Source organism: Oncorhynchus nerka, linkage group LG15 (assembly GCF_034236695.1).
Source record: "Oncorhynchus nerka isolate Pitt River linkage group LG15, Oner_Uvic_2.0, whole genome shotgun sequence".
In the NCBI taxonomy this organism is placed as follows: Eukaryota; Metazoa; Chordata; class Actinopteri; order Salmoniformes; family Salmonidae; genus Oncorhynchus; species Oncorhynchus nerka.
The window spans coordinates 61,185,431-61,254,326 of NC_088410.1; the positions used below are offsets into that span (position 1 = coordinate 61,185,431).

The 68,896-nt window shown below is 41.7% G+C and overlaps 7 protein-coding genes across 15 annotated transcripts; 4 read left to right on the top strand and 3 right to left on the bottom strand.

Annotated features, from left to right (window-relative positions):
• Positions 1-3,834: 3,834 nt before the first annotated feature.
• On the top strand, positions 3,835-9,135 carry LOC115143684 (translocon-associated protein subunit alpha-like). Of its 2 annotated transcripts, none has more exons than XM_029684156.2 (9): positions 3,835-3,973; positions 4,923-5,029; positions 5,158-5,251; positions 5,396-5,523; positions 7,240-7,374; positions 7,530-7,606; positions 7,764-7,842; positions 7,974-8,067; positions 8,283-9,135. In XM_029684156.2, exons 1-9 carry the CDS (start codon positions 3,904-3,906, stop codon positions 8,351-8,353), a joined length of 855 nt encoding a protein of 284 aa, XP_029540016.1. In that variant the 5' UTR covers positions 3,835-3,903; the 3' UTR covers positions 8,354-9,135. The 2 variants fall into 2 exon arrangements, with proteins under 2 accessions (XP_029540016.1, XP_029540017.1); XM_029684157.2 differs by having other exon boundaries at positions 7,764-7,824.
• A 295-nt stretch (positions 9,136-9,430) lies between these two features.
• LOC115143029 (neuritin-like) lies at positions 9,431-14,610 on the top strand. The gene is made up of 4 exons (XM_029683006.2): positions 9,431-9,473; positions 9,652-9,741; positions 11,117-11,267; positions 13,661-14,610. The coding sequence occupies exons 2-4, from the start codon at positions 9,690-9,692 to the stop codon at positions 13,893-13,895; spliced, it is 438 nt and encodes a 145-aa protein (XP_029538866.1). The 5' UTR covers positions 9,431-9,473; positions 9,652-9,689; the 3' UTR covers positions 13,896-14,610.
• Positions 14,611-17,804: 3,194 nt separating this feature from the next.
• On the bottom strand, positions 17,805-22,892 carry LOC115143034 (protein SYS1 homolog). Of its 2 annotated transcripts, none has more exons than XM_029683014.2 (4): positions 22,802-22,892; positions 21,584-21,840; positions 21,439-21,506; positions 17,805-19,850 (listed from the first exon to the last, which is right to left on the bottom strand). In XM_029683014.2, exons 2-4 carry the CDS (start codon positions 21,743-21,745, stop codon positions 19,610-19,612), a joined length of 471 nt encoding a protein of 156 aa, XP_029538874.1. In that variant the 5' UTR covers positions 21,746-21,840; positions 22,802-22,892; the 3' UTR covers positions 17,805-19,609. The 2 variants fall into 2 exon arrangements, with proteins under 2 accessions (XP_029538874.1, XP_029538875.1); XM_029683015.2 differs by having other exon boundaries at positions 22,726-22,854.
• Positions 22,893-22,947: 55 nt separating this feature from the next.
• On the top strand, positions 22,948-37,341 carry LOC115143032 (acyl-coenzyme A thioesterase 1-like). 4 transcript variants are annotated; one of them, XM_029683012.2, is made up of 12 exons: positions 22,948-23,195; positions 28,894-29,021; positions 32,872-33,078; positions 33,218-33,317; positions 33,562-33,782; positions 33,937-34,112; positions 34,234-34,350; positions 34,656-34,741; positions 34,910-35,003; positions 35,316-35,396; positions 36,253-36,293; positions 36,497-36,577. In XM_029683012.2, the coding sequence occupies exons 2-11, from the start codon at positions 28,913-28,915 to the stop codon at positions 36,256-36,258; spliced, it is 1,197 nt and encodes a 398-aa protein (XP_029538872.1). In that variant the 5' UTR covers positions 22,948-23,195; positions 28,894-28,912; the 3' UTR covers positions 36,259-36,293; positions 36,497-36,577. The 4 variants fall into 4 exon arrangements, with proteins under 4 accessions (XP_029538872.1, XP_029538869.1, XP_029538871.1 ...); XM_029683009.2 differs by lacking the exon at positions 36,253-36,293 and adding an exon at positions 37,002-37,341 and having other exon boundaries at positions 22,961-23,195; positions 36,497-36,632; XM_029683010.2 differs by lacking the exons at positions 22,948-23,195; positions 36,253-36,293 and adding exons at positions 28,665-28,803; positions 37,002-37,341 and having other exon boundaries at positions 36,497-36,632.
• On the bottom strand, positions 36,780-42,219 carry LOC115143036 (protein S100-B-like). 3 transcript variants are annotated; one of them, XM_029683018.2, is made up of 4 exons: positions 42,118-42,219; positions 38,343-38,486; positions 37,446-37,604; positions 36,780-37,090 (listed from the first exon to the last, which is right to left on the bottom strand). In XM_029683018.2, the coding sequence occupies exons 2-3, from the start codon at positions 38,469-38,471 to the stop codon at positions 37,455-37,457; spliced, it is 279 nt and encodes a 92-aa protein (XP_029538878.1). In that variant the 5' UTR covers positions 38,472-38,486; positions 42,118-42,219; the 3' UTR covers positions 36,780-37,090; positions 37,446-37,454. The 3 variants fall into 3 exon arrangements, with proteins under 3 accessions (XP_029538878.1, XP_029538877.1, XP_029538876.1); XM_029683017.2 differs by lacking the exon at positions 42,118-42,219 and adding an exon at positions 39,933-40,507 and having other exon boundaries at positions 37,418-37,604; XM_029683016.2 differs by lacking the exon at positions 42,118-42,219 and adding an exon at positions 39,933-40,470.
• Positions 42,220-42,237: 18 nt separating this feature from the next.
• On the top strand, positions 42,238-47,728 carry inpp1 (inositol polyphosphate-1-phosphatase). The gene is made up of 6 exons (XM_029683013.2): positions 42,238-42,458; positions 43,753-43,970; positions 44,140-44,200; positions 44,397-44,603; positions 44,830-44,998; positions 47,010-47,728. The coding sequence occupies exons 2-6, from the start codon at positions 43,767-43,769 to the stop codon at positions 47,536-47,538; spliced, it is 1,170 nt and encodes a 389-aa protein (XP_029538873.2). The 5' UTR covers positions 42,238-42,458; positions 43,753-43,766; the 3' UTR covers positions 47,539-47,728.
• Positions 47,729-47,855: 127 nt separating this feature from the next.
• On the bottom strand, positions 47,856-60,043 carry LOC115143030 (dnaJ homolog subfamily C member 14-like). Of its 2 annotated transcripts, none has more exons than XM_029683007.2 (7): positions 59,729-60,043; positions 57,559-59,129; positions 57,144-57,250; positions 55,372-55,491; positions 54,880-55,040; positions 53,265-53,370; positions 47,856-51,522 (listed from the first exon to the last, which is right to left on the bottom strand). In XM_029683007.2, the coding sequence occupies exons 2-7, from the start codon at positions 58,855-58,857 to the stop codon at positions 51,201-51,203; spliced, it is 2,115 nt and encodes a 704-aa protein (XP_029538867.1). In that variant the 5' UTR covers positions 58,858-59,129; positions 59,729-60,043; the 3' UTR covers positions 47,856-51,200. The 2 variants fall into 2 exon arrangements, with proteins under 2 accessions (XP_029538867.1, XP_029538868.1); XM_029683008.2 differs by having other exon boundaries at positions 59,683-60,043.
• Between the last annotated feature and the right edge of the window lie 8,853 nt (positions 60,044-68,896).

Consider the following 68,896-nt stretch of genomic DNA (forward strand, 5'->3'; position numbering starts at 1 on the left):
TCACCGTCCCTGGTCTCACATATCCCTGGACTTCGTCACGGGTCTGATGGCAACACCGCCATCCTGACAGTGGTGGACCGGTTTTCCAAAGCCGCCCATTTCATTCCTCTCCCCAAGCTAACCTCTGCCAAAAAGATGGCCCAGCTCATGGTGTAACACGTCTTCCAGATCCATGGACTCCCAGTGGACATGGTCTCTGACTGGAAAACTCAGTTCTAGTCCTGGTTCTGGAAGGTGTTCTGCACACTCATTGGGTCATCAGCCAGCCTGTCCTCCGGGTTGCACCCTCAGTCCAATGGCCAGTCAAGACCAATCAAGACCTGGAGACGACTCTTCGCTGCCTTGTCTCCGCCAACCCCACCACCTGGAGCCAGCAACTCGTGTGGGTTGAATATGCCCGCAACACCCTCCCCTGCTCTGTCACCGGGCTCTCACCTTTCGAGTGTTCCCTGGGTTATCACCCCCCGTTCTTCCCGGAGGAAGATGTTGGCATACCCTCTGCCCAGGTGTTTGTCCGCCGCTTTCGCCGTACCTGGAAGAGAGCCCGGTCGGCTCTTCTCAAGACGACCTCCAGGTATCGGCAACAAGCGGACCGCCACCGGACCCCGGCTCCCTGCTATTGTCTTGGGCAGAGGGTATGGCTGTCCACTCAAGATCTGCCCCTCCGGGTGGAGTCCTGCAAACATCCCCCCCGTTTTTTCGGCCCTTTCCCCATCTCCAAGATTATTAGCCCCTCTGCTGTTCATCTTCTGTTGCCCCGTACCCTCTGTATACATCCCACTTTTCATGTGTCTAGGATTAAACCTATGTCTTACAGCCCCTTGGCTCCTATTTCCAGATGTCCTGAATAGTGTAATGTTTGGAGCAAATCCAATACAACTGTCACGCCCTGACCTTAGAGAGCCTTTTAATGTCTCTATTTGGTTTGGTCAGGGTGTGATTTGGGGTGGACTTTCTATGTTTTGTTATCTATGATTTTGTATTTCTATGTTTTGGCCGGGTATGGTTCTCAATCAGGGACAGCTGTCTATCGTTGTCTCTGATTGGGAACCTCCTTTCTTTGTGGGAAGTTGTCTTTGTTCATGGCACATAGCCTTTAGCTTCACGGTTTGTTTTGTAGTGTTTATTGTTTTGTTCGGCGTCTTTTCTAAATAAAAGAATATGTACGCTCACAACGCTGCACCTTGGTCCTCTTCTTTTAACGGCCGTGACACAACACATTACTGAGTACCGCTCTCCATATTTCCAAGCATAGTGGTGACTGCATCATGGTATGGGTTTCCTTGTAATCGTTAAGGACTGAGTAGTTTTCAGGACAAAAAAATAACAGAATGGAGCTAAGCACATGCAAAATCCTAGAGGAAAAACTGATTCAGTCTGCTTTCCACCAGACACTGGGAGATGAATTCATCTTTCAGCAGGACAATAACCTAAAACACAAGGCCAAATATGCACTGGAGTTGCTTACCAAGACAACATTGAATGTTTCTCTATTTGGTTAGGTCAGGGTGTGATTTGGGGTGGGCATTCTCTGTTGTTTGTTTCTGTTTTGGTCGGGTATGGTTCTCAATCAGGGACAGTTGTTTATTGTTGTCTCTGATTGGGAATCATACTTAGGCAGCCTTTTTTCCTTTTGGTAGTTGTGGGTAGTTCTTCGTTTGTGCATGTATAGCCTTAAGGAGCTTCACGGTCGTTTTTGTTATATCATTGTTTTGTTGGCGGCATTTATAAATAAAAGAAAATGCATGCTCACCACTCTGCACCTTGGTCCATTCCATACGACGATCGTGACACTTACACAGAAAGACTCACAGCTGTAATCGCTGCCAAATGGGATTCTAATATGTATTGACTCAGAGGTGTGAATATTTATGTAAATTAGATATTTCTGCATTTCATTTTCAAATACATTTGCAAAAATGTCAAAAAACATGGGTGAGAAAACAAATCTAACACAACAAAATGTGGAATAAGTCAAGGGATATGAATACTTTCTGAAGACACTGTATATGTGTGTGGAGATATGCTACGTCCCTCATAACACTTCTCAGGTCCAAGTAACCTCTAGTTAACCTGAGGTCTCCCTCACCAGTTGTCACTCTCCTTATGTCCTGCTGGGCCTGCCCCAGACCATAATAACAGCCAACCTCCCACAGTTAATATCGACCAAATGATCATTCTACCCAGCTTCCAAAGGAATATAAAGGAATAAGTAGGACGTGACCTGCAGGACTTTTTGCCACATTTAATATTTAAAAAACTCAATTCGGTGTTAAAAAGATCTAATGGCAGGTCTGTTGGTGACAGCCCTTTCACAGACTCTCCTTCACAACAAGACAACCAATCATTCCACCACTGGAGTATCCCCTGCATCCTTCAGGCTGGGATTACATTCCAGTTAGTCAATGGGTCTCGTTGACATGCAAGCTGCATCTGTTGAGTGCCTGCACCCAACTGTTTTAGAATTGGAAACTGTCAAACAGGAAGGATACTGGCCTTGTCGCTGCAGCTTGCCCAAAATGACCAGTTAGCTGTGCAAGCTCGTCAGGCCCTGCCAGAACTACAACCACCACTGGCTACTTTGTCTCCTCACCCTGTTAGGATACTCTCATGTTCTGGTCAGCTCAAACACTTTTAATCAATCTTGCACACTTAGTTTCATTGGGTAAAATAAGGAAACGTTCAGAGTTGTACATATACGCTTCTATTGCGTCGTGAAAGGCTTGTTGATATATTTGGCAGAATTGTCCACTGTTGATATGCTGTAAATCTGTGAATGACATTTTAAACATGAACACATATTAAACACTATTTGGCTTCAGCTATTCAAACACAATCCTTCAAGAAACCTAATTCCAATGTCTGAGCCCACTTGTTTTCCTTAGAGCCGGTGACAATAGCCACAACATTTTAAAAAAACATGTAACTGTATGTATTTTCATTAGGCAGGACCATACAGCACTGAATGAGAGCAAATTTGACTTGGAAAGTTGTCTATTAGTCAGCTACCAAAAAGTAAAGCTTATAATCATCATAAATATTCAAGTTTACATTTCTGCCTGTTGTATTTCGTATTTACAGCTCTATATTTCCAGGATGCATTAAGACATCCTAATGATGTTTGTTTGTGTGTGTAGGAAAGACAATTGACTAGTTGTATTACAACAAATTGCAATATTGGGTTACATGAGTGTATGAGATCCATCATCCCTTCAGCCAGGCATTATTCTGCACTTTCTGAGTTTAGGGCAGGGATCATCAACTAGATTCAGCCGGGGGTTGATTTGTTCTTGAGCGGATGGTCTGGGGGCCGGAACATAATTACAAATAATTTGTAGACCGCAAATTGACCGCAAGAAGCCCAAACAGTTATAATGTTTGACTAAAACATAATAATTTCAAACCTTGCTTACATTTGTATACGATCACGTGTATCTCTATTGTGCGTGGGAATACTTGAGAACAGATTTCTTATATTAAAATAACTTGCAGCTGATTTCCCGGTGTTTTTGCAGTCTTTTATGTCCAACAACGAAAATTATACCAACATTTGTATTTATTTATTTATTTTTGCTCAGAAAAATCGGGGGTCCATCACACCACCCTGCAGTGGTTTATGGGGTGTGGGTCACAATATCTTTCAATCTAACCACTTTTGCCGTCAAATATTTTTACACAACCATCCATTTCATAAATGGGAAGGGTTAGGGTGTCTCACAAATGTGTGGGCCTTGCCATTAGCCTAGTAAAATAAGGTTGATTCAATCAATTTCCCCCAAAAAATGGTGACATCACCAATATGTGCATAGTATGGTGCGTCTCAAAAACTCTCTTATCCCACCCCTTCGCTAACCTTTCTCTGACTGCTGATGTGTAGCAAGCTACAAACGTGACGGCAGCAAAATGTTTAATTTCGTATCAAAAATACTTGTACTTTTCCTCGTGACTTTCCCATGTGGCCAGATGTCGTTCGGTAAGTAATTTACTATTTCGAATTTGCATTCTTCACTAGCAGTCCAGAGAGAGTTCATTGCAATATTGAAAACTTAGCAAAGTTAACATTGACGTGGCATAATGCAGTTTTTCATTTAGTGATATAAAAAAAAATACTGCTTTGTCAGAAAGCTTCATGCTCAATATCCTTGTCTGATAAATTAAGTAAACAAATGCATTTAACACAAATTATAGGAGGAACATAAACCTTTGGGAAGCTCTCTCGATATAGGCGTATTGATACCTCGCATGCTTATGCAAATGCATAATTACCATAGATGTAGTTTTGTGGTTTAAGATAATAAGAAAACCTGATTATATTAATTTCCAATACGAAATGTCTCTGACAGGCAATATTGTTGCTCTACGCTGGGTTTCCCTATCTTCTATGGTGACGTGTCCCAGGATCGCCTTTCCGTTAGTGTTGATACATTTTAACACCGATGATGAGGCCTCTGAACGTTACGTTGTATCTTTCTGTTACATAGTGTTCCAATTCATTCAAAGGGCCTACTGCTAAATGATGACCAACTTTACAATTTGCTATCCAAAGTTGTATACAGCATTTTCGAATAATGATCAATCATAACATGACCCAGTTTTAGCCTTTAGCCTACACATTCATTGTGAACAGAGTATTGTAATACACCATCATTTTATTACACAATGAACGGATAAAGCTCTTCTCATGACCATTTGTATCAATTTACTGCTGTCACTATTTTACATTCATTTGATCCAATGTTTGTTTTTGGTGCAAGTGCTACCAGAGTTTTTCATCACAACTGTCATCAACTATTATAGTACCCTCAGGCACACAGGTTAAGCGGCTTCGCTCTCAGACAGAGGCTGCTTTTATACCAATTTATTTCACATGTATGTGTTAAAATGGATTCATCGCTAATGGATTCTTCTCTGTGTTGGGACAGGCCAGGTATCTGCAGAAGAGTCTACGGAAGACATCGCCCCACATGCAACAGTCGATGAGGAAGAGGAGGATGAGTTGCTGGTGGAGGAAGATCAGGTCCCAGGCTCAGTATGTGACGTTGTTCGAACTGGGATGAAAGCGGCTTCTATTGTCCCTGCCAAATGAATGTAAGTACTATTTTCTCAATTCAGTGCATTTAATCTAGTATCTTTCCATTGCATTTTGAAATCTCTCAGGAATCAGAAGATGACTTAGATGAAGATGCTGCAGTTGGAGATGTAACCTCTCACCCTGATGCTGACACCACCATCATATTTGTGACCGGGGAAGGTTAGTCTTGTCTTCCTTTATGGATACTCATATCGTTTTACTCAGTCATTCTGTGGTAAGTTAAAGGGAAATGTGCAAGACAGCATGGAATGGAATTATTCACATCAACGGTTTAATTTGTATATCATTGTGCCCTCCATCCAGAGTTCCCAGCCAATGAGATTGCGAAGTTCCTGGTGGGTTTCACCAATAAGGGAAGCCAGGATTTCACTGTCCATTCCCTGGAGGCCTCCTTCCGTTACCCTCAGGACTTCCAGTTCTACATCCAGAATGTGAGTCTGGGTTCTGGGACACATGATGCTTGCATGCCTCATCTGAGAAATAGAAAGTCCCATTGAAAACACACATCACTATCTAACACGTTATACATTATAATGGGGTTTGTAGTCTGTTTACTTCCAATTTATTAATAAATCTAACAATTACTAGAATATAAACTTCTTATAAAGCCTTTACAAACCCAATAACATATGTTACCCATAACAGAGCAATAGTAATGTTGTCTTTTTGTTGGTACTAACTCCGCCATGATTCGTTGGACAAAGCATATATTTTAAAATTGACATTTGTAGGGTTTTTGGCTAAACACCAAAAATAAGGTCTGTTGTAAACACAGGCTTAAGAGATCTTATACGTTTTGTTCTATGAAATCATCTTCATCAGCTAATGTCGCTTTTTGTGAATTTTGAAGCATTTATGCAATGGAAAAAGCACAAAAGGCTTCATAATTCATAAAGGTCATGTTAACCCTTAGCCTACAATTTCTGTGCCCCAGCTGAAATCGAATTAATATTTTTAAAAATCCCCTTCAAATCTGTCTGTTTAAGCTAGAGATATCTGTTTCTTTCTTTACATGGGCTGCGTCTCAATTCACCACATCCGCCGATATCGCCCTTCCGAATCTGCGGTGAAGGGTGGCAGAGCTAGAGCGGTGTTTGTTAGACCATGAAACATCCCGAAAATCGGTCTTCTCAGAAGAACGACTGAACAGTTTGGCCTACAAAGTATTATGACCCCTTTATGGTGATGAGACGCTCACGAACACAGTGGTGTTTTCCGTTTTGCTCTAGGACGCCCACAAGCCTTATAAGACTTGTCTTAAGGTCCCTGGTACCAGTTTAAAAAATGAATGGAACTACAGTATGGAGATGGTTTACTGCCATCTCCAGGGGATAAATACTGTACATAAATTGTTTCCTGATTTTCCTTATCGCTCAGATGTAGGACAGACGCAGCAGAACGAACTTCCTTTAGATGTTTTTTTTTTTTACTATCTGTTGTTCCATATAGTGAATCTATTATTCATTGTGTTTCTATTGGCTAATGGCAGTATGCCAAATTCGATGTTTCATCCAATAATTTTTGTAGACTTTTTTTTGTTACCTGAAGGGGTCTTAGAATTAAAAATCAAATAACTAAATGATCCTTGGTGTGACCATCTTAAAAAAGTCCATATGTTAACAAATATAGAAAATAAATACCTTGAGTTGGAACCCCTCCCCCCTCAGAACAACCTCAATTCGTCGGGGCATAGACTCTCCAATATGTCAAAAGCATTCCGCAGGGATGCTGGCTCATGTTAACTCCAATGATACCCACAGTTGTGTCAAGTTGCCTGGATGTTCTTTGGGTGGTGGAGCATGCTTGATACACACCGGAAACTGTTGAGTGTGAAAAACCCAACAGCATTGCAGTTCTTGACACAAACTGGTGTGCCTCACACCTACTACCATACCACATACACAATCCATGTATCAATTGTCTCAAGGCTTAAAAATGATTCTTTAACCTGTCTCCTCCCCTTTATCTATATTTATTGAAGTGGATTTAACAAGTGACATCACCTAGATTCACCTGTTCAGTCTGTCATGGAAATAGAGGGTTGTGTTAATGTTTTGTATACTCAGTGTACATGGAATACCCTGTAATGCAGTTTTGGGAACTTTCTGCTATTGTTGATCAGAAAAGTAGATGTTTTTGGTATCTAGTTCACAGCCTTGCCCCTGAGCACTGTGGTCCAGCCCCAGCAGCAGGCCTCCTTTGAGTACTCCTTCATACCTGCTCAGTCCATGGCTGGTCGTCCCTTCGGCCTGGTCATCCTACTCAACTACCAGGACAGTGAGGTGAGACTAGATTGATTGGTTGATTGATTGATACATTATTATTAGAGTGTCTTGCATCTTCAAGATACCCAGCCCAGGGTTCTTGACTAGATGTTCAGAAATCCCTTGGAATGTATGGGCTGAGGCGCTGATCTTGGGTTTTGACTGTTACGCAGGGCAACGGTTTCCAGATGGCCATTTACAACCAGACCATCACTATCGTTGAGCTGGAGGAGGGACTGGATGGAGAGACGTAACCATTTCTTTGCATACATCAATTATATTTTTATACTTGTATTTGGTTCAATTAATTTATGTCAGGTACATTTGTTTAAATATGGTAACAAATGTTATATTGTCGATATGATTATTTTGTCGATATTACACATTTAGCTTTGTTTCTCCTCCAGAATGTTCATGTACATCTTCCTGACTGGATTAGTTGTCTTGGCGATCTTTGGCATGTACCAGGTGCTGGAGTCTAGGACAGTACGAGTCTTCTCAACATTTTCATCTAAATTGTGATATTCTAAAATATCTCCAGCTCTTTACATGGGGTGGTGAATGTTACATAAAGAAATAGCACCTGGATAAATTAAGTGATGACCTATGTTGTGCAGAGGAAGAGGCTCCCAGTGAAGGTGGAGACGGGCACCGGTGGGATGAACGATGTGGACATCAGCTGGATTCCCCAGGAGACCCTCAACATCATGAGTAAGTTGAGCTTTGTCATGAGCTTGGATACTCTGCCATAGCTTTTCCTCCTGAGTGCAGGGAGACAAATCCATACTCTGCTTATGCAACCACTTTTTTGGAAGCGTACTTTGGTTGAAAAGGCATCCTATTTTTTCATCTTGTCTGTGCAGGGATGAATATCAACTCAAATTTCTACATCTCTCTCTGTTTCTCTCTTTGTCTCTCTTTTACAGGCAAGGCATCGGCATCCCCTAAAGCCTCCCCGAGAAAATGCACTAAGAGAGCGGCTGGAGTAGATCAATAAATCATTCCATGATGTGGCCATCTTCATATCAATGTCCACCAGGCCCATGTTCAATGCCCATGCCATCACAAGCTCCAACAACCCAACCAACATCAACCTCTGGGCGGACCTAGTTAGTTACTCAAGAGCTTTTCCGATATGCCCCCGATACGTAGGCCTACACCAAACGTTCTTGGACTGAAGAAAGTGGTGTCATGAATGTGTCCCATTTAGACACCACTCCAGCTGGACATTTTGAGACTGATATAAGACTAAAGACTGAGTAAATGGATCACCATGCCAGATCCATGAAAGATGGGTAAGACGTGGAGTGTTATACATGCCAAAGAAACCAGTAATGCTACACCAAGTATTTCAATCATCTTGTTTTTTGTTGTTGTACTTTTTGTAATGAATGCTTTAATTTCTGAAGTATTACGATATTAAGGGTTTTGTTCTATTTCATTCTGTGCCTCACGACTCTCTCAGTTCGTCTACACAGTCAGGAATTGAGATGGTGACCTCAAAGTTCTTCCAAGGGAAGGTTTTCCTTGTTCATGTCATACTTTGAAATATCATAAAGCTGCTGTGAAATGCTCATTGAAGAGAATTTAGAAAGTAAAGTCCACCCGCTACCAAGTTACATTGTTAAATATGAATGATGCAACTGTATTTCAAACATGACTTGCTGTCAGTGTCAGGTTACATTTTATCCCAGACCATATACCACCATAAATGTACCTACAGTACATTGGTGAAATGCTGTAATTTAAAAAAAATAAAAAATAAAAGGTCAAAAAATCTGGATAAGAAATGTGTTCACTTTCTTGAAATATTTGCCTTTTTTCTTTTCTTAAAGTTGAAGTGATGTTCTTTCGTGCCACAATGTATGATGTTCTGAAATAAGCACATTAATTGGTCTTTTGATTTTGCTCAGTATTATTCTCCGAAGAAAAAGATGACTGGTGTCAGATAAACAGGGAACCGACTGAGGAGACCAAATATGTACCAATGGGCTATTTGTCTGTTTACTGTCAGCAAATGAGAAACATGGGATGGCACTAAACGTATCTCTGGCGCGGAACGTCAATGAGGTGAGTGAGAGAAGCGCTCGGAGAGGCAGCACGCACGAATTGAGCAGGTAACGTCACGGTTGTTCCATTCGTTTTGATCGAGAATAAACTGCAACTGATTCGGCAAATGTTAATCGCCTCCTGTTAACACATATATGCCGCAACAAGTCATTTATTTTGATTGATTCATTTTACTTCGCTTTGATTTTATCTCAATTTTATGAGCGATTCTGTTGGATCCCACAGATGGCGCAAGGCACCCTCCGCTGGGTTTGATATGGGATATGGGATTTACGTCGGTGAAGATTTCAAGATTTTGTGCATTTATTGCATTAGGTAAGGCTGGATAAAGTATCATTTTAGATTTATTGGTAGAACAATACTTTTTCGTATTGCACGTTTTATAATATCTTGGATGAAATATGTAATATTTTATTAATTAAGGGTGTAGTCTAAATTTAGATGTTGCATACAGGGTGAGAATAGAGTTGAATTATTTGACAGTGACGAGCCCTTTTCATATTTGAAGAGGTTATCAATAACTCATCATCCCTCAGGTGTGTTGTAGGATAGATTTTGGAGTGCTTTAAAGATCTTTGGCCAAAAATAGACTTGCAGAGTTGTGTTGATGTATAAAGCATGTATTAATGCACAAATAATTGAAAGCAAATGACAACAAATATTTTAAGTAGTGTCACTTACCCTACATCTGGCATTCTTGTTTAATAAATTAATCCCATGCATTCACTCAGAACATAAGTATTTATGCAATGTCTGCACATATGCACATATGTCCATATCCATTCTGTTAAATTAAACAATTATTCCTGGTTTTAAACTTTTTGAACCTGTGCAAGCTGAATCATATTGGTGTACTATAACAATATTCATATTGAACAAATAGTAATATAACCACTGCCTACCTTACATCTAGCAAGGCGTTGCTTTTGGCAGGGGGCAATGGATTGAATGTGAGACAGCCTACAGTGCAGTGGGACTTGGGAATTGAATAGATTTCTTGAAAATGATCCAGGCAAACCAACAAAATCTAGGAGCAGTTGGTCTTTCTTCAGAATCCCAATATAACCCAATCCCTGATTAATTTCAATGTTTTCTATGCTTTTAAAGCGATCATTTCAAGCTGATGTCCCAGACAGTGGCTATTACAGTGACCTTTGATACCTTATCCCTGACCCTAAGCAATCAATAAGTGAGTGTGAGAGAGGAGGGAGATGAGAGAGAATTATGACAATCATTCTCACAGGTGCTGATTGTATCTAAATCACACTGTCCAAGCAGGCCAAATATCTCCCATGCAACCCTCGTCATTAAAACTACATTGAGAGGCAATTTGGAATGACTGGAAGAAAAATGTATCCTGCCAAATCTCCTAAAGTCCTGGGAGGGATGCTGAGGGCTGATAGTCCTCTGTTTCCTCCATTTTAACTCCAAGAACAACATAGAAGGAGGGTGACCTACTTTTGGCATCCTCCCATTTGTTTCAGAAGACACCCTTTGCTTCAAATAGGGAGGTAGATACATATCTAGATAAAGGTGATACAAGAGCCTATTGTTGTTCTATCATGACATAAAACAATTATATTTGGCCTCTGTAAGTGCAATGCCTGAAATGTACAACGAAACTTATGAGAACAAAGGGGAATTCTTTCCTTAATGCATTTGAATGTATTTTTCTTTCTGTGTTTTGCAGTGTCCCTGACTGTGGCAAGAGTCTCAGCGGCAGATGTGAAGTGTGAGAATATTTACAGGGACTTCTCTGACTGTGTTCTGGAGTTGGGGGAGAGCATGGATAACTACCAAGAGAATGTGACCAGCGAGATGGGAGTGGAAGCTGTGTGCAGGTGAGAGGGGTGTGTGTGTGTGCAGGGGCGGACTGGGACAGGGACTGGGACAATTCGGCCCTGACATTTTCTCCACACTAGCCCATATCACCCTGCCAACTCAAGAATTCAAGAAATACGTTTTTCCATCTAACATGTCCAAGCAGGAATGCATGATTCAATATATTTTAATCTGCATCCTAATCCAGTGACAATTAGACTACAGGCTCGTTGCTATATTTTACTGTCAGAATAGCACTCCAGAATTTCCAATGATTTTCAATAGAGATGAATGTAATTCATCTTTAGGTGCACTATCATAGGCTAATTAATTTGGGGTTCAACACCAAAGGAAGTAAAAACTCAAAACACATTAACTAGATCGCTAACTTAATATAATACTTACTGCTAGTAGCCATGTATACTCAGTGGCCAGTTTATTAGGTACACGATCCCGTACACAAAAATGGTTTGCTCCTACAGACAGTGAGTCATGTGGCCGTGGCTTGACACCTGCCTGGGGTCAACAGTACAGTCTGGTGTCGGTGGTTTAATGGTGTGGGGAATGTTTTCCTGGCACACGTTAAGTCACTTGATACCAATAGAGCAACGTTTGAACGCCACACCTTATAGAATCCATGCCCTGAAGAATTCAGGCTGTTCTGGAGGCAAAGGGGGGTCCAACCAGGTACCTAATAAACTGGTCACTGTGTATTTATCTAACAATAAATGTAAAGTCCTAAAACAAATGTGTAAGCTACATGTCTCATAGCTACTAGGTGTGGGCTATGAGACCTTGCTATTATCATTTTTTAATAGGCCTATGCCCTGGCCAGTGCGCATTTTGCACACACGCAGCTCCATATCAAATATATTGGTTGTAAAATAGTTGCTATTGAGCTGAATATTGAGAGATGAGAAATAAAAAGTATACGGACCCGAAAGCTGAGACCCTCATCTCTTCGACAGGGACAAGGGGACAAAGCTTCCAAAGCTGTGTTTTCCCCGCAATTGCATTTAAAATGTTATACCATCAAAACGCCTAGAGGGCGAGGAGAATGGCTCGCACATCAAAGCAGCAGGCCCCAGCGAGGACACAGGCACAGGGGCAGGGCAGACACTTTCATTACAGGAATCATGTTGATAATGCACTTTACTGTTTGAACAAATCATGGTTTTAGCTGCGTGAGGTGACAATGTAGAATGTGCTCTTTCTATGTTTGTAGGCACCCTCTTCATTTTTTTACGATCCATGATCTTGGATGTCGAACTGATGACAGAGTCGAGCAGGTCTCTTTGCTCATGACTTTGAATGTGAGTTTGTTTGATCTCAGCTCAGCTTATCAGAAAACCAGGCTGGCCTATCTTGGTAGGAAGGCTGGTTGTTTCCCACTGATCTGCCAAATGCTCACTAGCGATTACTATAACAGAGAACAGGCCCATGAGCTACCGGCCATGTCACCTTTTAATGGTTTTATTTTTATGTAAAAAAATATATTTTTGAGTGTGTCAATTTCAACTAGCCTACCCAACTAAAAAATGGTCCAGCCCATCTGGCTTCTGCCAGAATTGGCAGATGGCCAATCCGCCCCTGTGTGTGCGTATTTGTGTGTGCAATGTACAGCATCCTCTATCCATCTGCACTTACTGTACGTCTGCGTTTGCAGTGCACCAGGATCTCATGGAACCTGATTACTCTTACGACCATATAGGCAGATTGAACATATATAGAACAGTGTCTGTATTTTACCAAGCATTCTCCTTCTGCTTGTGTATATCAGATATTGTATTGAAATCCAGCGAGGTGTGTACCTTGCGGAAGAACAGTGGAGAGAATAAAAAGATGCTGTAACCTCCGAGGGAGATAGCAGAAATGAATGGTGCTGAAACACAGCCACTGTACTGAATAATTTATGACTTTGCTGCAGCAGTAATGAAATTCTGAGGCCATCTTTTTTTTTTTTTTACATTGTTAATGTGTGCATTCCATTACTATAGTACAGTATATTACTGCCTAAAGCTTACACAGGCCTTGCCTTTCCTGGGTGAAAAATGTCCCCTTGCAGCGTCAGCTCTTTTTTCTAATCTAATTTCTGTGGCTAAAGGAGGGTTGATTTGCAAAACGCAATCATTTACAGTGTTGCTCGACAGTAGTATAAAAACAACAATTCAAAACAATAATACAACAAACAATACTCCTATAAGACACCTTCAGCCATGTGTTACAGGAGAGCTTTGAAGCCTTGCATGTGCGCCGATTAAAGTGCCAGATAAATCAAACCAATAACATTCTTGAATCCAATAGATTGTAACCAATAGCATGTTTTCATGTCAAATATGAATGAGGCAATGTATGTGTCGGTGGTAAAAGGGCTTTATCAAATACATTTGATTGATGGATCTTTCACCCCTAGCCACTGGGAGGCGTTCCACACGTGTGCCCTGACGGCACTGTCCGGGTGTCAGGAGGAGGTGGGCTCCATCTGGGAGACCCTGAAAGAAGACTCCAGGAAGATCCGCTTCCAGGGCAGCCTCTTCGACCTGTGCAGCCCCAGCTCGGCCCCCAGCCTGCGCTCGCTTCTATCCCCTCTACCCCTGCTGCTCCTAGGCTTGCTGATCCTGGGAGGGCCCATCTGGCCATCCACATAGATGGGGAAGCCTCCCTCCTCATCGCTCCCAACCCCATGCACTCTCACATTCCCCGGGGTGGCCGGCTGCATCCTGAGCACATCTGAAAACTGAAGCCAAGGATTGGGGGGGGGGGGGGGGGATCAGTGAGTAGAGAATGAATATGGATTAAGGTTAGCACACAGAGCCATGTCTCTATGGAGACGCCATAGACATCTTTGGTACTGGGTAATTAGAAGGCTATGATATCACAGAGCCATTGATGTCTGTGGAGAGACGGAGGGATACCGATCGCTCTGGGTTACCCACCATAGATGTCTATGGCACTAGGTAATTTAGAAGGTTATGTTATCAGGGCCTTAGATATTAATGTCATCATTATTGATGAGTCTGGATAAAAATACACACCCAATACCCAAGCAATTGTAATGAAAACCTATTACAGTATACGCCTATGAAAAAAGCAATTTTAAAGCAATTGGTCAATTTTGTTGACAATCAAGTGAATTCTTTCAACTTTGACCTTTTGACCCCTACACACCAGCCCAATGTTTGGTGTTGCATGGCTGCTATAATGACACCAAAAAGGCATTTTTCCATATTTTTGCTCTGTTAAACAATTTCTTTGGTCATCCTGTTACAGTAGGTGCTGTTAAAGTCAGGCAATGCTGTTAACTGAAAATATTGTTCCTTGCTTTATTATGCACTTTACAGTAAAATGCCTAATTTACCGTTAGTCATTGTGGATAGTTATTCTACCTGAAAATGGTATCTGGTTATGTGAGAATCTTCAGTGTTGTTTTATGAATCTGTCCTGTATGGAAGCCCAAGTGTATGGCTGTCAATTCATTTGATATCATTGAGTCCATAACAACTATACACAAGCGTACACAGTTCACGTCAAAGCACATTCAACTTTACAATAACACAGCTTACTGAGTAGAAATAAATACAAGAGACTTTATTATGAAAGCTAAAATATATAGGACTTAAAGTGGTACTCCAGTCTCCTTTTCACCTCAGTTAGCACCTGATTTATAAAATAAAAAAAGGCACATCTAAATATGTGGTCAAAATCTGTCATGACATAGCACAAGTGGGGGGGTGGGCCTTTCCTCTTTTGTTCTCTATTGCTCCTCTACTGTTCCTCAAGCAAGGAGGAGGCCGATGACATCACGGAATCCCATCAGACCAACTCCTTAAATGCCCTACTCCTCAAAGTTTTACCCTTTAGTGTGCATACTTTACTGTATTTATACTTGGGATGTATCTTTTCAACAGTAAACGTTAAAACAAATTGCTGGAGGACATCTTTAAGTTAAGGATTCTCTTAGGGTACCACCCTGCATTGTTAGCCCTAATGCCTCAGTGCAATACAGTATTTGATGTTGTCAACAGCTGCAATATATCATCAAACTGAGTCAATATAAATATGCAATTGAAGTCATTAAGTCATTTTCTAGCAATATATTGTACTGTTAGTGTATAGGTTTTCTGTTACTGTGCTCTAACCAAATGGGAAATTAGGGGTGAATGCTGACTTAGTGCTCAGACTTTTGCGCAAATCTCTCAATCAAAATCTCCACACACTACTTCAGCCCACACAGGATAATTCTTCTTCTTTTCTTTTGTACCTTTCCAACATGATCTATAGTATGGATCTCTCTCTGCATGGTTGTGTCTAGATATTAGGCTAGATATTCAGTTTAGAATCCATTCCCAAGAGACATAATCCTCCGTAAGCATGTTTGTACTGGTTGTCCTCCACACCTAGTCTGTGCTCCTGAATGTGGTAGCATTCTGTCACCCAATCTGTGTGCCTGGTGCCAAGTGTCCATTATTATTTTTGAACAGCAATGAGTTTCGCATGAGCAATATGTGTTGTAAACACTTTATGGAGTGACTACTTTCCTTTTCCGTGAGATCGGCAGCTAACGAAAGCATGAAAAATATCACATTATTTAAGGGAGATATCATAATCACCAAGTATATTACTATACATGTATGACTGACTGATTATTGAATTACCACAGAGAATTACCACAGAGAAAAATACATCAGTAAACACTACAGAATGTAAGAATTCAATATGTATGTGGCCAACTACAGAGTACATTATTTACAAAAAGCCTGCATTAAGTATTGTATTGCAACGTAATGTGTTTGAAATAAAGTATGAAGTTTGAAATATGACATTCTGTTTATACATGCATGACCACACAGAGGGGATCTACTAATTCAAGATCACTCGCTTCTTCTCAGATACTCTGTATATTTTCCATCACAATCATAGAGAACAGATAGATTCTAGGCACCAAGAGTTTTTGTTGATACGATGTCACTCCTCTGCTTCCCCACACGTTTCTTTTTTTAGTCATCTCGTGGCTAGGTGCTAATGAGGACTGGATCCAGTACATAACAGCCCAGTCGCCAATCAGCCGCTCGTTAGTGGGCTCCCATCTGTTCTCCCCCACCTGGCCACAAAGAGAGCAGAGAGGGAGTAGGGGAAGAGGCAGAGGGTCCAGCAGGGCTCAGGGCCCCCGGGGCTCCCCCATGGGAGGCTAACATCCATGTGTGGTGGTAGTGTAAGCCCCTCATTATGTTGCCTCCTCCATCGCTGACATTTCTTCAATCCAGTGTACATCTCCCACAATATCCCACATTACAATACACACAATCACTTTTTTTGTGTGTCAACGTTAGTAGATATCATAAGAAAGTAGGCTTGTATTGCATGTTACAGTATGTATCTTCTTCCTTGTACTGTCATGTAATGTGCTGGTGAATAGAAATCGGATGACGAGTAACGACTGAATATTCAGATCTATGTTATTGATGAAAAGTATAAATAATCTTAACATTGGTTCCAGTGATGGAAGAAGTATAAACTATTGAATTGCACTTACTTACAGACACATTTTTCAAAGTATAAGAACATTAGATGATCCATGACTTTCCTTGGTGCTTATCGTCTACTGGTCTAATGGGTCCTCAGATCCTCAAAAAGTTCTACAGCTGCACCATCGAGAGCATCCTGACTGGTTGCATCACAGCCTGGTATGGCCACTGCTCGGCCTCCGACCACAAGGCTCTACAGGTAGTGCGTACGGCCCAGTACATCACTGGGGCCAAGCTTCCTGCCATCCAGGACCTCTTTACCAGGCGGTGTCAAAGGAAGGCCTTATGAAGCTGGTTGAGAGAATGCCAAGAGTGTGCAAAGCTGTCATCAAGGCAAAGGGTGGCTACTTTTGAAGAATCTCAAATATAAAATATATTCTGAGTTGTTTAACACTTTTTCAGTTACTACATGATTCCATATGTGTTATTTAAAAGTTTTGATGTCTTCACTATTATACAAATAAAGAAAAACCCTTGAATGAGTAGGTGTGTCCAAACTTTTGACTGGTGCTGTACATATTACCTGAAACCCCACCTCTTTCAGGAATACCTAGGATAGGATAAAGTAATCCTTCTCACCCCCCCCCCCCCCTTAAAAGATTTAGATGCACTATTGTAAAGTGGCTGTTCCACTGGATGTCTTAAGGTGAACGCACCAATTTGTAAGTCGCTCTGGATAAGAGCGTCTGCTAAATGACTTAAATGTAAATGATATTCATGTCCTCGACTAATCTGTACCCCCCCACATTGACTCGGTACCGGTGCCCCCTGTATATAGCCTCATTATTGTTATTTTATTGTTACTGTTCATTTTTTTAAACTTGAGTTTATTTAGTAAATATTTCCTTAACTCTTATATTTCTTAAAACTGCATTGTTGGTTAAGGGCTTGTAAGTAAGCATTTCCCGGTAATGTCTACCTACACCTGTTGTATTCGGCACATGTGACAAATAAAATGTGATTTGATTTGAATAGATTAAATCCACAACAAGAGCGAACTTTCAACAAATGCATTTACAATACTGCAGGCAATTATAGTTTCATTAGCTTTATTACATAAATGGCTTAAAATGTATATTTTTTAAAACAAGTTGTGGTTTAAAATCTGAGAAAAACCATCCCAGGAAAATCTGTGATGTGAAGAGAAGCACTCTTTGCTGTGACAATAAAACAAAAACAAAGGATTTGGTCTTAAAGGGCAACTCCACCACTTTTCAACCTCATATTAATTATCTCCAGCACCAATCCAGTATCTACATCTGTGAATACTGTGTCTTTTTGATGACATCATCAAAGGTTAAAACAGGTTTTTTTAAACAGTGATTTTTAAACTTTGACATTCGAGGTGAAGTGGGGTCCAAGAAAATACCCTCCCTCTTGGTTACTTTTAATCCTACCATGTGATGTCAGAGAGAAGCATTTTTTATTACCTTTTTTCTAATCGTTTTAACCACAGATCGCTTTCACATATGTAGACAATGGTACTGGAGAACATTAATGAGGTTGAAAAGTGGCAGAGTTTTCCCTTCGAGACTTCAAACGATCAAACTTACTAAGAGTTCAACAACTTGGTGATATAAAACCCCTTAGCACCAACGCTAGAGGAGAAAGTTGGTGTGGAAACATTACACTGCATAGTCCTGATTTCCACTGCAATTCAAATTAAACAGAAGTTCCGAATTAAGATAAAAAAATGTCAAAGGTCATAGCCTAGGTTATTTCTTTGTAAAAATAATTTTCAGACTATGAGAAGGAAAGAGAAAGTGTGTTGAAAATCAGCAGACAACCATTAACACTGAGCATGCTGCTTACTAAAGTAGGTTTACATTTAAACTTACCATAGACTAGCCATGGCACCAGCGAGCAGTCAGGCACACACAGTGACAGCATCCTGTCATAACACAGCTGGTGGCTGACAGACCATCTCCAGAGGGACCATCTGCTCTCCACAGCATCCCATCATATACACGCAACATTTTAAAACCAATAGCATCGTGCTGAGCGAGGAATGATTATCAGATACTTGCTGCTCCTGAAACACTACAGGATGTAAGAATTCAATATGTATGTGGTCTTTCAGAGACACCAACTACAGAGGACATTATTTACAAAAAGCCTGTATTAAGTATTGTATTTAAATTCTTAATTTCTGCTCCCATTACATGGCTCAGTAGGCCTACTTTCATGTGCTTTCTTGTCACGTTAACTTCCAAACGTTGATTGTATGGTTAAGCTTTGCTGATTCCGTTCATCTCTCAAACTCACATACTTTAATGAGGAATAAAATAGAACTCCATATTTGGTGATCTGTTCTTTACATGTATGACTAGTTTGTTATTGTACCATGTTCAATGTTTATCATTCAACTGGCTCAAATAAAGCTGCACTTTTTTCTCTCTCAACTTTATAGGACATAACCAAAAAGCATGTCCATGACAACCATTTCTCTATATTCATCAATTATGAAACTATTCAGATCTTTGTAACACTTTGTAACTAAACTCTGCTTCAAACGGTCTCAAAGAAAGTGGTATCTTAGTCTGTGGTTCAAGGAAGAAGTTAGCATTCACTCTTAGATGTGTAGTACATGTGTAAAAATTAATACAGCAACCAGAACCAATTCAGTTTATCTCCAAGTCCTTGAATCCACTGAGAGGAGTGCAATCTTCCAACTCTGAGCATCTCTGTCTCTAGATACAACTACTGTGTTACTGCAGCTCACTTCCCAGTCCCACCAAGTCTTTGGGCACAAATGTCATACCCCGCATCATACTGTACAGATAACTGTAGGTGAACAATTCACAGGGGGTAAGTCAGTGTCACAGAGTTGGGTCAGGTCAGAGGTTAGACTTAGGTCCACTGTTGACTGGGATGGCCCTGAGCTCCGTCCGCATGCACAGGTACTCTCCAATCACAGCCATCAGAGCCATGCAGGCCACGTTGACCAGCCACCAGGACAGGGCCGCCGGGAAGTGGGCGTTGTAAATCCAACAGCCTATCATGTGGAAGAAGTGCACAGTGACGGTGAAGTCCAGACACTGCTTCCCTCGGCGGATGAAGAACCACAGGCCCAGGGCACTGACGAAACAGGGAAACAGATGCACGATGAAGGACAACATGACTCAAAACAGGTTGATCTTTCAATTGAAGTGCGTGTGTAAATGTAAAAAAATAAATAATGTTTTATTCATAGCTCATAGTTAAGTAAAATTACCAAACATTAAAGGGATACTTTGGGATTTTGACAATGAGGCCCTTTATCTACTTCCCGAGTCAGATGAACTCATGGATACCATTTGTATGTCTCTGTGTCCAGTGTGAAGGAAGTTAGAGGTAGTTTCGCGAGCAAATGCTATCTAGCAATGACTGGATGTCTATAGTATGTAGTAGCATGCTTCCAGTCATTGCGCTAACACTAGTTAGCAATTGGTCAAGCGCTAGTTAGCAACTTCTTTCAAACTGCATTTAGAGACATACAAATGGTATCGACGACTTCATCTGACTCTGGGGAAGTAGATAAAGTATCTCTTTAAGATTATAGTCTATTATAGAGCATAATTAATTATTGACCTCATAATAAGCCAGCCTTTCATCAGTGGTACATGACTAGACTTCTTCATACCAGTGAAGTGTTGAGTGAACATGTAGCACTCAGATTTAGGCCAGGGAGCCCAAAATAAATGTTAATTGTGTAGATACTCCTCTAAGAAAACAAAATGGTCCAAACCTCATGTCTCTATCATAAAAAGTTATTGGAGTTTTTACCCTTGTAGGATGGCCAACATTAGGGTGACTAAATCAATTGAGACTAGACAAATAAGTGGTCAAACATTTTGGAAAATAGCATTGCGTCACCTAGGCTGGACGCTATGCAACAGGCTCACCGTTGAATTCATGTTTCTTCTCAAATCCGGAGGATGTAAACAATTCAAAGGTAAAATAGACATTATTTTGAGACGAGATATGTAGTATTTTTATATTTTAGTAGACGTTTTCATATTCATGTGAAATTCCTGTTCTTTTAAGAAGATTTATCACAAAATCTCTGAAATGTCAACGAAGCACTGAGCATACGGCAAGTTCTTTATTTTCAAAGCCTTTTACATTTTATTCAGCACGTCATGCTAATTTAGCTTTTTGCGACCAACGGAAACAACTTTGCAGATGACCACAACATTTAAAATCATCAAAAAGTCCCTGTGAGAAAGCGCACCGCTCTCTCAAGAGCTCCAATGTATTAGCTTACGAAATCGGACCTTTTGGATATAATGTTAATGATATGTTAGAGAAGGACTCCGCTGAACAACTCAGAACATTATAATCATATTTATCTTGGTAAAATGCATTTTATAACATAAGGAAGTGAAATTTCATCACCAAATCGCACTTTCACCCAGAGTGGTTGGACAACATAGCCTCTGCAGAAGTTAGGGCATTCATACTTCTTGCACTTTGAGGAGCAGAGCTACTGTCAAGGAAAGGAGTTTGTGTTTATGCACGACATACCACCCTCACCTAATCATGTCAATGTGGTGCTATATGGAGCCCTCGCATGGTCGCAATGCAGACTTTGATTTGGCCTCCGCAGTCCTTCGGAGGCCCCCATTTGCATCAGATGTACGGAGCCGTATCAAGCATAAATCAACTTTTAGGCCCATTCACTTACCAGGTAAGTGAGTTCAAGATGAATGCCATCATTGAGAGTCTGCCCTGCATTGTTGCAAAACCAAGAACCTGCAAGCATAGAGCCATGTTATGAATCAGTCCACTGTCAACTCAAAATAATAAATAGAAAATCATCTAGGACACACCTCATAACTGAAGATCTGGTCCAACGATCTGTTGGTTTGTACGAGACTATCCACTCCAGCCAGCCACAGACCCAGAAAGCTGTAGTAGATGCATTGCATCAACACAATCTGGGACAAGATGAGGACCGGGTCCCAGATGTAGCTGCGGAAATGACTGCCCATTCCAACGCTTAAGGAGGGGACACAGGGAACCCCGAGCAGCTGACAATTAGTGCAAGGCTACTCCTCTGATGTATAAGGAGTCAGTGACTCAAGACCTGAAATGAAATGGCAGATATTTCACATATTCATTTCAATTGAGTTAGCTAACTAGTACATGACGACCTAGCTAACTAGCTGGTATAAGCATTATTCTAGTTGGCTAGTTAGGCTAACAACATTGCTAGGCTTACTTGCCAACGAACTAGCTAACTGTTAATTATCTAATTAAGTGACAAACGCGTGTTTTACATGACCTCTTGTATAAAACATTTTAAAAATCTAGCTACTTGATAGCTGACCGACATTGGCTGACTGGCTTGCTAGCAGTACGTCAACAACTGGTTGATAGCTTCCTAGCTAGCTTTCCGGAAGATACCGACCCTACTATTTCGCTTGTTTACACTGATTGGGCTGCACTGAGGTCGGGACGCAATCATCATTAAGACACCTTTAGAGCTGGCGAGAGATACCAGTTGGAAAACGTACCTCAATACTGGGACGGCATATGCAATGTACTCAATGTTACGAATTTCACACTGCGCCATCGAGAAGATCTAAATACTTCAACTTTTTTTCCAGAATGAAGCCCTTTTCGTCATCATGTTAGCTACCAGTAGCCATTATGGAATGGCATGCTGTTTTGAACAACATAGGAACACTAATAGTATTTCAATCTTCTCCGTGGAGCAGTGTGGATAAAGGTACCCTTTGGAGTACAGTGGCATATCATATCATTGCATTGAGGTACGTTTTCCGAACCCATATCTTGCGCTGGCTCAATTGTGTCTTAATATTACCACGATGGCTTTCCGAGCTCAGTGTAAACAAGCTTAACCGTAGGGTCGGTGTCTTCTGCCTGGCAACCTAGCTAGCTACCTACCTAACATAACTAACTGTCTTGTTAGCAGTAGGTATTATTGACTTTACAAAGCGTCGCCTACTTTTACTGATATTCAATATCGAGTTGGAGTGTTAGGTAGTGAGATATCCAAAAGTACAACAGACATTAAATCCCACCATAAAGCTACGAGATAACCTGGAGCTGATGACGAATTACAGAAAACAGCAACACAATCGACCCGGAAGAGATGTTCCTCTATTTCACAAGAAAAGTATGTTGTATCTGGAATGGGAAGGGAAATCCGGCTATTTGAAAAATGATTGAAAAAAAGGTTGAATAAAAACGTTATTTTTTCACTGCTTTTGGCTGCCGAGGTTACTACTTCTGGTGTTAGGATTTTGTTTTAAGGCCTTCACAAGTTGCAGTAATGTATTTAATTCTTCTGAGACTTTTATTTTGACACACATTTCTTTCCTCCGTTTCTCACACTTTACTGGATGGGCCTTGAAAGTTTGCAGGGCCAAGAGGAAACAAATTAAAGTTTCTAGCGATCAACACAACACATATTAGGTAGGTCTCCAAGACAATGCCATATCAACGTTTTGAAACAATTACCGTTGCTTAAATGCTTTGCTTACTTCTCTCTCACAAGTAATGTAAACCACTACTTCAAGGTAAACCACTACTTCAAGGTCTCAGAGCAAGTGACGTCACCGGTTGAAACGCTATTTAGCGCGCACCACCGCTAACTTGCTAGCTATTTCACATCCGTTACAATTGCAAGCAACCTAGTGTAACAGCCACAGTTGTTCAGGTTGCGTATGTTTATAAGAACTGTGCCCGGGGCGTTCTTACACTTTAGTTTAAGTTTACTCCGAGATATGCTGGCATTACATAGTTCACATGGCATATCACTCCTACCGTCTGGCTACTGTAAAACATGAGACTGGAATCCCAGAGTGCCAATACATGGACTGGATTATGGCATAATGTTCACTACATTATACCTATTATTTTGTGTAAATGGGGATAAAATGGACAGGTTTGTTCATAACAAATAAACAAGATGCAATCGTTTGCCGTTAGAGAAAAGAGAGAACATCAATTTAGTTTATCTTTGTGTAGCCGATGTGAAATGGCTAGCTAGTTAGCAGTGGTGCGCGCTAGTGGCGTTTCAATCTGTGACGTCACTTGCTCTGAGACCTTGAAATAGTGGTGCAGAGCGTCCCTGGTTCGCGCCCAGGTCGGGGCGAGGGGACGGACGTAAAGTCTACTGTTACAAGGGTCGCGGCTTTCGTGGAGCGATGGGTAACGATGATTCGTTTGCATTCTAAAGTCATTAGAAACAGGCATCTATTTCCTAGGCTGTATTATCAGATCAAATTGTATCACTCACATGCTCCGAATACAAAGGTATTTCAGTGAAATGCTTACTTATGAGCCCCTAACCAACAATGCAGTTTCAAGAAATACGGATAAGAATAAGACATAAAAGTAACAAGTAATTAAAGAGCAGCAGTAAAATAACAATAGTGACACTATATACAGGGGGGTACGATTACAGAGTCAATGTTCGGAGGCACCGGTTAGTTGAGGTAGTATGTACATGTAGGTAGAGTTATTAAAGTGACTATGCATAGATGACAACAGAGAGTAGCACTGGTGTATTGGGGGGGGGCACTGCAAGTAGCCATATGACTAGATGTTCAGGAGTGTTATGGCTTGGGGGTAAAAGCTGTTTAGAAGCCTCTTGAACCTAGACTTGGTGCTCCGGTACCGCTTGCCGTGCAGTAGCAGAGAGAACAGTCTATGACTAGGGTGGCTGGAGTCTGACAATTTTTAGGGCCTTCCTCTGACACCGCCTGCCTGGTATAGAGGCCCTGGATGTCAGGAAGCTTGGCCCCAGTGATGTACTGGGCCGTTCGCACTACCCTCTGTAGTGCCTTGCGGTCGGAAGCTGAGCAGTTGCCGTACCAGGCAGTGGTGCAACCAGTTAGGATGCTCTCGATGGTGCAGCTGTTGAACCTTTTGAGGATCTGAGGACCCATGCCAAATCTTTTCAGTCTTCTGAGGGGGAATAGGTTTTGTTGTGCCCTCTTCACAACTGTCTTGGTGTGCTTGGACCATGTTAGTTTGTTGGTGATGTGGACACCAAGGAACTTGAAGCTCTCAACCTGCTCCACTGCAGCCCCGTTGATGAGAATGGGGGTGTCCCAGGGTCCTTAGCTTATTGATGAGCTTTGAGGGCACTATGGTGTTAAACTCTGAGCTGTAGTCAATGAATAGCATTCTCACATAGGTGTTCCTTTTGTCCGGGTGGGAAAGGGCAGTGTGGAGTGCAATAGAGATTGCATCATCTGTGGATTTGTTGGGGCGGTATGCAAATTAGAGTGGGTCTAGGGTTTCTGGGATGATGGTATTGAGGTGAGTCATGACCAGCCTTTCAAAGTATTTCATGTCTACAGCCATGAGTGCTACGGTTCGGTAGTTGTTTAGGCAGGTTACCTTAGTGTTCTTGGGCACAGGGACTTTGGTGGTCTGCTTAAAACATGTTGGTATTACAGACTCAGACAGGGAGAGGTTGAAAATATCAGTGAAGACACTTGCCAGTATGTCAGCGCATGCTCGCAGTGCACGTCCTGGTAATCTGTCTGGCCCTGTGAATGTTGACCTGTTTAAAGGTCTTACATCGGCTGTGGAAAGCGATGCGCGTCAGAGCCGGTGTAGTACGATTCGATCTTAGTCCTGTATTGATGCTTTTCCTGATTGATGGTTTTTCGGAGGGCATAGCGGGTTTTCCTATAAGCTTCCGGGTTAGTGTCCTGCTCCTTGAAAGTGGCAGCCTTTAGCTCAGTGCGGAAAACTCTCTCGGTAAGTAGTGTGGTCCACAGCTTATCATGAGATACACTACCTCAGGCGAATTAAGTGGACACTTCTGATGACGTCTGACGAGTATACACTTGCAGGGCGAGGGAAGAAGGAATGATTTTTAAACGGACCGCCCTTGCCCGGAAATTCGACACTCATTCATTCTGCGATGATTGTGTTTTCAGCCGCCGGTAGCTTGTGGGTGCTTTATATGCTCTACAGTCAATTATGATTGCATATCTACTTATGTTACCTATATAATTATTAATATACTGTATGCCTACTGTATGATAGCTAGCAAATTAATTAACTAACCAACCTTAGCCTGCCTAGCTGGAACTTCTGAAGGAAAATGTTTTATTTCTACAATTTCCAAAAGATAACCAAACAAAAACATATTTACTTTTTATGAGACATATTTGTGCCGTCATGTGCATTAGTAGCACAATTTGCATTCATTTTTACTTACACTTGTATGTTGACTTCTCCATTGATGTTGTTTTAAAGTTTTGGCAGACCTTTCTTCGCGGATGTACAATCATCGCAAATTGAATTATGGGGAGTTTCAGGCCCCGGAGTGAACATAATTGTACACTCGCAAACTCGACAAAAAACGAGGGCTGAGGGGCTTACGTTGCAAACTTCCCTTGCTTGGCTAATAATTTGGACCGCCCTCCAAGGTGGTATCGGGGTTTCCCCCAAGGGCATAAGGGCTCGCCCCACCTGCCCTGAATGGCGGGTCGCCACTGTAGTATTTTGCTCTATGCCATCTGATCCGGAGCACAGTTTAATAACAGTAGAACAGACAATTATAGGCTACTTCTCTAAGTCTGAATAGTGTAATTTCAAATTTTTCAAGTAGACAATATTTAATTTCTAAACAAAGTAAATATTTGTATAACCTTTGCAGAATAAATTCCTCACCTTCTCTGGCCTCACCTTTTCCCCAAAGTATCCTACAAACAAATACCATGTGCATCTCTCATTTAATTGGGCCTATTAGATAGGCTATTATTTAAAGTATTTTGCTCTAAGAATAAGATAGAGATGGTGGTTTATAACATACTGTATAATTTAACAGGTGAACTGACAGTATTTTTTTGCATTGAAGTGTGTATGGCCAGCACTGTAAGTAGACAGTGTTTCAGAATTCGCAGGCAGTGCAGCGTATAGGTTCAAGGAAAAAGTCAATACAAAACATTAGACACTAACAAATGATCAAACGATCTGTTTACAGGTCCTCAGCAATTTGAAATAGATTTTGTCCTTCTGAAACATTTTGTTTGTCAGATAGCCGAGGCCTACAGCAAATGTCACTACAAAAGTATAACATTCTGCCATCAAACCTCCAAAGACATTTTATCAAGTTCGCCATTGCTATTTCCTTTAGAAACTGCCTCGGCCTAATTCTAATACTAACACTTCCAAAGTATACAACAAATAGGGGTGTTATTGTCACCATAATGATGGGCATTTTTCAGGTGAAGCTATAATGCTCGTTCACGCGCGCACAGTTTCAAAATGCCGGGATTCATCCAATGGCATTGAAGAGTATACCACCTCAGTCACTGGCTTCATCAATAAGTGCATCGATGACGTCATCACTACAGTGACCGTACGTACATATCAAAACCAGAAGCCATGGATTACAGGCGACATCTGCACCGTCATAAAGGCAAGAGCTGCCGCTTTCAAGGAGAGGGACACTAATCCAGATGCTATGCCCTCAGACAAACCATCAAACAGGCAAAGCGTCAATACAGGACTAAGATTGAATCCTACTACACCGGCTCTGACCCTCGTCTGATATGGCAGGGCTTGCAAACTATTATGGACTACAAAGGTAAACCCAGCTTCGAGCTTCCCAGTGACGCGAGCCTACCAGATGGGATAAATGCCTTTTATGCTCGCTTCGAGGTAAGCAACAAGGAAGCATGCATGAGAGCACCAGCTGTTCCAGACGACTGTGTGATCACACTCTCCTTAGCCGATGTGAGCAAGACATTTAAACAGGTTAACATTCACAAGGCCGCAGAGCCAGTCGGATTACCAGGACGTGTACTCAGAGCATGTGCGGACCACCTGGCCAGTGTCTTCACGTACATGTTCAACCTCTCCCTGACCGAGTCTGTAATACCTACACGTTTCTAGCATACCATATTAGTCCCTGTGCCCCAAAATAGCAAAGGTAACCTGCCTAAGTGACTACCACCCCACAGCACTCACGTCGGTAGCCATGAAGTGCTTTGAAAGGCTGGTCATGGCTCACATCAACACCATCATCCCGGAAACCCTAGACCTACTCCAATTCGCCTACCGCCCCAACAGATCCACAGACAACGCAATCTCAATCGCACTCCACACTACCCTTATTCACCTGGGAATAAGGAACACCTATGTGAGAATGCTGTTCATTGACTACAGCTCAGCATTCAACACCGTAGTGCCCACAAAGCTCATCACTACGCTAAGGACCCTCAGACTAAACACCTCCCTCTGCAACTGGATCCTGGACTTCCTGATGGGCCACCCCCCAGGCGTTAAGGGTAGGCAACAACACATCTGCCACGCTGATCCTCAACACGGGGGCCCATCAGGGGTTGGTGCTTAACAGCTTCTACCCTCAAGCCATAAGACTGCTGAACAATTAATCAAATGGCCACCCGGACTATTTACATTGACACCAACCCCCTTTGTTTTTACACTGCTGCTACTCTACTCGCTGTTTATTATCTATGCATAGTTACTTTACCCCTACCTACATGTACAAATGACCTCGAATAACCTGTACCCCCACGCATTGACTCGGTACTGGTACACCTTGTATATAGCCTCATTATTGTTATAACTTTTTTAATTATATTTTTTTACTTTAGTTTATTTAGTAGATATTCACTTCACTCTATTTTCTTAACTGCATTGTTGTTTAGGGGCTTGTAAGTAAGCATTTCACGGTAAGGTCTACACTCGTTGTATTCGGCACATGTGACAAATTAAATTTGATTTGACGGGGCTGATTTATAACAGGAAACATGCCTATGTATGGTGTGCTCCAAATATAAATCTCAATATATTTGTATGTGCACAGTCTTTTACGAAATGGTGCATGCAGATATTTAGTGTGAAATGGACGCAACAGTTATAAATGAGGCCCCAGGTACTCTAATAAAAAGTTCACTCCCGAAACAGTGACATTGGGCTGGGAAGTTGGCAAGTTGCACAAGATAAGAGGTTGAAGTTCAGTCTCTGTTAGAGAAAAAATAACTACCGTGAGCTAGAGACACATTACTTCAATACTAGGCTACTCGGGGTAAGACAACAAAAACGCTCACAAACACTTAATAATATTTTATATTCTCATCTGTATGTTTGATCATTGCACATGTTCTTCTCTACATAGGGAGTACTGACTGGCTAGCATGCTTAGAGCACACATGTGTGTGTCGGTGCTATGTCGTCTCTCAGACAAGTTTGTGCTTCAATGGGTCAACATCGACAGGAAGATAGGATGTGTCCAACCTGCAGTGGGTAAGAAAGTGATAGATTAAAGTGATGCTACAAAGGTTTTGTTTACTTTTAAGCCAGAAGTTTTGAAAGTAGCGCTCAAGAGCCAAAAAGGGTTCCAAAAATTGTGCACAATTGTGTACACGTCACATACATGTAACTGCCCAAACAAAGGAAACACTTGAGTAAATGACGGATACAAAGTATATTGAAAGCAAGTGCTTCCACACAGGCGTGGTTCCTGAGTTAATTAAGCCATTCAAACATCCCATCATGTTTATGTAACCGGTGCTGTACCTCTGCGTTGTGTGTGATCGATTGAGACTAAAGACATGGACTTCGGAGATCGGGTTGTTTTAATATATCAGAATTCTCTCACATTTGTAGAGCACAAATATGTTCTGCCAATTGTCACCTCTTTTCTACAACAGACGCACAATACAAAGGACTGGGATCAGTCGAGAAGCTAGCCATCGTTCACACATACAATACCTTAGCTAGTAACCACATGTTGAATTCAGAATGTTAATATCATCCTAAAAATTACAATTGCATCAACAATACCATACAGTTATGCGTAAACTCTAAATATACAACATTATTCATGAACAAAACACTTTGTGTCATGACTTTGTGCATAAAGGAATCTAACTTTTCTGAAGACGACAGAAAAAGCGTGCCTACCTCTCCTAGTGCATCAAAATGATTTCAGCAGGGCAACACGTAAATATGCGTTCCCCTATTCCCAGGATACAGGCATGCATAGTAACAAATCAACATGCTATATTAATATCTGAACCTGGTGAAATTCACAAAGTATTTGAACAACTATTACACTTAGGGTCATGTGTGTGTGTATATATATATATATATATATATAATAAAAAAAAAGGGTAGCGCTATCTGGAATCCTTATCCTACCCCTAACCATAACCCTTACCATTTTAAATTTCAACTTCAATGGGGTAGGGAAATCCCAAGGATTCTGGATAGCAAATACCCAATAAAAATGCCCAGTTGCCTATTATTTAGGCTACCATGACTAGAAGAAGAGATCTCAGTGACTTTGAAAGAGGGGTCTCAAAGGAGCATAGGGGGTTTAAAGGGTGTGTGTCTCAGTCATCAGATTTAAACCCAATTTAACACTCATGGGAGATTCTGGAACAGCGTCTGAGACAGTATTTTCCAACACCAAATGATGGAATTTCTTATGGAAGAATGGTGTTGCATCCCTCCAATAGAGTTCCAGACACTAGTAGAATCTATGTCAAGGTGCATTGAAGCTGTTCTGACAGCTTTGGTGGCTCGTGGTGACCCAAAACCCCCAACTTTATGTTGGCGTTTCCTTTATTTTGGCAGTTACCTGGACATGTATATCACATCATTGTTCTCGAGTCCTGTAACGTGTGCATAAAGAGAGTAAAAACAAAACTGTTAAGTGCACGTGCTCTTTGGTGTGCACTGAGCAGACTTGGGCCCGCCATGCTACCTCTTTGGACAATACTGGGCTGACCTGATCCCGCCTCCCACTTTTAGTTTGCAACCTCATTGGGCATCATTCCACCTGCCAATTAATTGTCCATCACTAGCATAAAGGTAGGGTCGGTATCTTCTTCCAGAAGATACCGACCCTACCGTTATGCTAGTTTACACTGAGCTGCACTGAGGTTGGAACGCAATTGTGGTTACATTAAGATCTGGTGCCGGAGCAAGATATGGGTCGGAAAACTCAAATTTGACCTTTATCCACACTGCTCCATTGAGAAGATTTATATACTGCTAGTTTTCCTGGAAAACGGCCCTTTTTGCCCTCATGCTAGCAAGCAGTAGCCACCGTGGCCATTTTGGAATGGCAGTGTCAGCATATCAGCTCCTTTGTTGTTCAACGCAACTCGCCATTCCATTATGGCTGCTGTGGCTACTGGTATCTATCATGAGGACGAAAAGGGCAGTTTTATGGGAAAACTAGCAGTATTTCAGTCTTCTTGATGGAGCAGTGTGGATAAAGGTAACATTTGGAGTACAGTGGCATATCCCATCCCTGCATTGAGGTAGGTTTTCCGACCCATATCTCGCGTCGGCTCCATGGTGTCTTAATGTAACCATGATTGCATTCCGACCTCAGTGCAGCTCAGTGTAAACAAGCGTAATGGTAGCGACGGCATCTTCTGGCAAATTCCAAATGATCCAGAAACTATAGAAATGTGATGTATGCTCTCTGTACAATTTGTGGAATGATATCCTAATATTACATTTTTATTCTCAAAAGTAGAAACATGGTAGACTAAATTATTAACAGTTTGATCGTTTTACAAGCTGCCTTCCCCGGGCGAGAAAGCCAAAGTTTTTCCAGCGAGCAGGAGTCACCTGTCAATTTGATCATGTGATTACAGATAATCCTGAATGATGAGTGAGAAAGTTACAGGTGGTCAAAGATCATACCCCCAAGACATGCTAACCTCCCCTGTTATTAGTAATGGTGAGAGGTTAGCATGTCTTAGGGGTATGATCTTTGACCACCCGCAACTTTCTCACTCATCATTATTCACAATTCATACAGGATTATCCGTAATCATGGGAGTATCCACATTCATTTAGAAGTGTTACATAAACACTGTATATTCTATTCTTATTTACAATAAAAGTGACTCCAAAATGACACAATACATAATTTATCATTGGGCACAACATAATCTGAAACACAACCAAAACAAACTACAAATGCACACATCAAGTTTGTAGAGTCTCAAGCTTGATGTAGGCATCGCGTGCTAGCAATATGCGACCAAATACTACAAATACTTTTCACTACTCTAATACACTATAAGTGCATTTGTCCAAATACTTATAACACCTTCAAATGGGGGACTAGCTGTACTGTCTCCTCATAGGAACCATTTGATCCAAAATGGTGGAGTATAGAGCCGAATTAAACGTTTTAGCTCTGTCCAAATAAGTAGAGGAATGTATGTATGAATTTGTGGATATCCATTTTGCATGATGATGTGTTATGTCCTCCTATTCGCATGATATGTTACGAATTCCAATATGTAGAATTAGAAAATGCGCGTTCACTAAGTATTGCGTGCCTTTCTCCGACAGGAGAAGATTACAGATGGTGTATTATGAGCCGTACATTGACACGTCAAGTCCAAAAAGGAAGGTTTAAAAAAATACTGACATAGTTTTCTTTCTCCGTTTATTCACTTTAAAAGACGTCATGTCCCTCTGGAAGCACATTACATTGACCAAACTTTTGTACTTGTCAATACAGATGATGTTGTAACGGTTTTCATCCAGGACCAAAATGCAGCGCGGTTATTTATATAAACCTCTTTAATGAAAGATGAAACCGTGAACACTATACAAAATAAGAAACCGTGGAAAAACCGAAACAGTCCTAACTGGTGCAAAACACAGAGACAGGAACAATCACCCACAAAATACCTAAAGAATATGGCTGCCTAAATATGGTTCCCAATCAGAGACACCGATAAACACCTGCTTCTGATTGAGAACCACTCCAGGCAACCATAGACTTACCTAGAACACTCAACTGAACACAACCCCATAGACTACAAAACCCCTAGACAAAACAAGACACACAAATCACCCATGTCACACCCTGGCCTAACCAACATAATAAAGAAAACACAGAATACTAAGGCCAGGGCGTGACAGTCACATAGAACATCTATCTTTCTTTTACCTTGACTTTCCCACATTTTCCATTTACTGAAACACCTGTGTCTCACCAGGGCTATGAAGCAGCCACAGTCTACCTCCTTATATCTTGTCCTTTTAAATTGTAACTAAATTACATGAAGTGCAAAATCCCTTGTTTGATCCCATGTTGTTTCGGTGTGCTTCTTAGGCCAAGTGAGATGGAAGACATGTAGACCAGCTCCCTTTTTGACAGCCAAGCCCAGCCGTGCCCTCATAGATGAGCCGATTACCCTAGAGGGACGTCACCTCCCCCCTCACTCACCTATTACGGTGCGTGCCCGGATGCATAACGAGGACGGTGACCTGTGGGAAGCATTTTCTCACTACAACACAGATGAGAGGGGTGTTGTCAACTGTGAGTCACGTGACTGAGCTACAGTATGCAGGGACTGGGAATCTGATAGCAAATTGTTTTATTTGAACTATCATACTCTCCTCTCAGACTATCTCATCCTCTCTTCATTCTCCCTCACCTAACTCTCTTCTCCTCACAGTGAGCAGGGATGAGTCTGTAGGGGGTTCATATGTGGGCTGTGAGCCCATGGGACTATTCTGGGCCCTGCAGCCTGCACCTGGAGAGAGAGAGGGTCTGAGGTGGGAACAGGGATAATAATGAACAAATCATGCAAAGCCAATGACTCATTGAATATGATTCAGAGACACATGCTTTTGATCAACAAAGTCAATCAACACAAAATATATTTTTTAAAGGGATAGTTAATAAAGGATAATACAATTTTGTGTATATATATATTTGTCCAGGAGGGGTTGGATACAGTCTTTGTTTTGTATGCAAAGCCCATGATAGTGACAGTTTCATCTGTGTATTTTCCCACAGGCTGCGGAAGAAAAACGTTGAGACTCCGTACTCTGTACAGTTGTCCTTATTAGAGGGTCACATTCCGGTTCCATCCAGTCATGGTTCCAACAAGGAGCAGCGACAGAGAGGGGAACAGGAGCTGGCTGCAGTGACTGTGGAACGCTGGTACATGGCACCAGGGGTCCGGAGAACAGAGATCCGGCAGAACGGAGTAGTGGGGACCTTGTTCTTACCCCCAGGTTTTTTTGTGTTAAATTGTACATATCAAATCATGTTTAGAATCTTTGATTATAGCACAATATATATTACAGAGTGTCTTTACATAAAGTATTATGACTGAGACTTTATTCCAATACTCAGGGTATTTGGTGTTTTCTGTTGTTGCCTCCATAGGTCCAGGTCCATTCCCAGCCATGGTGGACCTTTGGGGTATGGGCGGGGGGCTGATAGAGTACCGCTCAGCCTTGTTTGCTTCCCGAGGCTTTGCCAGTTTCTCCCTTGCCTACTTTGGCCATAAAGACATCCCTGGTCCACTCAACACTATCAATGTGGGAGATGCCTACTTAAAGGTAATAAGGTGGTAGTGCTATGTTTCAAAGTACCAAGGTGATTCACCCCTGTATGTACCTAACATTCTGGCACCTGAGCAAAACTTTATTTTCTCCTTGTTTTCTCCATGGGCATTGACAGACTGCGTTACAGTTTCTCCAGGACCACCCCCAGGTGTGTGGGGACAGGATGGGGGTCATGGGCCTCTCATTCGGGGTCTACCTGGCTCTGCGAATCGCCACTCAAATTGATTTCAATGTAAGTCTGGCCATACAACCCCCTGAAGTGGTCATCTGAATTATTGTTTACTAGCCATCAAACAACTATTAGCCTTGGAAATATGAAATCATGTTTATACCTCTTGTGTTGTGATCAAGAACTGTTATGTCTGATGTAGCCTGAGGTGGAATGACCAGCATTTGGGCAAATAAGAAAGTAGAGACTAAAGGCTATATTCAAATATGAAAGGCCTATTAGTATGATGAGTAATATGAGTCTCCTTGTAGGACTGCATCTGGTTTGAAATACCTGGTATTCCCATTCACTCATTTTTTCTCCCTCAGCCCAGGTGTGTGATCGGAGTGAATGGTCCAATCGGAAGTTTCAACAAATTCTCGGACAGCGACGGCATGACAGAAAACTTTGAAGGGTTAGTTACCATGCAAACATATAACAGAAATAAGGTTTGAGAATGAGAGTATGCCTGAAAAGATGACTTGACAGAAACTAAATTAGGCCATTCTCAATCTATTGTGTTATTGCTTAAATAGGGATGCTGCTCTTTTCTTATCCCACCCACTGTTATATTATGTTATAGGGATCAGACGCACTGGAGTTACGATGAAGAGGGCTACGTCAGTTTCAGAGAAGTGACCACGCCCAACAACATTCCACCTGAGAACAAAGCAAATGTATGACCCTGAGTGACCCTCTCAAATATTGATAGGGTCAATAACCCCCTCCAGCCAGCTGCACAGAATTGTAAAAAAAAAAAAAAAAAAACATTTTTTCAAGCAGAACATATTTTATTTTGAGAATCGGTGTGAGGAGTACTTGTGCATCTTTTGTGTCAATTAATGTAGAAATTGATTCAGAGGGTTACCGGTACATTAGCCTCATCAAGGCTTCCCTAATTGGAAAGGAGGCGTGACAACAACTTGATTTGGAGGTATTGCTACAGAAGACTACCTGTACATCTACAAAGATATCATCTATCTGTGCAGGTTGAAAACCTGTGCTGCCCCCTACTGTACATTGTGGGTGAAGACGACTTGAGCTGTGCAGCTATTGAGAACGCAGATGAGGTAGGCCTACTTCATGGGATTTCCTTACCATTAAACTACAATATGGCATACTATGGTAGTATATACAGTTATGGCCAAATATATTGGTACCCTTGCACATTTCTTAAATAAGTCCTTATTTCTACTCAAATAACTTTACATTTAAAAAAAAAATTAAGTGGGTCACCATTACATTGTTATTGTATTTTCAACATTTCAGAACCACTTTTATTTTTGTAAACTTAAGTTTGCAATTTTAATTGAGAAAATAAAGGCAAATGGTATGGGCTTAATTATTGGCAACCCAGACCTAGTACTTGGTTACACAGCCTTTGGCCAAGATAACTGCAGATAAATGCTTCTTGTAGCCATCATTGAGCTTTGTGCACCTTTCTACTGACAATTTGGGGCCATTTTTGAGTATAAAACTTCCATATTTGAGGGGTGCCTTCCACCAACTGCTGTTTTCTGGACTCTTCTGCAGAGCAGTCCTTCTTAACCATTCCTGGATGCTTTTTGATGTGTGTTTGGGGTCTTTGTCCTGCTGGAAGAACCACAACCTTCTATGATGCCTTGTGCACGTTCAAGGCCTCCAGTACTAGAGGCAGCAAAGCAACTCCACAGCATTATCAAACCTGCCCCATATTTGATTGTAGGGAGGGTGTTCTTCTCATTGAATGCTTCATTTGGTCATCAGTAAACACAGCGCTGATTTGTATTGCCAAAGCGCTCTAATTTTGTTTCAATTCAACACTTCCCCCAGAATTTAGGTTTATTTTGCATGCAGTTATCTTGGCCAAAGGCTATGCAACCAAGCAACCACTAGCTCCTGGGTGACAATAATTTTCTCCATGCCATGTTTTTCTTTTCTTTACAGCAATAAATGTGGTTCTGCAATGTTGAAAATCCAATAACAAGGTGTGACATCCAAATGTTTTTTTTTTTTTTTAATTTCAACTGATTTTAGAAGAAATTGAGAATGATTTTTTTAAAGTACAAGGGTGCCAATATATTTGGCCACAAATGTGTGCTAGTCATAGCTGCTGAGAGTAATAACTTTTTCAATGTCGAAGTCAAAAGCCGTGACCAGTTGAATGAACCGATATTTCCTTGGTTTTCAGATTGAGAAGAAGATTAAAGATGCTGGTAGATCCCACCTGTTCACCCGCCTGTCATACCCCGGTGCTGGTCACCTGATTGAGCCGCCCTACACCCCCAACGCCCGAGCCTCCATGTGGACCACACAACCCAAGAAACGTGGGTGGTCCTCTCCTCCCATACACACCTTCACCTCTCTTTCATATTTAGTTTGTCATGCAATTATGACCTTGTTTTCAGTGATACTTTTTTTTTTTTACAAATAGTCATGATTGTATCCTAAAATGAAAATCATACTTTGAAAGATTTGTCTTGAAGAACATTTATCAGTCCTTTATTCTTGATTTATATATCCACTTACAAGCACTAACATATGTATTCAAATTTAAAGGGTTTCCAAATAAGGGTATTTTACAAAATGTTAATAGACACTATAATTAACATACAGTATCTCAGAAAGGAGAGAACTACATTATGATTTGTATTTCCAGGTTATTTTCCATGCTGTCCTGTTGTTTTTCCATATAGTGATCACTCTCTGGGGAGGGCACCTGGCACCCCACGCTGCTGCCCAAGAGGACGCCTGGAAGAGGACTCTGGAATTTATGGAACGCCATCTAAGGGGAAAGGAAGACAAATAGCCTTTTGACCACTTTGGGATAGAACGGTCCATCTCATATGCATCACTCCTCAATGCAAGACTCAAAACTCACCCAACTGTCCAAATTCAAGTGGACTCAATGTTTTCTTTCACTATTTTCACCATACAGATTTTTATGTAAGTGTCTATGTATTGTTGTCATTGATTTGTTTGATTTTTATAAACACAACTATTATACCATAATAAAATCAATGTAATGTAAACAAAGTTGCTTTATCATCATTACATCATCTTTATGTGAGAGGGTTACACAGTATGCATGTGTGTTTTGCTGGTCACACACAGACACTCGCTGAAGTCTTCCCCTTTACATTGTGTCACTAACGGCGGTGATCCGTGCTGAAGAGATCATGGCACGTTGATGTCATCATGGCGATCAGAGCGATAAACTCTTGGAAGTCGATCTCCAGGTCTCCGTTCTGGTCCAGGTCTGCAAACAGCTCATCCAGAGTCTCTTTCTCTTGGATATTCTTAAGAGACAAGAACAGTCAACTGTGAAGAGTAATCTGTCTCTGATTAAAACTTGTGTCAGGTTATTGAGTTGAAAATGTCCTATGGGCTCATACATGCTTATAACAAGTAATAAAGCATTCACCTGCAGGCTTTAAGTAAAGTGTAATCATATAATACTCATCTAAATCATTACAATCAGCAGTTTAATATAATTCATTATTACATCATTTTTAAATTCCTACAGAAGGCTAAAAAACGATTCCTATTTTTCTAATTGGATGTAGGCCAGTGGTATAACACCATGATGACACACTCCAGCTGAATTTAAATGATAGAGGGTGTTGTCATATGTAGTAATATACTCAGAGGACAGACATATGGGCTGTTCCAAATGGCATCCTATTCCCTATTATAGTGCACTACACTTGTCCAGGGCCTGTACTGCTCTGGTCAAAAGTAGTGCACTATATAGGGAATACACTCTTAGAAAAAAGGTTATTCGGCTGTCCCCATATGAGAACTTTTTTGGTTCCAGTTAGAAAGAACCCTTTTGGGTTCCATGTAGAACCCTCAGTGGAAAGGGTTCTACATGGAACCCAAAAGGGTCATTTATACCCTGGAACCAAAAAGGGTTCTTCAAAGGGCTATCCTAGACCTAGATGGTGACAGTCAAATAATTATTTTAGGTTCTAGATAGCACCTTTTTTCCTAAGAGGGTAGGGTTCCATTTGGGATACACACAGAGAGTGCCTCACAATTATGAAGTGACTCATCTCATTATTGACAAGATCTTTGAGCTCTGCCTTCTTCAGCTTGCACTTGTGGCCCGAGTATTTATGGAACACATGGATGATGGCGATCATGGCACTCTCTAGCTCTGACATGTTCTGCTCAGTTCTCTGTCAGGAACACAGAACCATATAATTACATATAGAACATTCCAGGCACAGAACAGACACAGCAAGCATAAATCACCTTTCAAATCTATGTTTAAAAGGCCCAGTGCAGTCAAAAATGAGATTTTTATGTGTTTTATAGGAACACCTTCCTAATATTGAGTTGCACCCCCTTTTGCTCTCAGAACAGCCTCAATTTGTCAGGGCATGGACTCTACAAGGTGTCGAAAGCCTTCCTCATGTTGACTCCAATGCTTCCTGCAGTTGTGTCAAGTTGCCTGTATATCCTTTGGGTGGTTGACCATTCTTGATACACACGGGAAACTGTTGAGCGTGAAAACCCCAGCAGCATTGCAGTTCTTGACACACTCAAACCGGTGCGCTTGGCACCTACTACCATACCCCATTCAAAGGCACTTAAATCTTTTGTCTTGACCATTCACCCTCAAATGGTACATATGCATAATCCATGTATCAATTGTCTCAAGGCTTAAAAATCCTTCTTTAACCTGTCTCCACCCCTTAATCTACAGTGATTGAAGTGAACACTAAGAGGTTGAAATAAAAAAGTGAAATTGTGAAAATGATGACAATGCACTTTTAGTGTAAGAGCTGTTTGAAAAGACTGCCTGAAATTTCTACCTGTTTTTGGTGGGATGGAGTTTTGGCCTGCCTGGTGATATTACCAGGCAGTAAATTAGTTAATAGACCAAAATGAAAGAGCGTTCCAAACAGCTAGTTTTCAGTTTTCCACTCCCAACTCAGACCACTCCCAGACAGTCCTAGATAAATTCTTGCTTGAGAATTGCTCTTTGCTATTTTTGTTTCTCTTTGACCATTTAATTGAAAACAAACACAGTAAGAAGCTTAGTTGTTACCCAGAAATGGTTTGATATTGAGATAAAAATAGCTGCATTAGACCTTTAAATGACTTTGTATGTTCAGAGTTTTGGTTAATACAATTACTGTAGGCTACCCATATACACAAATATATATATATATATATATATGTCAATATTATTTAAGTAAATTGGAATTAATAGGAAAGTATTTGAATTGCCAAGTTTTTTTTACTAGTTTCGTAGACACTCCCTATAAGATTAGTAACATCGCCAGTCTTATGAGGCATATTTAGAACTGTATAGTATTATAGGCTATGATTTAATTGTACGTGCTTTCATATTGCTCATCGCTCCTTAGCTAAACTCAATGCTCAAATAGGTCTACATTGTGTTTGCCTTATCATCTTATAAATGGGAAAAAAAGCTCATTCAGATCAACTGACCATAGATTGACAAGATGTAAAATACAAAATTACATTGATAACTACAGAAAGACACTTGAGGCGTGGGACAATATAACACCAAAATTATTTTCCTCAACTAACTACACAAACAATTCCACACAAATGCAATAAGTACTGGTCAATTATTTGATTTATTATATTACCTGCATTTGAAGACAGAACCCAACCGTCTTTCGCTGTATTGTGAGGCTTGGTAGGCTAACGACAAACTGATGCTCTAAGCCTGAGACACTCCTTGATTGCTTCCCAAATGACATCATATTCCCTTTATAGTGCACTTTTTTGACCTAGGTCCAAAGGGCTCTGGTCAAAAGTGGTGCACTATATACAGTTCCTTCAGAAAGTATTCACAGCCCTTGACTTTTTCCACTTTTTTTGTGTTACAGCCTGAATTTAAAATGGATTACATTGAGATTTTGTGTCACAGGCCTACACACAATACTCCATAATGTCAAAGTGGAATTATGTTTTTTAGACATTTTTTTTTATTAATTACAAATGAAACGCTGAAAATTCTTGAGTCAATAAGTATTCAACCCCTTTGTTATGGCAAGCCTAAATAAGTTCAGGAGTATACATTTGCTTAACAAATAATATAATAAGTTGTATGGACTTATTCTGTGTGCAATAATAATGTTTAACTTTATTTTTGAATGACTACTTCATCTCTGTAACCCACACATACAATTATATGTAAGGTCCCTCAGTCGAGCAGTGAATTTCAAATACAGATTCAACCACAAAGACCAGAGAAGTCGCCCAATGCCTCGCAAAGAAGGGGACCTATTGGTAGATTAAAAAAATAAAATAAGACATTGAATATCCTTTTGAGCATGGTGAAATCATTCATTACACTTTGGATGGTGTATCAATGCACCTAGTTATTACAAAGATACAGGCATCCTTCCTAACTCAGTTGCCAGAGAGGAAGGAAACCGCTTAGGCAGTTATAGAGTTTAATGGCTGTGATAGGAGAAAACTGAAGATGGATCAACAACATTGTAGTTATTCCACAATACTAACCTAATTGACAGATTGAAAAGGAGGAAGCCTGTGTAGAATAATACATATTTGAAAACCTGCATCCTGTTTTGCAACAAGGCACTAAAGTAATACTGCAACAAATGTGGCAAAGCAATTCACTTTTTGTCCTGAATACAAAGTATTATGTTCGGGGCAAATCCAATACAACACATTACTGAGTACAACTCTCCATATTTTCAAGCATAGTGGTGGCTGCATCATGTTATGGGTATGCTTGTAATCGTTAAGGCCAGGGGTGTTTTTCAGGATAAAAAATAAATGGGGTAGAGCTAAGCATAGGCATAATCCTAGAGAAAAACCTGATTCAGACTGCTTTCCACCAGACACTGGGAGATTAATTCACCTTTCAGCAGGACAATAACCTAAAACACAAGGCCAGATCTACACTGGAGTTGCTTACCAAGAAGACAGTGGATGTTCATGAGTGGCAGAGTTTCAGTTTTGACTTAAATCTATTTGAAAATCTATGGCAAGACTTGAAAATTGTTGTCTAGCACTGATCAACAACCAAATTGACAGAGCTTGAAGAATTTTAAAAGAATAATGAGCAAATGTTGTGTGGAAAGCTCTTAGAGACTTGCCTTGTCTCTCAGTGCTCTGAACAGCTAAACTGTATTGATCAGTCCCATGAAAGCTCCTATCAGTCAGCCAGACAGTGGTTATGTCCCAAACGACACCCCATTCTCTTTATAGTGCACTACTTGTATGGCTTTTGGTCATATAGGTCCTGGTCAAAAGTATTGCACTGTAAAGGGAATAGCTTGCTATTCTCCATGCAGGCCTACTACAGTAATGATTGATGTATGCAGTATGATAATGGATGCTTCTGGTGGTAATAGAGACAATAGGGCGCCACTAAAGCCATTTCCTCTTCAATTGCGTCACTTACTGGGATTCTCTTACTGCTGTGTTCATATCAAATGACAAATGCACATATGATTAGATTTGTTTAGGTCACAGCTGCCTTGGATTGAGTATATATAATTGATGTGCGGATGTGGAGAAGAATAGGCTTTTATTCAACACTTTAAATGCTGTGTTGCATAGCTGTCTTCTCCGTTCACCTTTCTATGTAAAGATAAATGTATTGAGGGATGTAGAATCGTTTTTAATTGAAAATAATTCATAGGCCTACTTAATAGGGCGTAGGGTCTAGGTCTAGAACTGGTGCAGTTCAAGTTGTCACATCGTAGCTAAACTAACGTAGCACGTGTAGACATATTGCAGCAAGATCATACGACTTTACACACTAGTAGGCAGGCTACAGTACTACATTATTCTAACCTCCGCCCACGTCGGCTGCGATGGAAAAGCCTTCGCGAGCTCAGTGGAAAATCACCTCCGTCCGCCCTTCCGATACGCAAAAACATCCGCACCGACGTAATCAAACAAGAACAGGAAACTACGTTCCTGGAGTAGGGAAATTATATCCCGAGATTGAATTGTCGCCCGTAGCCTATTTGTTTTATTGTAGCCGACTGTAGACTAGCACACGGCATTACACCCATTCAGAAACATCCTTAGCCTGCATTGACACAGGAAACATTAAGCAGATTGGACCGTGACAGCTCAGCTTTGAAGGGCGTTAGACGAGAAAATACCCTAATCAGCCGGAACATTTCCCGGTAAGAGTCAAATAAATTGCAATGTTTTTATATAAAGTAGCGTTCACTGTTGCTATCTTGTTTATATAAACACGTTAACTTTATTTCTAGGTCCATGTTGCTCAAATAGCCTACTCAAGTGGCGAGTGGGTTAGGTTTTTTCACTAATGTAATCAACTACAAAGGCGTGAAATATGCGCACGTAGAGTAGCCTATATTCCGGATGGATTGACCGCAATATTTGAATTGAAATGTTTAAGCATTTATATGCCTGGTCGTGCTTGCTTTTCTGTTCTGCGTCACTGTTCTCTGTGTCAATGGGACACACTCTTTCCACGCCACTTCGATAAAAAGGTGATTTATTTACATAGCAGGTTAGGAAAGCATTTCCCCTGACCCTTTTCATAACCTTAACTTGAGTTTCCTAACATGCTACGTCAATTTTCCTAACCTGCTGCATGCTCTCCTATCCTGCTACGAAAAAGTAACTTCTGTATCGAAGTGACATTAAGATATTTTTTCCCCTGTGTCAGTTGCCTATTATTGACCATGAACTCTTGTCATATTTGAACAAGACTGTAATCAGTTTAATTCTTACAGAATTACAATATTATATTTTAATATTCATATTTTGTCTTAAAACATTACGTGTTTGCAGTACCATAACCAGAGTAAAACTTTGGCTGTATTCAGTAAAAAAAATATTGCCTGTCCAATGGGGCAACCACACAGCTGACTCAACTTACCCAAATTCCATAAGTGCCAATACTTTTCACTTTGATAATAAGGAGCAAACAGACATATCAGTTTTAGGCTATTGGACTTATTTGAATGTGGATAGAGAGTGCATGGTTTTATAAAACAGGCTATTGAATGGGGGTCATTATTTTTCTTTGCTCTCACTTACGTAGAGATGTCCTAGTTTCATTATTACAGAGGCTATAATTAGGCATGCACTCAGAGGCAGGCCACATACATTCATTAACTATCAATATCAAATCAGACCTCCCCAGGTAACCCAGTTAATTGCTTCTTTACAACCTCTACAGAGTTTGTCTTTGACATCTTCAAGATCCTTTCCCCATTGAGAGAAGCTATGGCCTACAAGGCTGTGGCTAATCATTGTCACTTTTATCTGGAGGGTCACAAGGACATTTTGTAACCCCTTAGGTCAGCCACTCACAGCATAATTTTCTGGGGGAAACAAACCACCACTATCTCTGACCCCATATCTAAGGTACTATCTAAGGCCCTGCTAGCCAACACAGGTATTAACGGTGTTGGCCATCTCTCTCTGTCCCTCTATATCTTTCAGGTCAGGTGTCAAGTATGGCTGATCTGCTGAAGCTGCTGCTGCGTGTGGCAGAGAAGGCGGCCAACGTGGCCCGCGTGTGCAGGCAGGAGGCCCCTCTCTTCCAGCTGCTGGTCCAGGAGAAGACTGGAGTGGATAAGAACAAGAAGTTTGTCCAGGACTTCAAGACACTGGCTGATGTTGTGATCCAAGAGATGATCCGCCATGATGTTGGAGCTCAGGTACAGGAACCAAAACACTTCTCATGTTATCATGATGAGGATTGTTTCATGTTTGAAATATTTCCAGGCAAGCCTCTGGAGGATTTGTGGCATATCCCTCTCTAGTATAATCAAATGTTTTTGGCAATCTTAATTAACCCTCTACTCGTTTTATCCTGTTTTACCTTAGTTTCCTGAAATGATTGACCACATACAAGGAGAGGAGTCTAACAAGTTTGAGAATGGACTAGGTTAGTAATAACACCCACAGTTCAGTAAAACGTATTACTATGTAACAATATGTTAATACAATGCAGGTACATGACTAATAACAGGGTTATAACATTGGTATAAGCGCAACATAATACAATGCAACATGTACTTTTTAATAACAGTAGACCTGTTGATGACATGTTGACTGTGTGTGCATTCATGCGTGCATCCCAGGGGAGAGTGTGATAGTCACAGTGTGTGGGACGGAGAAGGAGACCGCAGCCCTGCTGGCCACAGTGCTGGATGGGGACCAGACGGCGGCGACTCTCCTGGCGCGTGCCATCCACCAGGACGCTAAGCTCACACTCACTGACACGGGGACAGACGACCTCCACATACCCCTCAGCCCCTCTGACCTGGGCATCTGGATCGACCCCATCGGTAACACCTGACCTAGAGTCACTATTTAAAAACAAGATTTGTTGTATCTCCGTAGACATACATGAATGGAAATTATGGATAATGTCTAGCACTGAGCAGATCCACTTGTATTGTATGGTGTAATTACTACACCTACGCCATGGGAGAGATTTTTCCTTGTCCTTTAACACTGTTATAAGCATGGCATTGTATGTATGTTGTTCCTATCGGTTTGGTTGTCGTTCAGATGCCACCAGCCAATACATTGAAGGTCGTGAGGAGGTGGCGGTGGAGGGGCGTCTCTGTCCGTCAGGTCTGCAGTGTGCCCTGGTCCTGATCGGGGTTTACCTCCGCGCTACTGGGGAACCCGTCATGGGGGTCATCAACCAGCCCTTCAACCACAAAGACCCAACAGGGTGAGACTCTAGAACAGGGGTCTCCAACAGGTAGATCACAAGTTACCAGTAGCTCGCAGCCCACCTAATGAGTAGCTCGCCAATCAATTCTAAAAGTACATGCGTCCTTCCATCGCAATGTCATAAACATAAAGCTCCCTGCTACTATCAAATCAAAGCCACATTGACGTTATCCCAACTCTGGTTAGCCACTATTTGCTTAAAAAGCCAAACATAACACAATACCTGCAAATTCATTTCCAGCAATATGGCCCTGTCTGTATGGTATGTGCATTTGTTAATCACTCCATATGTAGCCAGTTAGCAAAGCTAATCATAACCGTTTTGTGGGTAGACAGAAAGACTTTCCCCCAAAATCATCTCAATTAGATGTTAACTGCAAAGTAGGCTTACCTGACAGAACTATTGTTCTTTTTTTATACCCCTTTTTCATGATATCCAATTGGTAGTTACAGTCTTGTCCCATCGCTGCAATTCCCGTACGGCTCGGGAGAGGCTAAGGTTGAGAGCCATGCGTCCTCTGAAACACAACCCTGCCAAGCCGCACTGCTTCTTGACACACTGCTCGCTTAACCCTGAAGCCAGCCGCACCAATGTGTCGGAGGAAACACTGTACAGCTGGCGACCGTGTCAGCGAGCATGCGCCCGGCCTACCTGACAGAACTATAAATGATAATTGTTTGTATCAATTGGGTGGCCATTGTTTTGGAAACTCCGCCATGGCAGTAGGCCTAGCAGCAGAAACATTACTACATTGACACATTCCTCTTTTGCCAGATGTGCAATTAAAGGGGAATTACACAAAAATCTAAATGTGTTACTTTTTAATCTTCCAGAAATGGTGATTTAAGCATTGATATGGACATCCATTTTCGTTGATGCTCTATGAATAATTGTAATATTGAGAGTCTAAAAACATTTTTAAAAATCCCAAACCAGGAAAAATAAAACAGAGAGAACTGAATTTAATTTAATGGGGCCTGTCATGCCGAATAGTGTTTATCAACCATTATTTTATTAGGTACAGTAACCAACCCCAAAAACTGAAAAATATAACAATATTCAATAATTTGTCGTTAATGAGAAGAGCGGAGATCTATTTTATTTTATTTTTGCAATCTAAAAAATATATAGTAATAGGAATCTATTTCCTGATCATTTCAGAATAAATTCCTGACCTTTTCTGACTGTGATGGTTTCAAATTCCCAAAGAAGCATATTCAACAAATTAGGATACAATTCGTCCCATCTCTCATTTAATCTGACCTAATTCACAGTAGTAAATAAGGTATTTCAAATATTTTGCTCCATATGATCCGGAGCGCGGTTCAAATTAAAACATAACAATAGAATTGACAGTTCACCTTTTAATTTCAAATGTTTGAAGTGGGCATCGACAATGTTTCAGAATTCGCGGAAGCGAACTATTTCAGAAATAGTCACTCCTTTCCTTTGCTACAGCAAAATCACTGGGGGGGGGGGGAATGTAGCAACACTCCTGAGAACAGTTGATCTAATTTGCCATGGCTCTATCTTTTAGAAACTGCTGTGGCCTAATTTCAAAAGTTCCAAATTAAAACAGAAAATAAGGGGGTTATTTGTCACTATAAAAGCTAAATGATGTGCTTTTTCCAGGCGGAATTATAATGCTTGTTCACGATGCGCATAGTTTACGACAAGTCTGATTTATAATGGGAAATATGTGCAAGTATGGCATGCAGCAAGTTTATAAATCTCAATATGTTTTGACTTAGTCTTTTCAGAAATGTTGCACACAGATATTTAGTGTGAAATTTACTCAATTGTTATGAGATCACTGGGTTATGGTCAATGCTATTTCAGTTCAGTTGATTCAAATAACTCATTGTTACCAATTTAAGTATTGGAATGTTTTTATTTTCAATTATAATTAAACCTGTCTGACACAGAAATAACATACTCATTAATGCTCAGTTCTCACCAACAAAGCTGCCTTTGTCAATAACATGTTTGATGTACATATTTGTTGCAGCTGGAAGGGGAAGCATTTCTGGGGTGTGTCGTGTGGGAGCGTCAAAGCCTGCTCAGTGCTCAGACCTAAAGACAGACCTGCAAAGACGACAGCAGCGGGAGGACCAGGGCTCTCAGTGGTGATGAGCTCCAGTGAGAAGCAGGCAGTGAAAGAGGCCTTGGCCCCTCTGTGCGGGCCTGACAGGCTGATGTACGCCTCGGGGGCCGGATACAAGATCCTGTGTGTGATCCTGGGCCTGGCTGACGTCTACGTCCTCTCAGAGGGCAGCACATTCAAGTGGGACTCCTGTGGCCCCCATGCCCTGCTCCGTGCACTGGGTGGGGGGATGGTGGACCTTAAAGAGTGCCTCCACTCCTCTGGCTCCAGCCACTGTCAGGGGGAGCACCAGGACCAAGGGGAACTGACCTACCACCAACCCTACACAGAGAGCACTGGGGCAGACCACTGGGCCAACCAGGGAGGCCTGGTGGCCTATCTCAACTGTCAAATTCTCCATAGGGTTATTGGGGAACTGAAGGGCAAGTTTTAAAGGAAGAGTAGCTGATGATGGTGGGCACAAGAATCATTGCTTATAAGGTTGTGCTGCTTAATATTCTATTTTTGGAGGGTCAGTGGTGTTTTTCTATCAACTATGCTGTCCAAGTTATTTTTAACAGCTATATATTTGCAAATGTAAATATATGAAGGAATATAAACATGTTATTAAACTAACTACAGTAGTTGGTATGTTTAAAGGTGTTTTGTAAAAGATTAAGATATACCTAAATGGAAGGTCTTTTTAGTTACTGGTTCTCTCATTGTCAAGAAGTGTGTTGGTGGCAAATCAAACTTCAGGGAAGACCGGAGTGCTGTTTTAAGTATCCCATTTATCCCAAAGCAAGATAATCAGAATTGAAAGATACAGGTAAGAATGGGAACAGGCATGGTTCATGAAACAGTAGCACACACTGCACAGATAAAACATGATTTTTGTCTGTCATATCAAAATATGGCTAATGGTAATAACCCTTTTAATTTGTTAAGGATTTCTGCTGGACCTACCAGAGAATCTCTTGATGACCCAGTTGAAGTTGTGGGACAGGGAGATGTTTAGTAAATATCCCAGTGTCTCCCTTTTGACAGAAGCACTAATGGTGTGTGAGGTGATAGCGGAGAAAACTCAAATAAGCTGGCTTCTGGAATCTGCAGCGGCCCAGAAAAGGCCTTTTATGGAAGAGAGGTGTGTTCTACACTGTTTCCATAGCGCTAGCTGTATGACTTCGGATAAGTCAGGTCAGAGGAGGAAAAAGACATAAAGTGCCAGTTTCATTTTTGGTTTACTGTAAATTAAGGATTAACCCCTTTGAAGGAATGGGGAAGAACTGTCACGTAGCGATGCCCAGTGGCTTTCTGGAGCTAATGTAGAAAACGGGTAAACCAGGTCATGAGGTTCACAAGGGTTTTGCTCTGTTATGGGATCAGGTTTGTTCAATAGAAGTCAACCTGTGGAGGAGATTATTTTCCACCATCACCTGCACCACTTCATTGACACACCCCAGAGGCTAGTGGGAAACAGTAGTCCAAAGGTGTAGTCATTACAAAGAGCTGGATTTACTCCATAGCACTGAAGAGCTAAGTTGTACACCAATTTACATTTTAAAGGCAATGTTTCCGCAATAACGGAGACTGCATTCACGGTAAACGCTGCATATGTTGGCTCAGTCGGTATTAACCTTTCAATTTCAAGCACGCTATAGCACTGAACTTCGGTGATATGGATTGAATCCAGCCCTAAATGTTACTGTCCCGGGTGTCTATGGTCTTCCATCAGAAAAACAGAGCTATCCTAAAGGACCAGCAAGTTGTGTTGTGGACCACACCACTTGTGTATAAAAATGGGTGGGATCTAGTGTAAATTCTAAATGAATGCGTGTGCTCCAGAAGGGCCATTAGCAGGTCCCCTGGTTTCTGCTCCATTGGAATGACACAGCATTCACCTGTCTTGTGAGTTGTAACTTTAAGACACAATTCAATCCACGTAATTCACAAAACAATGAAGTCCATTCATCCATCTGTAGGAAATCAACTTTACTATGAAATCCAGAAAAAAGCTAAAATCAACTGAACAGTGATGTTTCACAATTGCAATAAACTCACACTTTCCTACCCCCCAAAACATTTTTTTTTAAATGCACATTTAACCCCCGATTGTCAGATTTTTTTGCAATCTTTTTTTTGCATATACTGTTTAAAAATATAATGGGGAAAAATTAAATGAATCTGGGATTAGCAGGTCCCCCAGCTCTACCACGCTGGGAGCCGTTAGTTGACTTGCCGTTTTAGGCTGCTACTTAAGCCATACATTCTCAAGTCAACTAGGGTATCTAAAACATAATTGAGAGCGCAAGCAATTCAGCCTAAAACTGAGATTAAATTAAACCTCCTATAATACCTCCAATTATGTGGACAATTGCATTATTTTTTTCACTGTAAAGAGAGCAAATAAACATGTGCAACAAGGGACCCTAGGTACCACTTAATCTCCCAACATCCACAGAATGACACAAATCAAAAGTACAACCAACAAGAGGCTAATGGAACTGATACCAGGGCCCGTATTCATTAAGCGTCTGAGAATAGCAGCACTGATCTAGGATCAGTTTAGCCTTTTCATGGACAGGCCTGATCCTAGATCAGCACGCCTACTCTGAGAAGCTTGATTCATATTGCCCCCCAGACCTCTTAACATTTAAGAGGAATTTGACAATTTTACCACATTTATTTCCAATACGCCATCTCCACAGGAAAAACAATGATTTGCCATAATGAGTAGAGACATTGTTAGAGATCTGAATTCTGTTCGCTCTATCCCTCTTCAATCTGGAGTATATTGTCTGAGCATGGGGTGAAAGCAAAGGCAGTGGTAGCTTTTCTTTGAAATAAAATGTGGTGGTAATAGAACTGTTACTGTTGACATTCAGCTCCCCTGTCTTTCAATCAACCTTTAAACAGTTGGAAAGTAAATGTCAAAGAGTAGCCTCTGATAACTAATCTTTTACACTGCACAGTCATTGTGTTCTCAATGGAAACTTCGTTACCTCCAATCTTTAAAGGGTGCCGAGATGCAATTAGGAGCTGAAACTAGCTTTTTCTTGATCCATAGGATGCCGTCCAGACAATAACACCAATACTTAGGGACTGAAAGCAGTAAATAGCCTAGGTCCTTGACTCTCACAATATAACAGTCTTAATTTTAATGTGAACCTGCTTAAGTTTGACGCCTCATCATAGTGCTTCTACGTGGGATTCAATTTGTTGAGAGACAGATTAAAGTATTCACTGTACTCGAGACAGAGTTGATATCTACATTTGGCAGAGAGACAACTTTCACTCACCAACTTACTTTCCAATAGTGACAAATGTCACAACTATGCAAACGTTCACTCTAAATTCATTAAAAGTAATAAAAATAGCAGAAAATCAGTTGCTCAAATGATAATCTAACCAGGTAACAATTGATCAAAGAAGGCAATGGGCGGAAGGATGGGTGTGTCAAAGCAGTAACGGGCAGACCAGCCCTCTCTCTGGAGACCTTCTTCTCCCAGGATGTAGCTTGAGCCGTTCGATCCAGCAATTCATAAATTCTGATTGGCTTCTTCCAGCCCTGTCCCCTCTCACACGAACACACATAGTTTCACAGTCTTTGCCAAGACCTGAAGCAAGAATAGATGACCTTTTTTGTTTAAAAAAATAATTACAAACGTGTCAAGAACATAAGCGTCCAATGGCATGTAATGATGCAGGATTGTGCAGGGAAGTAAGACCTAAGGAAATGTGTTTGCATTGTTAGCAATAGGCGTGTGACATCAGTGGCATGGCTACAGCTGTTTCACGAGAAAAAAAACGACAAAAAAAAAAAAACAATGTGAGGGGGAGAAGCAAAAAGACGGTCACCTCCTAACCCCAAATATACTTCAACTCTGAGTTAGTTCCGTCTTCTTCTACATGGTCCAGACTCAAACCTCTGGCTCATTGCCTCTGTATTGTCAGTCTTGATACATGAGGCAGCCCCTGACCCGTGTGAATCTTCCTGAGTTTGACTGATCCTTCAACTTATGTACAGTAGGGGGAGGTCCAGGCTCGTCGACAGACATGGCCGTGTGTTGAGTGTCCCCGTGTTGCTACGATGACACGTCACAACAATGGCCGCTCTCACCTCTGGAAGGGCTTGCGGACCTTTCTCCTCCTGCGGGGCGGAGGCTTGCCTCCACTATCGGCCCACGTCTCACTGGGCTCCGGCCGGAGCCCTCCCGGGGGCATGAAGAAGCCAGTCTGTGGTGGAGGAGGGGAGAAAGGTCCACTAGGTCCGGGTCCAGCACCAGAGGGCTGGTGGGGGGTCGGTCCTGAGGGGAAGAAACCCCCGTTGGCAGCCATGTCGGGGGGAGGTCCCCCTTGGAAGATGCGGTTGAAGAAGTTCTGCAGGTCAGCGGGGTTGGCCGGGCCTGGAGGAGGGTGCTCTGGGCCTGGAGGTGTCCTGGAAAGCATGGGAGCAGAGTAACATTCATTCTAAAAACATTCTTTACCTCAAGACACTTCAACAGGTGACTCCAGGAAAATAAAGAAATAGGAGCACTCACCATCTACATAGATCTGAGTTTTATTCACGGGACAAACAGGCTTCATCAGAGCCTTGGGTGGCCTTTCATTCCATTTGAATCTAGCCTATATTTAACCCTGATGCAAGTCATAATGAGATAGTTGCACAAGCACCTGCACTGACCACAGCACTGACCACAGCATGTGCTCATTTAGAGGGGTCGATCACATAACACCTTGGTTGAGTTCCAATAATCTCTCCTTTCTCCCGAAACATGCACCTGTTCCCTTAATGGATTTGAAAGAAAATGACTGGTATATGGAAACTCTCTTCAGCCCAGTGGTCACCAACCAGTCGATTGCAATCGACTAGTTGATCTTCAAGGCATTCCTAGTTGATCACCAAACATTTCTGTAGAAAAGCCAACGATTAAAGGCAAACTCCTTTTCAGTATTGTTTTTTTTGTGTTGCGCTGTTGGCGATAGGTGCACTTTATTCAGAAGCCCTGCGCACCAGGTAGGCAAAGTGTTCCCATTTTTAACCATTTAATTTGTCTGAAAAGACAAACTGTCTACCCGGCAGACCAGGAGATCTGTGGCTAAATCAAGTACGCCTACTGTGCTGGCCAATCAGACAGCTCAAACCACTGTGCATACCTACAGCGTCCACAAACCATGACCAGAGAGAGGCTGTCAAAGAATACAGCAAAGAGCTGCTTTTCTTATGAGTGAGTTCATGTATATATTTTATTCAGCACTGTCAACACTTTTTATTCAACACTATTACAAAACGCTCTTCTCTCTATTTCCCCTACCGCTGCAGCTGCAATGAATGAGTAGCCAAGTGTATCGATAGCCTTGCGTTTTTATTATTATTAGCAGCTCATTGTGTCCATTTTAGTATCGAAGAGTATTTCACTTTCTCTGGTCATAGGAACAACATGAATTTGTGCCTGAGGCAGATGCAGTGCGAGTTTCACCATCAGGAGGAAGACTGTGTCCCCTCTCTTGTCAGTCTCACCGGAGGAAAGGAATTGAGAGAGCAGGGACCATGAGAGGCAGTCCCTCTGCTGCACTCTCCCTCCCTCCACTTAGGACTAATGCTATGTTCAAAACAACTGGGAACTCAGGAATCTCAGACTTCTGCCTTCAGTGTGTTCAAGACAACTGCAAACTCTGGAAAAACGAGATCCGACTGGGAAAAATCGTTTTGAACGGTCATCCTCGGAAACTCGGGCATCTTTGACCTCTTTTTTTCCCCAGAGTTCCCAGTTGTCTTGAAAGCACAACCATCAGTCCAGTAAAATAAAATGGATAATTATTAGTTAATTATTTCAATTTATGCTCAGCTGTGTATCGCAAGTGCTACACCAACTGATCTAGTTTGTTATCAAAGCTTGAGTTTTGATATATAATATGGTCTGAGAAGAACAATACTGGCAGGACAGGAATATATCCAATATGCTGTGATAATGTATTTGGCCTACTGCACAAACCTAATTTCTACAGAGCTGTTTTATTAGGTTAATGTTAATGTAAAAAAAAAAAAAGAGTTGGGGACCATTTTTCTAGCCCATGCCTACACCATGCTTTTACATTTGTGTGAAGTAGTTAAAGAGTGCAGACTTCATGAGGAAAATGAGATTATTGGAACGCAACCCTCCTTAACCTGGGACCAACCTGTGGCGCTGCGTGGAGCTACTGTTGTTCTTGGAGCCGAAGGAGATGTGATAGGGCACGCGGTGTGTGTCTGGAGAGATGCCTATCCTCTGGCAGCCGGCCCACTCTGAAAGGTGAGAGCGGAGAAGGTGACAAAATAATCAATGTGACAATACTGAAGCAAGCGGCTAGGAGGAGAAACAGTCTGTCTGACTTTAGGTGTCTTTATAACTGCATTGTCGGGAACGCGCTTGCAAGAAAAGGCATTTCACTGTACTTGTGCACGTGACAATAAAAACTTGAAACATAACATTATTTGGTAGCTTAGAATTTAATTTAGTTGTAGAGCTTTTGAGCCTGTCAGTTGGCTTGTTAGAGGTTCAAGCAGCGAAGCTGGGTGAAACCCCTATTGTATTTGTTGCCGTTTATTATTTTTCTCCTTCTGGCGATTTGGTGAAAAAAATGCAAATTCTTGTGAGATGTAAGGCCCAGGAGGGTGCAGCTTTGCAAGATGGTAAAGGGCCAAGCGCCACACCCAATCATGCAATGCCATTCCAAATGGCTACACGGTGGCACTATAACAAGCGATTGAAAATGCAAACTTTTAAAGGTCACACCCCTTTACAGAGTGTCCTAGACTCCTCCCCTCACAAGGAACACATTTGCCTCAAGGACCCTTAAGGTCCGCCATGATGGATTTTCCGCCATTTTGAATTTTGTGAAAAACACTTAAGACGCTACTCTTCTGACACCAAATTACCAATCACCAAGCTCTCACAAATTGTTTCTCCAGTCTAGCAACTCAAAAAACATGGCCACTAATGACCAATAAACATTCACGCAGGCATGGTCTGGCACATAAATTCATAATCTATTATTGAAAATATATTTCACAGTTTAGATGGTACAATGTTTCTTTCTCTACACTATACTTGCTTATTTTGTCTCAAACTGAAATTAGCCGAACTATTCAAATGTTTGCAGCCAGGAAATGCCGGAGCAATTTCTGCATAGTGCATCTTTAAGTCAATACACAAAAGGCTATGGCATTAGCATCGTTGAGAGCCAAACTATCCATGTGGGTGTCATTATAATTTAGCCCAAACTACCTCTTCCCCTACTGTATTTATTTATTTTGCTCCTTTGCACCCCATTATTTTTTATTTCTACTTTGCACATTCTTCCACTGCAAATCTACCATTCCAGTGTTTTACTTGTTATATTGTATTTACTTCGCCACCATGGCCTTTTTTTGGCCTTTACCTCCCTTATCTCACCTCATTTGCTCACATCGTATATAGACTTATTTTTCTACTGTATTATTGACTGTATGTTTGTTTTACTACATGTGTAACTCTGTGTTGTTGTATGTGTCGAACTGCTTTGTTTTATCTTGGCCAGGTCGCAATTGTAAATGAGAATATGTTCTCAACTTGCCTACCTGGTTAAATAAAGGTTAAATAAAAAATTTAATAAAATTACATGGCTTGTCAAAGCAATTGGCTTGTTCGACATTGACCGCATTGCAGTTGGCGATTGCAGACTTACTGATCTACAAATCACCTTGCATTAAAAATTGACCCACAATGCATTACAGTTTTGACGCTCATGAACACAGCCATAGTTAATCCAGTACCTGTGATGTCGTAGACTTTGCCATCCATGCAGGCGAAGTAGGTGATGCGTAGGCCTAGCAGGCTGGACTCGGCCCACAGGTCTCCCTCCTCGGCGCTGTGGCGTCTGTTACACTCTGCACAGAACCGCGCCTCAGCAGGCTCCCGGTCCATCTCAAACCTCCTGCACACACAGGGAGTAATAAGGGGGAGAGGAGTCAGCAACGTAAACTAAACCATGCAGAATGGGATGCTCTTTGTGTCTGGCCTATGCTTGTGTTTCCTTTCTGTAATAAAGATTTCATAGCAAGCGAAATGTATAAATATAATTTGAGTGATTGGGAGTAGTCACCATATTAATTTAGGTAAATACTGTAAATGATAAGACTGCAGTGCAGGTAAATTATATTACTATTCAAATCCCTCACTTTCACAAAAGTCTGCAGGGTGTTGGTTGTAAATGTATGATATTTTTTCTAGATATTACAGATATGAATTCAGTCTGAGTGACATACCTGTGTTTACCCTCACACTTCGTACACATCATGGTGTTCATAGCTTCCTTCAGGTCATCCTGCAGTTTGGTGAGGAACTCATTCATCGACTTGGAGAGTTCCGTCTGTGCCATGCGCTTCCTGAGAGGACCAGGCAAACAAGTCAACGCCATATCAACTACACCAAACATCCCATCGGCCTTCAGTGCAGTCATTCGATCACGGTTTCCTGCATTTTAATTAAGTAATCTACTCACAGCACGTATTTTCTATGTATCCTGTTACTGAGGAACTAAACCAAACATCTCACAGGCCTTTAGATTGACTATACCATGCTAAGGACTAGAGGTCGACCGATTAATCGGAATGGCCGATTAATTAGGGCCGATTTCAAGTTTTTATAACAATCGGATATCTGTATTTTTGGGCGCCGATTTGCCGATTTTTTTTTTATACCTTTATTTAACTAGGCAAGTCAGTTAAGAACACATTCTTATTTTCAATTACGGCCTAGGAACGGTGGGTTAACTGCCTTGTTCAGGGACAGAACGACAGATTTTCACCTAGTCCGCTGGGGGGATCCAAACTTGCACCTTACAGTTAACTAGTCCAACGCAATAACAACCTGCCTCTCTCGTTGCACTCCACAAGGAGACTGCCTGTTACGCAAATGCAGTAAGGCAAGGTAAGTTGCTAGCTAGCATTAAACTTATCTTATAAAAAACAATCAATCATAATCACTAGTTAACTATACATGGTTGATGATATTACTAGATATTATCTAGCGTGTCGTGCGTTGCATATCATCTGACTGAGCATCCAAGTATCTAAGTATCTGACTGAGCGTTGGTAGGCAGAAGCAGGCCCGTGAACATTCATTCAAACAGCACTTTCGTGCGTTTTGCCAGCAGCTCTTCGTTGTGCGTCAAGCATTGCGCTGTTTATGACTTCAAGCCTATCAACTCCCGAGATGAGGCTGGTGTAACCGAAGTGAAATGGCTGGCTAGTTAGAGCGCGCTAATAGCGTTTCAAACGTCACTCGCTCTGAGCGAGCAAGTTGTTCCCCTTGCTCTGCATGGGTAACGCTGCTTCAATGGTGGCTGTTGTCGTTGTGTTGCTGGTTCAAGCCCAGGGAGGAGCGAGAAGAGGGACGGAAGCTATACTGTTACACTGGCAATACTAAAGTGCCTATAAGAACATCCAATAGTCAAAGGTTAGTGAAATACAAATGGTATAGAGAGAAATAGTCCTATAATTCCTATAATAACTACAACCTAAAACTTCTTACCTGGGAATATTGAAGACTCATGTTAAAAGGAAGTACCAGCTTTCATATGTTCTCATGTTCTGAGCAAGGAACTGAAACGTTAGCTTTCTTACATGTCACTTTTACTTTCTTCTCCAACACTTTGTTTTTGCATTATTTAAACCAAATTGAACATGTTTCATTATTTACTCTAGGCTAAATTGATTTTATTGATGTATTATATTAAGTTAAAATAAGTGTTCATTCAGTATGGTTGTAATTGTCATTATTACAAATAAATAAATATATAAAAATCGGCCGGTTAATCGGCATTGGCTTTTTTGGTCCTCCAATAATCGGAGTTGAAAAATCATAATCGGTCAACCTCTACTAAGGACCAGTTAGGAATTTCAGATGAAGACATATTACCTATTGTGAGAGGCCTGAGTTCTAACAGATGTTTTTTCTTGAAGGTGCAGTCATTTTATCATAGTTTCTGGCATTTGATTTAACTACTGATCAAGTAGTTAGGATGTCTTCTACTCACAGCTCGTATTCCCTCCGTGTCTCTGGGTTACTGACGATGTCCCAGGCAGCCCTGAGCACCTTAAAGGCCTCCCCAGCACGCGGGTGCTTGTTCTTGTCTGGATGGATCTGAGAGGAAGGAAAAGAGAAAGATGGACAGATGTAAGGGGCAGTGCAGATAACGTGCTAGAGCAACTAAGGAAGGCTCAACAGGTTGGCTACTTCTAGTCATTCTCTGATTACTTTTATATTGTGGATATAAAACAACAAAAGATACATGCAGCCAGGCAGAGCGAAGGGCAAAAATGCTTTGGCATGTGTTCTGACAGGCAAAGCTGAAATTATTTGACCATAATGGCTACACACTCACCAGTTCCACTCATTTTTATCATTCACCTGTACTCATAAAATGTAATGCCCATCTCATTTAGACTCACCTGGACAGCCAACTGTCTGTAGGCCCTTTTTAGCTCAGCTTCAGTTGCGTGGGCCTCCACCCCCAACACTATAAAAGGGTCCAGCTCCTCTTCAGGGACCTGAGCCAGCGCCAGCAGTCTCTCCAGCTCCTGCCCAGGCTGGTACCTAACTGCTCCACCGGGAGAATCTGGGGTGAAAGGGGGCACCTGGGTGGTGGTGCCTCTCCTCCTCCTGAACCAGCCGCTGATCCTTTGCACCAGCGAGGCCACCCTCCTCCAGACCTTGGAGTCCTGCACGGCTGTCCACCACCGCTGGCCCCTCTCCCCGCCCAGCCGGACGAGCGTGAACCGAACCCACTGGGAACCCAGCAGCACCACAGCACAGAGGAGTCCGAAGCAGGTCAGGGAGACCTGCCAGACCCACTCCACCGACTGGATGCTCTTATCCACCAGGACCGTTCCAGCGCAACTCACCCTCTCCAGCACACGCCGGGCGTCCGCCTTCATTCCCGGCACGTCTGTGACCTTGTTGAGCAGCTGTGAGCCGAGGTCATACAGGCCTACCCCTGCGGCTTCCACGGCCACCCCGCAGCGGTGGGTCACAGAGACAATGAGCTCCACTACCATGTGGATACAGGAGATGCACCAGGGGCTGAGCGACTCTGACAGCAGCTCCCTGAAGGCCAAGGTAAGCTGGGTGCCTGTCTGACGCCGGCCCCGACCCTGGTGGTGGTGGTTGCGCCTCCGGGCCTGCTTGTGCCTCCCACCACCCGATGACAGGGACCCTTTCGGGAGGTAGGATGATGATGTAGCCTGGGTATTCTGCTCGGAGGCTGCCACCACGCCTCCTCCGCTGTTCCGGAAACGGCTTTTCCTCCCTCCGGCCCCTGAGCTCTTCCATCCAGACTCCCCGTTCATGCCAGGCTCCCTCCCGACTTCGTTTCGGCCTCCTCCATTCTTGTCTTCATCTCCACCCTCAGTCTCCTCATTTCCTTCTCTGACCACATGCTCCGCCCCTTCCTGTTTCAGAGAGACTTCATCCTCTTTGGCCTCTGAAATCCCACAATACTCTGCTTCTTCGGAGTCCTGGTTGATTGGAGTCGGGATATCCTGAGGGGTAGCTTTGAGATAGTCTGTTATGTCCTCTTTGGGAACTGGTTGATGAGTTTCCTCATCTCCTCTGACTTCCCACTGGTCAGGCATGGAGGTGGAAGACGAGAGGGTAGGAACACCTGAGGGCAGCTCTTCAGGGCTCTCCTCAGCTGCCTCTACAGTCCATGTCTCTTCCTCCATCTCGCTCTCAGCCACCCCTTTCTCCATCTTCAGCCCTGTCTCTTGATTAAAGTGCCAAAAAAAGTCTCCAATCTCACGGCAGGTAGGGACCTTGACCCATTCTCACTGACCGCACCTTCTCTGACACTACACTTCAGCAGGGCTGAAGTGTCAGATAAGGACGGCTGAATAATACTGGAATGGCAGGCGCCATTGTCCACGGTAGCCTGTCCAATGCAGAAACTTTGAAGGCATTGGATCAAGGATCAATCATTACAATCCTTGGGCACGACTGGCCTCATCTTGTATCTGGTTATTGCCTGTGAAAAGAAAGCAAGTTTAAACATTAGCCTTAACACTTTCACTTTATTTGTACTAGAACAAAGGGTATAATCTAAAGGCAAAGCTCACAAAGAAATGACATTAAATAGGATATGGAGTATCTGCATGTATCATTGTTATTATCAATTGTGTTTTCTACTGTAGTTTGCCTTGATCAATATTCTCCATAGCACGCTTCATGACCGCAGCACTCAACGAGCTGCTTCACATCGCCGACATTTTGAAAAGATAAAACAAACTCTAAAGCTCTCTGGTTGTCAGTAGTTGCACTAACTAGAAATATAATTAATTTCTAAAACCATAACTGACTGGAATGGAATATATCAGAGAATACTGTGGGCACTCTTCGGTTCTAGCAAATTAGCTATGTCGCCAACGTCGCGAGCAAAATGACCAACTGTCTCAAGACTAACAGCTAGCTAACATTATTAGTTGCTCGTGTTTAGCTAACTAGCTACTGTAGCTAATGCAATTTAAATCATCTTAACGGCGGATTATTGATAATATTATTTGAGCTATTTTAATGCTTACACTGACGGAAATAACATTGGGAAAGATGACAGCCAGTGCAACTCACTTTTCTCTTCCGTAAAGGAAGGGAAGATGATAAAATGTAGTCTTCCTTTCGAAGTGGCTAACCCCAGCCCTGTAGCTGCTCCTCAAATTGACCAAATATGGCAAACAGAAATTCTAGTCGTAGAAAGAAAATGTAGTTATTGAATTGTGTATGAAACTATTCTTATCCTGTATTAGGAGAGTGTTTTCGTTCTGCTTATGCAGATATTATATTTTTTTAAATATCTTGTTCTTGGCTATCGCTGTCCTTGCTGTTTGTCTTACTATTTTTCACTTCCGAGGGCAGCAGACACCTCACATAAACCACTACTGAGACGCGAGAAAGAATAAGCACGACCTAGCAAGAATAAGGCCGTGTCGTGACCTCGGCCATTTCCTTTCAAAATAAAAGTCAGCCAATGACGATGGTAAAAAATAATACACTAGTCGAAAATCGTAACATTTTATTTGGAATTTAGTTTAACAATCGAACAAAACAATAAAAATGAAAATAGTTCCTTAAAGCAAATAATGTTACATTGACAATATTGTTAAAGATAGACTCAGCTAAATAATTTTGACATGAGAAGCCCCACAGATATTGGGTTTGTTTGACATGCCAACTGACTGATCTACAAATCAATTTTTTTTGTATCTTTATTTAACTAGGCAAGTCAGTTAAGAAATTATTATTATTATTTATTATTTACAATGGCGGCCTACACCGACTAAACCCTGTTGTGTCCCATTCTACTCAGGAGCAACTCCACAGAGTTTACACCCCCAGCATCATCACTGATAATTTCATATTCGACATACACATTGCACCTTACACAAATTTCTGTACATTGTATTACAGTAAAATAAACATAGCTGATCCCTATAATATGCATTGACTCCTAATGAGCATATATTTTAAGAAGCGCAAAAATATCATAAGGATGAGAGAAATGAGAGTGATGTCACGCACCCAAGAAGGCTCAACCAATCACTTGACAGATTTGATTAATATTCATGAGTTGCGTCGGGAGGATAGGTTGAGACTTCTTGATATGTGACGTCACACAGATGCCCGTTTGCTTGCTCGCCTGCATGAGCAGTAAATATGATTTGGGAAACATAGCTTCAGTTTAATTAATTGGGAATAAATGAAAGATTCATCAGCTAGCTATCAATAAATTTAAGTTTCACTGTCCGATCATTCATTAAACGAGTCCACAAATTGTTATTTGTACCTTTCCACAAACTGTCTGCTGCTTGATATGAGTAAATAAACCTAAATGTATCAAATAATAGTTAATCCACAATTAGTTGGCTAGTAGTGGCTACTGCCTAGCTAGCTACATTTCAGTAATATTTATATCCTCCTAAATATGGTGGTTACTATGAGTGACTATGAGTTGAACAGATTTGTCTGAAAGAGAACTAGTCACCAGTTAGTGTTGCCCATGGTGTCATCATGTCTAACCAGCAGTGGTGGAAAAAGTACTCTTATTGTCATACTTGAGTAAAAGTAAAGACACCATAATAGAAAATGACTAAAGTAAAAGTGAAAGTCACCCAGTAAAATACTACTTGAGTAAAGTCTAAAAGTATGTGGTTTTAAATATACTTAAGTATCAAAAGTAAATGTAATTGCTAATATATACTTAAGTATTAAAGGTAAAAGTACAATTATAAATAATTTCAAATTTCTTATATAAAGCAAACCAGACAGCACAAGTGTCATTTTTCATTTACGCATAGCCAGGGGCACACTCCAACACTCAGACAAACACAGTATCTGTGTTTAATGAGTCCACCGGATCAGATTCTGTAGGGATGTACTCTTGATAAGTGCGTGAACTGGACCATTTTCATGTCCAGCTAAGCATTCAAATGGAACAAGTACTTTTGGGTGTCAGGGAAAATGTATGGAGTAAAAAGTACATTATTTTCTTGTAATGAAGTAAAAGTTGTCAACAATATAAATAGAAAAGTACAGATTCCACAAAAAAATACTTAAGTAGTACTTTAAAGTATTTTTACTTAAGTACTTTACACCACTGCTAACCAGTTAGTTATTATAGCCCATGTGCCCATGAGCTCACGAGTCTAGCTAATGTCGTCGTTTGGTGTCCACGATTAGCTAACTATTAACTAACTAGTTGGCTATTGCATGGCCAGTGTGTGCACATTGCAATCCCTCCTCTGCGACAATGTTATTGGGGTGCGAGAATATCAGATATATCTTTTAATTTTAAGATAACTGTCATTGAAGTTGATGATTACTACTGTTTTTAAATCCGAGGCGAGAGAAATTGTCCACCATGTTTTATGTTTTGGTTTGGGCTCGGAGGGATTTCACGCACTCAAGAAAGGTCAACCAATCATCCGACAGATATTTGCAGCGTGTTCCTTTGCCCAAGCATTGCTGACCCATGCCCATTCTTACAACGTCTGGATATGTAACGCCTGCTCCCACTCCCCCTCCCTGGTGCTCGAGGGTGCCAGGCTACCCGTCATCATACGCACCTGTTACCATCATTACGCTCAGTTGCGCTCCTGGCCTCACCTAGACTCCCTCACTTTGTTGATTGCCCCTGCATATATGTCTGCTCCTCTGGGTTGTTCCCTGTTGTAGCATTGTTTGTCGTGTCATGTTTATGTCCAGATGCAGTTCTTGTTCCATTGTATGTCTGTCTATATTAAATGGTTCAGTCGTTAAAGGATAGGTATTTTACGTATCAGCAAATGCCACGTTCAAAACAACTGGGAACTCAAATCATGACGTCAGTGATCTTCAGGTCAGAAGATCGGAGCTCTAGAAAGAGGCCCGAGTTCCCGAGTTAGATGAGCGCTCAAATCGATTTTTCTCAGTCTGAGCTAATTTTTTCAGAGTTCCCAGTTGTTTTGAAGGCACTGAAGTTGGAAGTCTGAGATTCCGAGATCCCAGTTGTTTTGAAAGCGGGATAACTGCAATATATCAATCGATGACACAGTTGATGACATGGCATGCAACCATTGGTTGATGCATGTGTCATGACTGTCCTGTGAGGATCCAAATTGGTCAGATAAGCTTTGAAATAAATAACTTCAACCAGACCCCCTCTCACCCGCAGAGGTGGGGAGAAGGGAACTGGTGGGGTTGACAGCTCACGCCCTGTTGTAAATCAAGGAAAGAACATTCAGGTGTCTTTCTCTCCAAATTCACCCGAGGAATGTGCCTTTGTTTCACAGATTTTCCTGCGGAAACTCTAACACATTCTAAAGTGAATAATGGAATAATCTTTCTAACAGAGAACGTGGGGAATGGTCAGAGGTGACCTAAAATAACACTGATGTCAGTTTGGTTGTTATTTTGTAATGCCATTAAAATTGTTATAAAGGAAATACTGTAACACACTACATTTACAAAATGTCCATCCTCTATGTTGTGCATGCTATATGAACAATGATGAAAGTGTTTTTGTTAAGAGAGGGATGTGAGTGGTAAGTAGTCACCACCCCCTTAAGTGAGATCAGAGAGCGTCTGTCACGTCTGTGCCCTCTCACCCCCCCTTTCCCCTCCACCCGGCGCTTGAGGGTGCCAGGCTGCCCTGCATCACGCACTCCTGCCATCTATTACGCATACCTGCCTTCCCTCGTCACACGCATCAGTGATATTGGACTCACCTGGACTCAGTCATCAGCTGTTTATTTCCTCCCCTATATTTGTCAGTCCCCTTGCTCCGTTCCCTGCTTCTGCATTAATTGTTTTTTGTTTGTGTTACTTGTTTGCTGACGCTGTTCCTGTCTCGTTCCATGTCCGTTCCTTATTAAACGTTTGACTCCCTGTAGCTGCTTCGTCTTTCCAGCGTCATTCCATGTGACAGTGTCAGCCTGACGGAACCACCCTTTTGATCGAACTGTATAAAATGATGGGTTAAGAATTAACATATTAGGCCAGAGAGACGTAGAGCTGCAGCTCACTTTAAAGTGGTTTGAACTCTGAATCTCAACACGAGGTAGAGACAATAAAGTCACCTCCCAGACAATCACTGGTAAGGCTGATTAGCTGTCCTAAGTAAAGTATCTTCGAAAGTGAATTTAAGTGGGACCATTCTACTACTCTTTTCAAATCACCGTAGTACGCTACTCTCAACAACCCCACTGGGAACTATCGACACGGCTGGCTAGCCTATCTTCAAATAAGCATCTTCCAGATGGAATGTAAGTAGAATAAACTCTGTAGTTCTGTTCAGGACTACACGACAAGTCACCGGATACCGGACGACCAGCAGAGGAGAACAACAGAGGAACCCCGTTTGGACAATCAGAGCCTTACAAGCGTAAGAAGGCCCTGTCTACCGAGAGAAAACAAGGATTTTCACGTAAATACATTCATGGTTTCTTAAAGTATAAGTGAGAGTAGGTTCTAAATGTACAAACGTTAAGTCTATCTGTCCCTCTCTCTCTCGCCCACTCCATGTCTTTTGTAACAAGCAGCCATGTTGTTGTCAGTCCACTAGGGACCTATTTCTAATGTATTAAGTGTGTATGTTTATCCTGTGTTACCATTTAGTTATCTAGTAAATAAATAATTAAACCCATTTGTGTAGTACTGAATCATAAGTAAGGCCCGGGTTTTTGCAGATGCAAGGTTACGACTGTAAAGAATGATGATATGATAAGAGGTTATGATTGATAAGTTGACTGTTTACGGATGTGATAGGTAAAGATCTTTAGAGTATAATTCCGGAGATGGTAACTCTTTAAAGAACGCTCTCGTGGTTCCCCAAATCCTAATGAGTTAATTGTTACGTGATTCAATTAATCGTTAGCTGATTAGATAAATAACTGTCATCAGATTAATGAAAGTAAAGTAACAACACATGCAAGGGGGAATATGACCAATGACTTTGCCTACGGCTTTAATAGGAAAGGACATTTTGCCAACGGTACACAAACCACAACCTTGTTTCCCATAGATTAACCCAATCTTTGCAAGAACAAGTTTACGCTCGCTCAAAAATGTTTCTAATGATACTTTAAATGGCAACTGAGTACAAAGAAAATGTGGATGAATGTGGCGTTAATCATAATGTTTCTCTTTATATAAACAAAAAGATATGGGTCTGCAATTGTATTATCTTTAAGTAATTATCTTCAAATTAGTCTATAAAGGACTAATAATGAAATAATAATTTAAAGACTAGAATTATAATAGGCTAACTATTTTCTGACTTATTCCCTATTTAAACAAAACGAGTCATTGTTTATTCAACAATGCAAACATGGATATCATGCAGTCATTTTTTCCTACTGTCAAACACCATCCATTTTCTCATGTCTGCCTTCTCCACCCACCCACACACTCCCCAGTGCATTGCATTCTCTAGCCTAGTGTGTGTGTGTGTGTGTGTGTGTGTGTGAGAGAGAGAGAGAGAGAGTGTGTACTTGTGTGTGTGAGAATAGTCTGTGTCTGTGTGTGTGTGAGAGAGTGTGTACTTGTGTGTGTGCGAATAGTCTGTGTGGGCTGTGAGATCAACCAGGGCTTTCAGAAAGGGGAGGTCTGGGGAAGAGAGAGGTAGGAAAGGGGGGCTTGCAACCGGCAGGGGGCACAGCTCACTCTCCATGGGATTTGTGTCAATCAGTGACAGGCAGGGGATGGATGGATATAAAGGAGGAGGGATGGACTGAACATACTGTGGGTGTCCTCTGCCTCAGAAGACCTAAAAATATCACCTATATTCACACAATTACATGTATTACGAACTTGAAGATAGCCAATCTGATATTTTAAGAGAGCAATCATTATTTCATATTCAAAACTAAATCTGAATGATCTGGTTCAACTAATAGGCCTACTATTATTTGAATGTTAGGAAAGTGTACTATAGGTCTAACAGACAAAGTAATACATTTCATACACATGTATTTTGATATCTAGAAAAAAGTATTGCTTATTTGCACGGCTGGCCCGCTTATTAGGCAGGATTAGGCGGCCACCGATGGCTGCAGAGTGACGAGGCGGCATTTTCTGAGCTAAACTGGCCAAGCCGCACCTCCAACAACAACACATAAAACCTCACTTAATTCTGCCCAAAAACACCGACAATTTCTCTCAACCAGTGGCATATGGGCTTTTTAGGTGAGCGCTGATGTCGCCCTAAGCAGTGCCCACTTTGTCCATTCCCAGCGTGCCTCTCCAGGATGCTGTTGGAGAGAAGCAACTCTGCGGTGCTCCACCAACGTTCCGTCAAAAAAATTAGCGAACATAAATCGTGTAGCTGATATAGGATATGGTAGACAGTATGTAGCCTTTTCTGTAGCCTACAGCCTGGAGATACAATGTATGACACTGTATTGAGACGAACAACATGCAGGTTTCTCAGATCAAATAGCCTAACCTAAATGGCACTCAATCAAATAAAAAATGAGTTGTCATGTTAACAAACAACATATCCTAAAAGCAGGACAGGTCATTGTCATGATCAGTGGTTTCAAGTTTGTATCTGCACATTTTTGACAAGCTGATCATAATGAAAAATAAAATACTTCTGCATTTCCTGCTGTGTAAACACATTGCAAATAGGCTCATGATAAAGTTGGGTAGCTGATATTCAGAGCTTAAATAGCCAAATTGATTAGTCACAGAAATCAGGACTAATAAACCAATGCAATTACCTGGTTTACAAATGGTGGGCCTACTACATGGATAAAATTCTATTGCAGGCCAACATGGTAGGCTACACCCCAGTAAGCATAAGGTGACGTCTTTCGGACGTCTTTTTTTGGTCCTGTCTGGATATGTTTTTTTGTGTTTTACAAATGGTAGGCTTACCACATAGATGTGCTTTTATAAAATTCAATATCAGACAACACGGTAAGCTACACCTCAGTAAGCACGGACCGATGCCAACACCTTTTGGACGTATTTTTTTGGTACAGGACCGACACCTTTTAGACGTCTATGTTTGGTTCAGATTTTGTTCGGTCTAGACCAGTCTTGATTTGGCCCAAACATAGATGTCTATAAATTACTTATTTTCAAATTTCATTCAGAATCAAAAATTAGCCTGATTTCAACATCCAGAAAATACATATTTTGAACGTTTGTCAACATCATGAAAATAAGTATTTTCAACTTAACATTTTTTGGTCTCGACTATGGCGGCAGAAAGGCAAGGACCGGCCCTGCTCATTTGGTTGAGAGGGTTCAGATAGAACATGTCAGCATGCTTCATCGCCTACATGGTGACCCGAAGGAGGGACATGATAGAGACAATGTGGCTTTGTACAAAATCACATATACTCAACATAAACCATTTAATCAAGTTAAAACAATCAAAACAATCATGGCCAGTCATGTTTGAGAGTAAGGGCAACACTGCCATCCTGACTGTGGTCAACCAGTTTTCCAAGGCCGCCCACTTCATTCCTCTCCCCAAACTACCCCCAGCCAAGGAGACGGCCCAGCTCATGGTGCAGAACGTCTTCCGGATCCATGGACTGCCTGTGGACATGGTCTTCGACCGGGGTCCTCAGTTCTCATCCCAGTTTTGGAAGGCGTTCTGCACCCTCATTGGGTTGTTGGCCAGCCTGTCCTCTGGGTTCCACCCCCAGTCCAATGGCCAGTCGGAGCGAGCCAACCAGGACCTTGAGACAACTCTGCGTTGCCTGGTCTCCGCCAACCCCACCACCTGGAGCCAGCAGCTTGTGTGGGTGGAATACGCACGCAACACCCTTCCCTGCTCTGCCACTGGCCTATCGCCCTTTGAATGTTCCCTGGGGTATCAGTCCCCGCTCTTCCCCGAGCAGGAGGAAGAGGTTGGCGTACCTTCTGCCCAGATGTTTGTCCGCCGCTGTCGTTGTACCTGGAGGAGAGCCCGGTCGGCCCTCCTCAAGATCACCTCCAGGTATCGACGACAAGACAGAGCTATCTACATCTCTAAAATTATTAGTCCCTCTGCTGTTCATCTTCTGTTGCCCCGTACCCTTCATATACACCCCCCCTTTCATGTGTCCTGAGTTAAACCCATGTCTCACAGCCCTTTGTCTCCTGTTTACATTTATACCGGTGTTCTCTGTTTGTCTGTTGCCAGTTCATGTTGTTTGTCTAGTCAACCAGCATTTTTTGTATTCATCTCCTCCTATTCCTCAGTCTCTCTTTTCTCGTCCTCCTGGTTTTAACCCTTGCCTGTCCTGACCCTGGGTCACGACTTCCTCCGAAGTTGGTCCCTCTCCTTGTTCGGGCGGTGTTCGGCGGTCGAAGTTTCCGACCATCTAGCCATCGCTGATCCTCTTTTCATTTTCTTTTGGTTTTGTCTGGTCTTGTATCACACCTGGTTCCAATCCCATTCATAACATGTTGTGTATTTAACCCTCTGTTCCCCCTCATTGTCCTTGTCGGTGATTGTTTGTTTGTAAGCATTGTGCAAGATATGCTCTGGTGTGTGACGGGTTTTGTACCCACTTGTTTTATTTGGTATATTTTGGTTTTCTGAGTTTTTGAGCACTTATTAAACTGCTCCATTTTATACCAAGTTTGATCTCCTGAGCCTGACTTTCCTGCCACCAGCACGCACCCTCACACCCTGAGCCCGCCCGCCTGACCACTCTGCCTGCCCTGACCCTGAGCCTGCCTGCAGTCCTGTACCTTTGCCCCTGTTGCTGTAATAAACATTGTTACTTCAACAAGGTCTGCGTCTGGGTTTTACCTTATCCTGATAATAGCTCTGTCTTTGAATTTTAAGAGTGGTTACATTTCTCCATCCCCATTCCTTTGCTTTTCATCGAAACAGGCCAGGGTAGAGATGATGCTTTATTATTGTTTCAACTGCTGATTTCCCCTTTAAGTTAGCCTATTTATAATGAAAAAACTGCAATGTTGTAGACCTAGTGTAAATAAAATTCACAGTGATGCCTGTTGCGTCATCGGGGAATCCCCTATCTCATGCGTCACGCAAAGAATTTACCCAAACGATCGGAAACAGTCCTCCACCATTTGCCAACCACTTGATGATTCTGCCGCACTATTAGGCTATTACTGTATGTCCATGTTGTTTACGACTGTGCTGTAGATCAATAATATTTATTTGTGAAACAGCACCCAAATAACTTTTCTAGTACAATAATATGAGATTCATTAAATTGAAGGTTAGGCTAGCAGTATAGCCTATAGAAGCATACATCTCACCTCACACATTTCTGTGACTGACCAGGCAGA

Excerpts from the sequence above, each read along its gene's own strand:
- LOC115143684 (XM_029684156.2), top strand. The coding sequence starts at position 3,904 with ATGTTTAATTTCGTATCAAAAATACTTGTACTTTTCCTCGTGACTTTC. Across the intron at positions 5,524-7,239 it reads TCCAGTTCTACATCCAGAAT|TTCACAGCCTTGCCCCTGAG; the intron begins GTGAGTCTGGGT and ends TTTGGTATCTAG. Across the intron at positions 8,068-8,282 it reads GGAGACCCTCAACATCATGA|GCAAGGCATCGGCATCCCCT; the intron begins GTAAGTTGAGCT and ends TCTCTTTTACAG.
- LOC115143029 (XM_029683006.2), top strand. The coding sequence starts at position 9,690 with ATGGGATTTACGTCGGTGAAGATTTCAAGATTTTGTGCATTTATTGCA. Across the intron at positions 9,742-11,116 it reads TTGTGCATTTATTGCATTAG|TGTCCCTGACTGTGGCAAGA; the intron begins GTAAGGCTGGAT and ends TGTGTTTTGCAG. Across the intron at positions 11,268-13,660 it reads GGAGTGGAAGCTGTGTGCAG|CCACTGGGAGGCGTTCCACA; the intron begins GTGAGAGGGGTG and ends TTTCACCCCTAG.
- LOC115143034 (XM_029683014.2), bottom strand. The coding sequence starts at position 21,745 with ATGGGCAGTCATTTCCGCAGCTACATCTGGGACCCGGTCCTCATCTTG. Across the intron at positions 21,507-21,583 it reads ACCAGATCTTCAGTTATGAG|GTTCTTGGTTTTGCAACAAT; the intron begins GTGTGTCCTAGA and ends CTATGCTTGCAG. Across the intron at positions 19,851-21,438 it reads ATCTTGAACTCACTTACCTG|TGCCCTGGGCCTGTGGTTCT; the intron begins GTAAGTGAATGG and ends CTGTTTCGTCAG.
- LOC115143032 (XM_029683009.2), top strand. The coding sequence starts at position 28,913 with ATGCTTAGAGCACACATGTGTGTGTCGGTGCTATGTCGTCTCTCAGAC. Across the intron at positions 33,783-33,936 it reads GACCTTGTTCTTACCCCCAG|GTCCAGGTCCATTCCCAGCC; the intron begins GTTTTTTTGTGT and ends TTGCCTCCATAG. Across the intron at positions 35,004-35,315 it reads CACCTGAGAACAAAGCAAAT|GTTGAAAACCTGTGCTGCCC; the intron begins GTATGACCCTGA and ends CTATCTGTGCAG.
- LOC115143036 (XM_029683017.2), bottom strand. The coding sequence starts at position 40,049 with ATGATGTCATTTGGGAAGCAATCAAGGAGTGTCTCAGGCTTAGAGCAT. Across the intron at positions 38,487-39,932 it reads GGTTCTGTCTTCAAATGCAG|AGAACTGAGCAGAACATGTC; the intron begins GTAATATAATAA and ends TGTTCCTGACAG. Across the intron at positions 37,605-38,342 it reads AGATGAGTCACTTCATAATT|AATATCCAAGAGAAAGAGAC; the intron begins GTGAGGCACTCT and ends TTGTCTCTTAAG.
- inpp1 (XM_029683013.2), top strand. The coding sequence starts at position 43,767 with ATGGCTGATCTGCTGAAGCTGCTGCTGCGTGTGGCAGAGAAGGCGGCC. Across the intron at positions 44,201-44,396 it reads CAAGTTTGAGAATGGACTAG|GGGAGAGTGTGATAGTCACA; the intron begins GTTAGTAATAAC and ends CGTGCATCCCAG. Across the intron at positions 44,604-44,829 it reads CATCTGGATCGACCCCATCG|ATGCCACCAGCCAATACATT; the intron begins GTAACACCTGAC and ends GTTGTCGTTCAG.
- LOC115143030 (XM_029683007.2), bottom strand. The coding sequence starts at position 58,857 with ATGGAGAAAGGGGTGGCTGAGAGCGAGATGGAGGAAGAGACATGGACT. Across the intron at positions 53,371-54,879 it reads CAAAGTCTACGACATCACAG|AGTGGGCCGGCTGCCAGAGG; the intron begins GTACTGGATTAA and ends CTCACCTTTCAG. Across the intron at positions 51,523-53,264 it reads AGCTCCACGCAGCGCCACAG|GACACCTCCAGGCCCAGAGC; the intron begins GTTGGTCCCAGG and ends CATGCTTTCCAG.